Here is a 65,700-nt window from a genome sequence, read left to right on the forward strand (position 1 = left end):
CATCGTAAGAGCCAAGATTTCAAAGTTAATTTACTTTCTTTGCATTTTTCTCTACTTCCAAGTTTTGCCTTAATACAGCCTAGATGTGACACCTAACACAACATGACAGCACTTCTGCTGCCAAAATATAAAGGTTTGTAGAAGCTTCTGCTTCTCTTGCTCGAGCTGACTTAAGCAGGCAGCTGTGTAAAATTCAGATGGTGTCTGCAGGTAAGAGAGTACTAGATATCTTGTGACTGGCAGCTCCAGAAAAACAGTGATTTAAAATTATATCTTGCATGGACACAGCAGAATAAAAGTGTACAGATAGTTCTATCTTTAAGCTACAGGCTTGCTAGTCGTTAAACAAGCAATATGCAGTTTTACTACTATAATGCTGAAGATTAAGAGATTGAATTAGGACGCCTTCCAAAAGGCATCACTGCATTATACAGGAATTGTGACTTGGTATAATACAGTTCAGCAATGTCAGTCAAGGCACATTTTATGTCTAAGCCTCATTTAAAAAAAAAAAACAAACGAAAACAACAGAGTAACATCTCTGAGTAGGTTTTATTGTTTAAGAAATTATAAATGCTACCTAACATTCCTATACCCACATTAGCTAGTTTGCCTTAAAAGTCATCTCAGAATAACATAAAGAGCTTTGGAATAATGAGTATGAAGAGACATGTGAGAGTTTAATGAGCAGGATGCTGTTTTTCTTCCAGTTTGATTTTATCCTGATTATCAATAACTTTGCGAAACTGAGAGCTACTGTCGAGAAGTGAGACTCAGCAGAGAGGCTGAGTGTACCAGCTATATAACTGCTGACCTTTAGAGCAATTCAGGATGATGAGAATGTTTTTCCCTTTCAAGAACCCTGCTTCCTTCACAAAATCTGACCCTTTTCACAATTATGTCATCCTTTGAGAGTGTGTCATGAAAGGAAGAGGTAGATCCCTTAAATAAACACATACAGTTAAAATTTCTATACAATGTGCTACATAATGCCAGCCAAGGAAGTTGGTAACGCCCAAGTGATTCTTATCCACTGTTTTGGTTAAATTAGGGCCTTAAAGGAATGAAAGTCATCCTGCTGGGTAACCCAGAAATGCCAAAGGTGATAGTGCTTTTTCAGTAAAAAACACACAAGTTCCACAATGAATGTCCTGCACACTCAGCAGTGCCACAAGTCACACTGGCACAGCAGAAACTGAACTTTTTTCTCCATAGCTAAGTGCTGTAATTGCTCTAATATTCTTGGCAAATCTTGTGTATTTGCATCAGGAAACAACAGAATGTAATACCAGGTAATTTAAATGAATGTTCATAAAATGTCACAAGTACAAAGCTGAGGGGAAAAGTCCAATGCTAGAGCTCTGGCTTCTCTATCACATACCTGCAGAGTGAAAAATGGGATTGTGGTGTTTCTAAATTTAATGTGATACACTAAATCTATTAAAGAAAAATAAAAGGAATATGCACAGGTCTTCCTCACGTTCTCTATCCTTCTTAAATTACTTTAATAATGGTCAGTTATTTAATGTAAGAGAACACTGCTTGCACAAAGGCTGCAAACAGTACATTTCAAAAGTGAGCATAATGATTTCATATGACAAAAGATTAGTTATGCAATTCTCTTTTCAAATTAGCATAATAACTAGCATATTGTAATGCCACTTCTTACTATCCTGTCTTGTAGAAATTATAATCCTCCAAAAATTAAATTAGTCTTCTTAATTAAAGCTAAAAGCATGTGAACCCAAATAAAGAGACACACAAAGACAGACAATAGAGCTATTTAACACCGCATATATTTTATATTAAAGGTGTGCTCACATTTTCATGATTGAGGCAATTGATTTAATTCTATTTTAAAATGTGGTAACAAATGTAATAGGTTTGCTTTGAAATTCCCTTTACACTTTAACTGAAATTAATCTGAAGCATTCTGTACAAAAGGTAGCGTGCTCTTGAACTATGACAAACAAGGGAAAAGTATGCCAGCATCCTTAAATGTACATTGAAAAAGAGATTTCAAAAGCATGAGAATTTCACTATGTACTAGTACATTTTTCCTGTCAACAAATTTGCCATTTACTAATAGAAATACACATAAAAATTGTAACCTTTAACATGAATCACATTATGACTGCTAATACTCAATAAAACCCATCTACATTTCTGTTTTGAAAAGTGATTGGTTATATAGCCTTCATTTTGTTTAGGCTATTATTTCAAAAATCAATTATTAACTCAGATGACACTGTTTTTTCAGCCTTTTTCCCTTTGCTTTGAAGCAGTAATGAAAAATTATCAAAAACGCAAACACAATCTAAGTTATTGTAGACTGCTTTTGGACAGGCACCACTGAGAGGAAGCTAACTCTCCTTTCCAATCCCTCCAACAATCTCTCATTCAGGTTGCCTGTATCACTTGGTACTTTCTTCCACTGCAGCCACCAGGCACAAGGAACTGGTGATCTTTTCTCCAGGGAAAATCTGTTTATCTCCCTAATTCTTGCTTTGAGAGCATAGTCAGTGTGTGAGCTACTGCCAAAAAGGTGCAAACTCACGTCCACCTCTCCTTCCAACCCCAAAGGTTGCCACAGCTCTCTTTGCATCAGACACAACTGTTGTGCCACTACAGCACAAATCAGGTATGGAAAATCCATCTGGGGAATAAAAAATGAAGCAAAACAAAAAAAAAAGAGTTTTCATCTGATCAGTTAGCATCTCAAGAGATATGGGCACAGAGGGGAAAACCTGAACACAGAGGAGCAGGACTGCCTCTTTCAGCAGCTGCTTATTACTAGATTGGCTTAGCCGCAGCTTGAAACTGCATCCTAAGCCTTCCTGCAAAGCTGGGGAGTAAAATGGCTATGCAGTCACCTCCCCTTAGAGACAGATAAAGGAAAAGATTAAAACAGATGGGAGGATCCTTGGGTGTGCCACAGCTGTGGTTACCTCCAGGAGCAGATATGCAGGAGGACCCTAACAGATCAAGGTTGAAAGGGAGTGGGTTACAGATGGACTGGGGCGATTTCAGCAGTTCCAGTTTGGCTGCATGCGTAAAGAGAGGTGAAAAGAAGCTGTAGGAGGAGATAGGGAGAAGCTGTAGGAAAGAAAGCTGAAGAGGGAGAAGATGTGAAGGGCAGTTAATGGCAAAACCCATGGTTTCAGTCAAGCACACATGAGAGCAAGAGGAGAGTCTAATGACTGAAAGGGAGGGACACAAGTCTTCTGACTGTTAGAATACTGTGGAAAAAGCCACAAGATAACACCAGCTAACAGGATGTGTGCATTCCTGCAAACAGAAATATATATTAAGGTATTCAGATTGTCATAATGCCATAAACTGAAGACATTTCTGGTAAAGGAGCAAAATTATTATGGCAAACTGCAAGACATCTCAGCCCACACTTCTCTATTTGTACACCCCCCCCCCGTCAGCACCAGCAGTCACAGTGCCAGCTGTGAAGTGCTTTTGTCCTGGTGGAGCTGTCTGTATGTCTGCTGTCATGCAGAAGAATGAGAAGATGGAAGCTCACCTTTTCCTAGCAGCCCTATTTTTCTCACATTTCACTGTAAGGTCACAAATACAAAACTGAGGGGAAAAGCCCAGTGCCAGTTTTGGGAGGTGGCTTCTCTATCACATACCTGCAGAGTGAAAAATGGGATTGTGCTCTTTTTAAATTTATTGTGATACACTAAGTCTAAAGACCCAGAAGGTTACTTTATCCATCTAAAGAAAAATATAAGGAATATCCAAAGGTCTTCCTCTTCTTCTCTATCCTTCTTAAATTACTTTACTAAGAAATTGAAACAATTTCATCTTGAAATAAGAAAGAAACTTTTTACAGTGAGAACTATCAATCACTGGAACAACATCCCCAAGGATGGGTGGAGTACCTCTTGCTGGCGGTTTTCAAGATGCAATTGGACAGGGTGTGGGATAATCTCATCAATGCTCCCTTTCCTTCCCACAAAAGATTTGACAAGACAGAGGGAGGTAGATTCAGACTGGATTTAAGAAATAAATTGTTTACAATGAGGGTGCTGTAACGCTGGAACAGGTTGCCTAGAGAGGTGTGGTGGATGCCCCATCCCTGGAAGCATTCAAGGCCAGGCTGGATGAGGCTTTGAGCAACCTGATCTAGATGAAGATGTCCCTGCCCCTTGCAGGGGGGTTGGACTAGATGACCTTTAAAGGTCCCTTCCAACCCTAACTATTCTATGATTCTACGATTTCTATATAAAATAATATTGAAGCAATTGTGTGGCCTATGAAAGAAGCTGGCTTAGCAGAACTGGAGACTGCAAATTTTTGTCTCTCAGGCTCTGCAACAGTATGACAGTATCTCTCCGGTGCTGCCTATCAAGGCAACTTTGCTCTGGTTTGATGGGACATCCAATGGGAATGAAAAAAGTTAGTATTGATTCATTAACTCTAAATCACTTCTTTATTGCCAGCAAACAGCAAGACAAATGAGATAATGTGCAAAATCCTCACGTGCTTTCAAATAAAGATGTCTGTTTTTTTATTTAAAACAAAACGTTCACTGAGTTGCATACTGTGCAGATAATAGCACAAATCCCTCTGAAGCCAATATTGCTGTTAATGCTAGTCAGCCAGTTTATTTGACAAATTTAGTCTTTTTTTCTACGAAGAGAAATTATTTTAAATACTTCCTTTTGAAGGAGTGAGCAAGAACAACTGCCTGGTCACATAGCATAGCCTCTTCTCCCAGACTCAAAGCACACTAAGGGGTAGTGCTTCTCCCATTCTCTGAGCAGCCTGCACGCTCCGCGATCATCCTTCCAAGGGTTTTGCAATTACTAATTCTAAACACTTCTTAAGCTATACCTCTAGCAGAGAATCTGTGCATAATAGCTGCACTTGAGTAATTTTCTTCAAGGTAGCCTAGCTTGATAGAGAGCAGCCGTCCTGTAAAACCATCTGCCTGCCATTTGCTCGTCAGTGCTGCGTTCACGTTTGTGAGGCATTGAGGGTGCCCTGGCAGCGCTGACACTGCTGTTCACCTTGCAGTGGTACTTCAGCTTTCTCAGAGAAAGCTCTGAGGGAGAGAGGAGAGCTACTGTGCCAGTTCCACTTCACCTGAACTAGGACTCTGCTTTTTAGCAAGGCAATGCCCTTACGCCACAAAATACAACCTTGCTTTGCCGCGGCTGCAGTAACTGGGATGTTAGAAACAGCTGCAAAATCATCTGTTTCTATTGTTTGTCCTGTTATGTTGCTTGCCTAAGTGTCTTTTATTTGAGTGAATTTTAACTGCTGACACAAACATTTTCTCTTTGCCTTAGATTTCATACCTTTAAGTGTCACCCAGTTCTTTATCACAATTCAGAGGGCATACTATTACATTCTCTTTGATTATTTTTCAGTTCCAGTTCAGGAAAACCTGCTGTTCAGGTTTCTTGGTAGTCTTGAACTGTTTCATTTTTTCTGCACATGGTCTTAGCAAAATGGAATAGAGAGAAGGCCTCTTCAGTAAGAAGGGAAGGAGACTCTGTTTTGATAGAAATGAGAAACTATAGAAGTGTGTAAAAAAAAAACAAAACCAACAAATCAGATGTCTCTGAATTCACTTTTATTTCAGGAGATTTTGATTTCCTGCAGAGAATTTTGATCCTGCAGGTACTTCATTTTCTGGTGAATGCATTTCTCTGAAAATTCTCAAAAACACTTTTTTAGTTTTTTCACTAAAATACCAAAACTGCATCTTATTTAAAACATAAAAATAGGCATGCAAATCTCATTGTCCCTGCACAGCCTATTCCCGTAATTACAAACAACACTTAAAATTGATGTCTTTTCAGTCCCATTATTTGAAACCAACATGAGATTTTCCTAAGGCAAAACCAATTACACTAAAATTGTTGTGGCAGATGTTTGTCTAACATTCAACAAATAATCCTTCTTCTCCTCCTCCTCCTCCTTTATTTTTTTTTTTTGAGCCGGTTGTGTGTATTTGGATCCTGCTGGCCTGCTAATTTCTGCATTTTGATGACTAGAATCTTAATTCTTCTCTCAGTGGAAGCTGTAGTTCTCACATGGTCACATGCCAGTAGGAACTGGGCTTTAAGTAAAAGATCAAATAGCCATAATTAAATTGCAGGAGCTGGCATCATTGTCTTAGCTTGCTGAGAAAGAAAAGCAGGCATGTTTTTGAGTAGCTCTAGGCTCTCAAGTGGTGTTCTAACTCACACAGAGGGAAACCACACAACCTTATTTTGAGAGCTTCTCTTTGCACCTTAATCTAATTCAGCAGTCCTGGGGCTCAGTGAGTTTTCAGAAGAGCAGTATCATAAATCACTGTCATTGCTGTCCTTACCCACCAAGAAACACTGACACAATACTGTGAAACTGCCTTACACTCCTGCTTCAGATACAAGTTTGTTTGAAAGTGCTTTGAAATCCACATCAGATGTCCTTTATAGTACACGTGACAGCTCCACACAAAGGTTTTAACAACAGCTGTGTACTACCTACCATGAAACAGTGAAACTGTGACTTACTGACTGACTTTAAGGTGCCGTTGTAAATGCTCTGATGAAAAAGACTGTGCTTTTTCCGCTAAGATATCCACTGGACATCTGTGGATAGGTTGTCTGTCTTCTCAGTGTCTGTATTGACCAAAAGTACCAATACAAAAGAAAATAATTTTTGGACTTATCCAATATGATTTTGAAAATGTACTTCCAGAAGAGCATTATCTTTAAAGAAAATGTCATTGTTCCTTGGGAGTTAGCGACAAAACACCCAGTAAAGACTGCTAAGGCAGCACAAGACAAAGAGGTTAATTGGGTGCAGATTCTGTAGGACGTACATCAAACTTAAGCAGGTACCTGATAAAACTACTTTTCCACATAAGCATATTGAAACTTACAGGCACAAGTGTGACCAGAAATGTAGTTGGAGACAATAGTAAACTAGGCATGGCTTGAAGGTGTGATGAAGAAAATGATGAAACTTAACTACACAGGCATCCTTTCATCTGCATCCTTTCATACTGAATCAGACTGCTGATTCAGTACGCAGCAATAAACAGAGAAGATAACTTTTGAGAGAAAACTGATCACAAAGCAAAGAAAAATAAAAGAACAAGCAAAGCAGGGAAACAAGTTTTGTTTCCTAAGAAAGGAGCAGAAGTTGACAGAAAACTATGCAACAAGAGAGAAAAGAAAGGAAGCAATCTTGACAAAACAGAGACTAGGGTTCAAGAGAAGGGGAACTGGGTAGGCAAAGGCTCAAGAGAGGCTGCAACAGAGAATGGCTTTCTGACAAATGTTGATAAAAGCTTCAGTGCTAGGGAGGAATGTGCCAAGCATAAGTGTGTTGTGGAAGATGGAAAAAGAAGAGAAGATTCAGGTTATCTCTAAGGGAAGTCATTCCCTCCTTGGAGGAAAACAACAAAAGCAGGACAATAGAATGAAGGTCAAGAGGTTGCTGTGTTTGGGTCCTTGAGAGATGGCTGGTGGTAAGCTTTATCTTCTCAATGGATGGACTCTATCTGAGTCCTTGAGTCACTTAGACTAAGCTGATAGATCTGGAAGAAGAACTAAGAAACAATCAAAAGTTATTTGCTGTTTTAAGCTTATGACCCTAGTGAAAGCAAGTGTAAGTACAACGGACTTCTGCTGGCATGAAGTTTGGTGAAGAATAGAACTGGATATTAGCCCTAGAAATAACTGAGCATGCTGGTACTAATAGTATTTCTTCTCCAGTCCGTGTATGGGAGAATATAAAAATCTGAAGTACATTTTAAAAATAAAACTAATAGGAGAGGCAGAACACAAAGATATTCGTGAAGAGAGAACAAGATGTCACATAAGAAATGAGAAAACTTACGGACACAAGTGACTGAAATGGAATTCAGTTTTAGAATACTCTTGCTATGCACACAGGACGAATAAAAAATTTCGGTTTGAAACTGTGAATTGACCAACAAGTAAAAGGAGAGCCTTGGAAGCACGTGTCTGATCACAGGATGAGTCCAAGGGCTCCAGATAATGATTCAGAGCACTTAAATTTGGTTCTTGGTGTCCCTTTATATGGCCATCCATCTCTAGACACCACAGATGAGCCTCTGAGTCCCATGAGCCCTTGTTAGGTATGAATGAGCCCAGCATAAAAAGATAGTTCAGATGTTTATTCAAATAATAAAATTAAGCAATTGAATCCTTACTGATATCTGTGGGGAAAAATGTTAAACGTGCAATCAGAAAAAGCTGTCCAATAAGTCTTGTTAGTTGCTACGCTGATTTTTCATTACTTGCTACTTTGTCAGAAAGTTCATACAGCTCTGGAAAAACATGAGATGACTGGGGGAAAATACATTTCTAATTCAGTATAGAAATATAAGTAGAACTTCAGCATTAGGATAGAGTTGTCCTCTCTAGTTCCCTAGTGTATCCTAAGTGCATCTGCTTAATAAACAATATAGTCTTATTTTTCCAGGTTTGTCTATGAAATGAGTTAAAATTAATAATGTTGCAATTTTAACATGTTTAAAGTAAGCTAACATAAAATTTAAGATGAGCTGTAGATTAGTGCATTCTAATTTCATACTAATTATTGCAATCAATGAATGAGAGATTAAAAATTCTGCAATCTGAATATACTAAATAAAGGTATTTTGGGGTTGCATATTGGTTCCTTTTGTTTCAAAATTCTGTTAAAGCTATTTCATCTTCATATTTCCCTATTTCAAAGTATTGGGATACTATTACTCCCTTATTTAGTGTTTTTTTACCAGTGCTTATATGAAGCCACAATAGTAAATTTCTAGTTGTGACACACTGTGAAGAAATATCCAAAATGGAGTAAGATGACTTCTTTGTAAAATTGTTTCTGGGATGACCTGTGGATGACAGGGCATATCCAGGTTTGTTAGTACAGCTATATAACCAGCAGTAGAGTGAATCATGTAACTCATGGCACAAAATTCTGTCAGAATAAAAACATTATAGCAAAATTCATCTGTCTTGATGTATTTTGCTTACTTTTATTTCAGAAGAGTGCAGTGAAGTGTATTTTTTCTCCCAGAATTGCCCTCTGTGGAGAATTTCAGACTCTCTGCTTTTCATGCCTATTCAAAGGAACATGAAATCCTGACACTCGAAAAAATGCATTGGGGTAGGATGTGACTCCCATCCTCCCTGCACGTCCCCTCCTCTGCATGCCACCAAGGACACACAAATAGGTTAAAAAAAAAAAAGAAAAAGTGCCCCCATTTGGCATGTAACTAAATTGTGTGTGTTGGGCATGGGTGCTCCCCCTGGACAGATCTGTTCTCAAGTGCATGATCACTGGCATTTTTCCCGTAAGGATGCTGTTAGGAATAGGGTTTCCTCGCAGCCACGCTGGGATCAGGCAGCCTCTCAGCATTTGTCTGAAATGGACAAGAGCCGTGTGTTTCCTTGCCAGCTGTGCTTGGATCCAGGTGTTTCCTCTTGTTCAATGACTGTATTGTGACTGTTTGTTAATCATAACTTATATTTCCAAGGCAGTGACAGGATGGGAGTAAATGCCACAGATAGCATATGAAACACTTATTTTTGTGTTGTTTCCCAAGAGTCCCAGTCCATGCTGAAGGAAGTGGAAGTTTTGTATCAAAGTGTACATTCCTGACCAGGAATAGGCACGGGGTTAATAGGAACAGAAAATAACCTGACATTTACTTTTTGATTAACAGAGAAATAATTAGCCTAGGCTGATGACTAAGGTCTGAATAATATTACCAGATACATCTAGTCAAGTGAAATGAATGGGTTATCTGTAAGCTAAATGCACACTTATCTCTCCAAACATCTTTGCAAACAGCCACAACACTGAGCTAACAAATAGATTTGCCATTTCCCATACATGTTTCTTAAAAATACTGAAAGTTGGTGATATTTTCTTTTCCATCTGGTTCAAAATCTAAGAAAAGAAAGTCTCTGTTTTATAAGAGATAGATGATTTTTGCAAATTTTTGCATATTATTTGACTCACAGGAGAAGCACTGTCAATGTAGTGAGGCTGACATTGTCATAACAGTTTGGAGTCAGAGTTGAAAAAGAGAGTAGTGATATTGACAAATACAGCTAGTGGAAGCCACAGGCATGAATTTTATCTGCTACAGCCTCTATTTAAAACTTTCCAGTAAATAAGCATTATTTCCAGTATTTTCTCCAGAAGACTGAAACAATGGGGTAAATACTCAGTTGTTGTAGATTAATTGTGCTTCTCTGATTTTACATGCATTTAAACTGCCTAAGTGGGGTAAATATGAAATACAGAGGGCTATTAAAATGACCTGTTTTTAATAAATTTCTTTAATTTAAAAATACATGTCCACCATTGTCGATTCGTGTATTTTGATTTCTTTGGAACTGCATGGTAAAAAATTCCCCCCAAAATAGAAATTCCAAGAAGAAAAAAGGAGCAAAAAAAAATATTCTGAGACCTTGAAAACAACCGAATGTTTCAATTAAAGGAACTTCTACATAAAAAGATTCCCTTACAAAAGGAAGGATAAGAGATTGGGAGATTTCCTGCAGAAGGGAAGTTATATCATCTTGCGGGAATTATCTTTTTTAGTTTTTAATGAGAGTTTTTTTGGTTTGTTTAGCTATAAAGCAAAACTGAATAAAAGCCAGTTTTCCTTATAAGACCTCCATGGTCAGATTAAAATTATCTTCCCAAATACTTTCAGTATTTTCATGTCTCTTTTGACCAAAACTTACTATCTGAGCATTTCCAAACGAGTTAAGAGAAACAGTCAATAGGATTTTACTACATTCCCCTCAAACTGCAAGAGTTCTTTTTACAAGTAGTTGACCTTGGTTCCAAGCTCCAGGAGAGGACACAGATACCTGAGCTATCTTCAAGGTATTGTTTCAGGGGCAACACCTCCAATGGGAAACAATTTTAAAAACACATCAAAATCTTAGGCAGAAGTCACTGCATTCCTAACATTACAAGAAGCTCAACGTACTTTTTCATTACCATTACTGACCCCTTCTGTTCAGATTCACAGAATCATAGAATGGTTAGGGTTGGAAGGGACCTTCAAAGGTCATCTAGTCCAACCACCCTGCAAGGAGCAGGGACATCCCCAACTAGATCACGTTGCTCAGAGCCTCATCCAGCCTGGCCTTGAACATTTCCAGGGATGGGGCTTCCACCACCTCTCTGGGCAACCTGTTCCAGTGTTCTACAACCCTCATTGTAAAAAATTTATTCCTAATATCTAATCTAAATCTACCCCCCTCTATTTTAAAACCATTACCCCTTGTCACAACAGGCCCTACTGAAGAGTCTCTCCCTGTCTTTCCTGTAGGTCCCCTTTAGGTACTGGAAGACCGCTATCAGGTCTCCCCAGAGCCTCCTCTTCTCCAGGCTGAACAGCCCCAACTCTCTGTCTGTCCTCATAGGAGAGGTGCTCCAGCCCTCTCATCATCTTTGTGGCCTTCTGATCATCTTTGTGGCCCTCCTCTTCGTGGCCATGATTGACCAGATCTCAGATTCTCAAAGCATGGTTAGCACTTAGTTGTCACATGGCAGACAGCTTATCTCCCTACTGCTGGTTAACGAAACTCATTTATTCCCCCCAGGGCTACACCCTGTGGTCCCCTGACATTCAGTGCCATCATGTGGAGGCATGAACTGTTACAGCCTGCATGCCCAAGAGCATTGAGGAGCATTTGTCTGAAGGCCTGGTGCTTTGGTTCTGTAGACACAGAGATCATTAGGAAGGATATTGGTGTATAACACGTGTCCCAGATGTATCTTTATCACCAGCCGAGACCTAGGGACAAAGTAGTGCATTCACTGAAAAACTTGCATTTGAAATAATGAAACAATTTTTTTTTTTTTAAAGTTCACATTAGTAAGATGCTTGACATTTAAGATCTTCCTTGGCTGTTAAGATCATCCTTAACACTACAGATCTGTGCAGCTATGTCTTTCCCCTAGGTTAAACTACAACAAACCTTTCTTAAATGAAGATGGAGTCTCTTTTGCTCTAATTGTCTAAAATGGTGAAAGCATCATCCTCTGGAGCTTACTGGGTACTACACTTATCAGTGGCTTTCCTCAAGGACAAGGCTACAGATTCCTTCCTCAAAAAGAAAAAAAAAATCAGTTTTGTTTTTCGTTTATATATAAATATACACACATATATACATACACACACATACATAAACACACACACATAAAATGTTTAACCTTCAGATAGAACTTGGGGAAGATACTGGTTTTCTTGTGGTCACCAGCCATTTTTACTTTCCTAAAATAGGATTTCAGCCTGTGTGAGTTCCAGAGTGAATGGTGGCCTAAAGACATATCCGTGTGAAGAAGTAGAAATAAAGGCATAAAATAGTTTGAGCTCACTTCCAAATTACCATAAGTTGTAAGTTTTGAATGGTCAGGTGAAGAGCTAGAAAACAGAGGTGACAGTTGAGTGTCCTATTAGCAAATGTCAGACACTGCTATGGACCGGCTCTTTTTGGCCTATGTTTTTCCTGGCAGAGAACACACACATTTGGCTTTTGCATACCAAGTCTTCTTGGGAAGTCAAACTGACCTTCAAACAAGTAAGATGCCAATATTTATTTAAAGGAGATCCATGATGGGTTTTCTTGTCAGAATGCATTACTGGGAATAGCAACAGCACATTGACTCTGTTCAAGCCAATAGGATGTGGTCTGCCTCATTACCGTGGGTCAAACATTCAATTTTAAGATATAAACCAAAGAAAATGAGAGGTTATTTTTCATCAAGTGTCAAATGCCCAGAAAGTAACCACAATTTGCCACACGACTTTGGCAAGAGTTCTTTTAATTAACTAGAGAATGAATTAGGGTCAAGCCTGTATGTTGCAAAAAATGAAATCTGAAATTTCTCCTGCAATGCTTTCTGCTTTTCCGCATGTATATGGCCACTACCTAGAACATGCACAAAAACAAGCAGAAAAACAGTAATTCTACATTTGTCTCACTACATTTCTCCTCAAGATACAGAAGCATTAATGGTATCTCTCATGCCAGAAGTAATCTCATAAACAGGTTATCCTCCCGTTTAGCAGCATCTTACTCAAACCAGTGCAACACTTCAAGGGTCTTTCTTGCTGTGCCAAAACACTGTTTGTATGTCTGTGCCAGTCTGGTTTATCAGAAGAAAAGCACAGCAAAGCCAGCTCTCCTTCCCATCTGCAGAAACTTGCCTTGTCTTGGAGCCCAAGATGCCATGAAAGGTTGTGTGCTATATCACCAGCTTGTCAGACAGGGATTCCTGACTACTTCTCCTGCTGTCTGTCCGTTTCCACCTGCCTCCCCTTTCCAATAGCTGTTCTGCAGGTTTGTGTCTGCACACGAAAGGGGAGTTGTGTTATGAGACTTCAGTGTCAGCAAGATTAGGCAATATATACTTTTCCTCTGCTTCTCTCAGTCTGTCCCTGAGCTGGTTTGCTCCCATCCAAAGCCACTTGACTCTTTTTCATGCCCTCCCTCAGATCTTTGACATTTCTTTCTCCCACCACAAAGTCTCTTGTCAAGTCACCAAACTCAGGCTGCTTGCCTGTTGAGGAGACCAACTGACCAAGGCTAAGTTGTGACCCCCTGGAGCAGGGAACCAGTTTTGCTCAGAAGCTGTGAACAAGGGCAGGAGGCAAAGCTTGATAAGGGAGCAGGGAGGGTGGAGACTCCCAGAGCCTTTGAATCTGTCTCAAACATTCACAGAGCAGCATGGTTATCATGATCTTGCAACAGGATGCAGCTGGGGGATGGAACCTTGTGGAGATAAGGTGGCCTTGCCTTAGCCTATTACCACATTTCTCACATTTCTAAAGATACCATTGTCCACTGAGTTAACTTTGCATCCAATGCCAAAATGCATCTTCTGAGTGACACCCCTGAGTTGGTAATGAAGGTTTAGAAGATCATGGTAAGTTACATCATCCATAGCCCAGCCCAGATCATACTAAATGTCACCTAACCCTGCTTAGATCACGGTAAGCATCACCTATGATAGAAGGGACAAATTACCTTGATAAAAAGTGTTGCCTCAAAACAAAGAGTGGGATTTTCTGGATGAGCGCTCCCACAAACCAGAGACCCCCATCAGCTGGACCAACGCTGTAACCCAGACTGGTGGTCTCTCCCTCTCTTCCCTCTTTCTTCTTACTCTTTTACCTTTTTTCTAGTAATGCAAGGCATAAAATCCTCACATGCATGGTAAACAGTAATTATTTCTGCTGTCCAATTATTTACCAATGAGCTTAACTATTGCATAAAAGTCTCTGTTTACCCATGGACCAGTATTGTATATACCATTCCAGCCAGAGGAATCAGTGAATCTGAGTCACCTCTCCCTCCTCTCACCATTGTGTGCTGGGTCCGAGTAAATCGGGCGCAACGTACTTGCGGGCAAGAAGTTGGGACATGACAGCTGTGCTTAGTATCAGCCCTTCATATATCCTAATCTTATTTTATACCATGCTTTATTTATTCCAATGCCTCCCAAAAGCCTGCCGATACCTTTTCTTTCAGCAGTCTTGTCCGATAGTTGTATTCCCATAAACATTCATTTTAGAGATAATTTACTAGGCCTGGATGTATTCTCCTCTGCTTACTGGGCCACTAACTGACAGTACAAGACAAGTCTGTCATAACTGCAGTTTAGGCCAGTTTAGGGAACTGGCATTGCTGAAAATCAATATCTGGATTTGCTGTACAGCAGATGGGCTCGAATTATTCCCCTCCACAAAAAAATGAGTAGCGCAGGATTGCCTCCTGGAGTTCATCCTCCAAAATCTCACTGAGAACAGAAACCCTTTCTTTACTTGATCCACTGGTAACATGCCTGCTTTCCCATCCACCACCGAATCTCCACCCACAGTGCAATCCTGCAGGAATCTGAAGTCCAGGGGGAATCTGACACAACCTAAGGCACAGGTTTTGGGGTGCAGATTTCTTCTTTTACTTAGTTGCTTTCTCACGGTCTTGTCAGACAAGTAAGAAAAGAAATTAATTTAAAGTGTCAGGCTATTTGGTATACAGCAGTAAAATCCAAATATTTCAGGTGTGAGAAATTTGATAGTAGCCCAAGTTATGTGGCCACAATTTGACCCCTTCTCCCATCCTTAATTTTCAAGAATGAGACAAAAATCATTCAGAAAACATCAAAAATCAGTTTTTGCTGCTTATGATAATGGAGTAAAAAAAAAGCTGGTTCAAAAAAAAACATCTAGATAAAGATCTAAATGCATCTGCTCTGGAAATCCTCAGGTCTTATCTTCATGCTCACTTGTCAGATTTGAAGCGTGGGAACCAAACACCAGCAGGAAATGGGTGACGGTAATAAAAACTTTCCAAAAATTAGGTTTTGACATCAAAGACTTGTCTTAGACTAGGGGCTTATACTGTTTCCTGTGCATACTCTACTGTGGTGGATACTATAAGAACACCACTGCCCTTCTTTGTATGAAAACAGAACTCCTTAGCTGCACGTCCCAGTCGTACTCTTACCAACAGACAGCAGTTCCTTGCTGTATATGAAGACCTCCTCAAGTAGATAACAAAAAAATATCACACAGGAAAACATCAGGACAACCTGAAGCTGTAAGCATCTGTCTGTGACTGTCAGATCACCCCTCCTCACTGGTGTTAGATGCTGAAGGCAAAGGCAGGGGGCAGAAAGATTGTGAAGCTTTGACTGAGTTGTTGAGTTGTTCTTCAAAGGCTAGAGGAATCAAAAGGTCATCCAGGGAGAGGATAACAGGCCTACCACAGCAGTAGGACTTCCCTAAACTGTAAGAAAGTCAGTAACACTAGGGGAAGATAATTAAAAGAGGAAACGTGGGTGAGGTAAAGGAGATTCAGTGAATCAGACTAGTTCGAGGAGAAATTAACAGACAGGATGGCTGAAATAATACAAATCAAGAAATGAGAGTTAAAGCACAGCTGAACAAATCTGTCAGAAGCACAACAGTTATATTTTTCTTATGCTCTGCTGCTTGTTAAAGATGTTTGCAGATAATAAGAATTTGAAACTGTAAATAAAAAAGAGAACCATAGAAGCATCCTGGTTAAAAGAAAACAACAAAACCAACCCAGAAAAACAACAAAACCAAGAGTGCTTTATTTTGAGACAGGATAACTAGTGTGAGAAAGTTAGGAGTCACAAAAACTATGTTCACTATATTCATATGAATCACGTCTTACGTTAGCTTTATTTTGAAGTTTTCATCAGCTGTGCTTGTGAAATAACACCAACATCCACCCAAAAGAAGCCGTTGTAAAACCTTCTGCCCTTGGCTTTGGCTGGAGCAGAGTGCGGCAGGTTTACACAAGCATTGATGCTCCGCGGAGACACAGCGGGTACATGCAGCTACACCCGCTGCAACCCCTGACAGGGGGGCTGGCACCTCTTCTGGTTTCCCTTGCTTTCTTGGCACTGGTATCCCTGGTCTGGATAATTACAGGGCTGCTTTCAGAGTAGTTCATCTCCCTTTTAGAGGAGTAAAGAGAAGAAAATACACAGTGAGGGATTACACACCCAAAATTTAAAACGCCAAATGCTTTAAGCCCGGTGCATGGCATGTGCAACCCTAAGAATTAATGCAGAAGTACAGCACTAAGGCTGACATATGGACAGTGCTAAACGCATGCAAAGAAGGAAGGAAGCAAACGCAAGGATTTGCTCCACGGGAAGCTGCCATCACCGGAACACTGGCATAGTCAAACTGAAAGGAGTTGCTGTGGAACGTACAGTGACAGAGCTTGCTAAGCAAACAGCTCCACATCCCGTTAGAGGAATATCAAACATCTGGATTCTTTCGGTTGTAACCTCTCATGAATATTGTCTTTGCTACATAAAGACAAATAAATGAAATCTTTAATGTGTTAGGGCTCAAACACAATGGGATGACTATAAATAAATACACGGACAGATACAACTGCTCTTTGTTCTGATACTTCTGCAAGCAACAGCCACTTTTATGTAGATCCCTATGTAGAGTGTGTGAAACCATACAGTGTTTGTCACTGCTTACAGATGACTGTTACGTTTTGCGTCTCTGAGCTGTTTGCCTACAGTGCCTACTGCACAGAAGATGTGTAGAATAAGCAATTACACTCTTTACCAAGAAAGGATTCCCCTCTCACTATACAAACCTATGTAAATAAAAATATATGCACTGAAACTACATTATTGTAACTGGTTTTTTTTTTAATACCAATCTACTAGGAATTTGCTAGAATTTCCTCTACAAGAAGCAGTTTTCAGAGTAGATGCTTTGAATGGCTTCAAGAAATTCAGCAGAAATATGCCTTTCTTTTGAAAACCAAATTTAGAGGCAATTAGGCAACTCCACAGTTAGAAGGATGCTATATTGGCAGAGGCAGGATGTTCTGCTCAACTTCATCCTGAAAACATATGTCAACACTGACTGGAGGGATCTGCTCTCACAAAACAGTGTTTATTCAGCTCTTATTTTTGATGCCAGATGAGTTCAGCTAGCACTAACTAGAAGGGTGGTTTTGATCACAGTCAGTGAGTAGCCAGGTTCATTTCTGTGGCTGCAAAATACTGGTCAGCGTATGAATTCCCTTCAGTTCCCAAAACTATGAGTGATTTGCAAGCTCAGGTTTCTGTCGGTTTTATTCAACTTTTTTATCCGTGGATTCAGACCCAGTTTGTTTTGGTTTTGCTGTAACTTAAAAGTCAAAACAAACTGCAAAGAAAACATTTTTTTCCTATTTGATTAACTGAATGGGAGCAATGTTTAGTATTCTCCAGATCTGCAGAAGTCAAAAGTATCTTACAGCCTGCTGTCTTTAAATGAAACTAAATCAAAATCATGAAAACATGGGGCTACCTCATCAGCCTGCATGAACTGCAACATTTCCACTTAATAGAACAACGCTGTTCAGCTTCTCTGGGAAGGCTTTCTAAACCTGGTGCTCTGCAAGACACTGTTTTTTACCTCTTGTATGGCATAGCTGTTTCAGAATCCCACTACTGGTCAAAATACTCTTCCTTACACAAAATACAACTTCCTGTTACACAAAGTACAACTTCCCGCACTTTTCCAAGAACTCATGGAACAATCACCACTTATTTGCAACAGCTGTTCCTGCAACTGTAAGAATCAGGTAATGAAAATTATCCCATAGTACTATGCATTCATTCATCTGTGGTCTGTTCTAAAAGCAGACAGAACAGCTCTGTTTGATACTCAAGGGAAAAATAAATTAAGGTGCCTCTCACTGTGGTTAAATGCCGTTCTTTTTGCAGCCTGTCCCAAGTTGGCAAATATAGCCAGTCAAGAGAGTTTAATTAAGCCTGTATCTCTTATCTACTAATTTTCTCACCAGAAGACATAATTAATCCATTTTTTAGCATACAAGCAGGGCAACAGCTATACTTTTTTTTTTTTTGTTACCTAGCTGAAAAGAAAGAAGTTCCCTCTAGCATCCTGTTAGATGAGATCCAGTAGATTCCAGTAGGAAACAGGTCTGTAAAATTCAGAGCAGAACTGACTCAGCTGCACAGGATGTAAGGCATGAACAAACAGGTACTGAAACGGAATCTTTTCAAGTGAAAACTTAAACATCAAGAGAATTTTTGATGGAAGAGAAGAGGAAATTGAGGGAGGAATTTGATTCAGTCGTTCAATGCATTCTTCACAACAAAGCTACTGCATTAGTTAATTTTAAGTTTGATCTTTATCAAATACATGCTGTTTGCAGTGATCTGACAAAAATAGATTACAAGAAATCGGAAAGTCTCTATGCATAATTTCTAGCACCAGATCTTTAAAAAAAAAAAAAAATCACATTCACTTCTGTTGCAGAGTATACTTTAACAGGAAGCATGTTTTTGTGATTAATACCAAAACCCCCAGATGTAACACATAATTCTATGTAATTCTGTACTAAAGAAAGCTAACACAACCTTGGAAAACCAGCTCGTCTGCTCTCTCCTCTACTATACGAGGTACTCCCCTATTTTACAAGGATGTCTGCGGCTATTTTCACTCACACTTTGTTCTGGTTTTCTCCCTGACCCTATCTCAAACCTCAAGCCTTTTTTTTCTTTTATCTCTCCCTGTTCTTTCGGAGGGTGCGGGGAGTGAGAGAGAGACTGCGTAGTCTGGTCCCCATCAGAGCTGAACTATGACACACTTGTAGAATGCAAAGATAGTTGGAAATCACTTTCTCACAAAATATTTTACATTTGCCTGTAACCTTTTTTAAAGCTACAGCTACTTTGATTCCAGTATATGAAAATTCACTGTGTTAGCTCAGAAGCAGCAGTTGAGTGGTTTTGGATCTGTTATTCCTCTGCAGCACTGTGTATTCACAATTTGCCAGGTCATAGTCTGGCTGCTTTACAAAGTCAACTGGCTGGAATATCTAAAGCTTTGACAGAATTCTGCACAATGAGACAATAAATCAAACCAATTGGCATTTTTTCCTTTTAGGAACTGTAGCTCCATCACCATTACTTTTATGTGAATAGTTTTTCCTTAATTGTATAACTATGGATGGAATAGAGCCATAAAGTCAAAGCCAAATGGCTCCGAGATTCAGGATGTCAAAATGTGAGTTCTTGATAGATTACAGTCAGACTTAATTGTTGAAGTTTACATCCACATTGGAAAATTAGCCAAGTCTGAAGCTATTTTATTCTGGTTTTCAAGTCTGTTAACAACTTTTGATGGGATACAGAATGTCCTCATTTGCTACTTGTTCCAGTGTCTGCTAACAGTAGGAAAAGAAGAAAGGCTTTTTTTTTTTTTCTCTTTCTAATTTGCTTGGTTAAAAATTATTAAATGTAATTGTAAACTAGACCCACAGAGTTCTGTCTTTCAGGATGAATAGCGTTCAGTGATAAACTCCTATTTTCCGTCTCCAAAGTTCACATCACATCACATTATTACAAAAAAAAAGGGCTACTTTTACAAACATCCTTAAAAGTTTTTACTAAAATTCTCATTTTCACAGGTTTATACATACAGAAGCTCTTAAAAAATCTCCTACTTGAAAAACATGCACAGAAAAAAAAAAAAACCCACTCCTCCATTTCTCACTAGACATTCCTGCTTCTCTGGTACTCTCCTGATTGCTTTCACATCCTTTCATACTTTCTTTGCCTTCTTCTACCATTGCTCACTACCTTGCCCAAATTGAGCAGGTGTCTAAAAAAGACAACTGGTATTGGAAGGCATTTCTGAAAACCTTTTGTTAAAGGAGAACATTCTGGAAAGTATATGAGCAGTCATCGAAGCTGTTTGGTTTCTGATTTTGCATCAAGATGTTCCGCCAAACTATATTTGCTCTTTTCAGCAGGCCCCACATACCCCATCCTTTCTTCACAGACGTTTACGGCAAATCTTTAGAGGGGCAGCTGGGTGGAAGTTATCAGATTAGTTTCAACAAATGTCTGTGGAATTTTATAACCAAGATTTTCCTAACACAGCTGTGACATGCTGAATGGTGCTGTGAAGAAAAAAACTAATGCCAAGGCCAGAGCAGTTAACTTTTCAACTCAGCCTAGCTGCAGCCAAAAGTGTGAGAGCAGCCCCAGGTAACTTCAGCTGATAGTGAGCAGAGCGTGCTCGTTCTGCTAGGAAATCTGCAGGGGCAGAAGCCTCCACCAACAGGGCTGTAACACCTTAAGCCACCACAGCTGCATGTAAAGTCAATGTCTGACTAAAGCTGCAGCGTAAGAGGTGGGATAACTATACGCTTTCTAAGACAAAAGCTGTTCAGACTACTGACTCTGTGCACATGGAGTCCAGGAAAAAAGTTTCATCTGAGCAAAGCAGTTTCTGCACACTTAAATTTCCAGCCCTTCTCTACCCAGTGTCAGTCTCCTTCAAAATCCTAATTTGTGACATCATGCTTAAAATTCATCTATCTAATATTAGAGAAGCGGCATGCTAGTGTATTTGTTTAAGAAAGTATTTATACAGATTATGAGTTGAAAAGAATAAGTAATAGTAATTTGCCCTGTCTTCAGAGAAATCAAATCAATTGCAACAGGACTGAATTTGACCCTGCCATGTATTTGCAGCATAGACCTTATTTCAACTTTTTCTATTCTGTATTGTATATTCTTAGGGCAGGGCATCATAACAAGATAAAGGTGGAAATGCAGCACACATAGCCACACTTTTGCCACTTGTACTTTGACACAATAAGCAAGTGTTTTGAAAATGCAATGCCAAGGATTTCATCGAAGAGTATCAACCAGTCCAAAAGTATCCAGAGCTCAGACATCTTTTTTTTTTCCTTCTGTTGTCATCTGCACCAACTAGAATAAAATTAGCACATGTAAGCTCATCTCTGCTGCCACCTCACGCACACTTTGTTTCACAGGTACATCTGTAACTGGTAGGCACTCGTTCCCCTTTTAGAAACTACTACTGAGACAAGTATCTGGCTTCTTTTTGCAAAACTTTCAGATTGGACCTCTGTTGGATAACTTTTAGGCAGGCTACAGATATTTCCAAAAATATGGAGTATCCTTTTCTTTGTACAGAATGGATATACTCACTATGGGACCAGAATATTGTGAAAAAGAGATAAAACTAAGTCTAAATATTTCACTGTCTCCTAAACACTTATTTTTGAACCAGATGGGCAGGCAAACTGGGTGCTTTGCAGCAAGCCTCTGAGAAACTTCCTTTCTAAGTTCTGGCCTCCCCAGAGCTTTCCAGTCATGCAACTGGGTCCAACTTTCACAATTCATTCATTCTGGTTCTGGGAACCTCTCAGCCCATAGCCCATTAAAGTTTTCAGCCTCATCACTGCATGGGAATATTTGTGGTGATATTCCTTACCTGAGCCATCCTGTCACATTTTCTGCTTAGTTTCTTTAATCTTTATCCTCTTGTGGGGGTTTACTTGTTTAGCAAACAGGCACAGTATATTTATTTAGGAAAAAAAAATAAAAAAAATTAGAATTCCCTAAGCCCATTGATAATAAAAACTACTCAAAACTCCTATTAAAAATGGCAAAGCTCAATAATGGCCACTTGGAGTAACTTGTCACAGAAAGTATGTGTGACACAGAATGTCTTTTTAACAGGATGGCTGTTGACACAGCAGGTTTCTTCTCATTCAATAAAATAAATTTCAATTAAAAAAAAAGATGGAAAAATATCTTTAGCTTCTCTCTGATCTACTTGCATTCTCATCTTGATTCTCACTTGCAGAAACAAAATTTATTTAACTGACTCTTGAGCTGGTATCACATATGCATAATAAAGGAATTTCAGAGGCTTCTACACTCGCGAGCAGGCATTAGCTCTCCTTTCTTCAACAACTTTGTTAAGTCCTGAAACTATTTTTCAGCCTCAGAATAAAAATCCAATATTCGTCCTATATAAAAAATCCTTGTGCTGATTTTTCTGAAGACTGATCCATCTCTTATCAGCCTAAACAGATCTTCTTAAGTTCAACCTGAATTTATCACAGCTCTGCTAAATACTGCTTTCCATAACAATTAAAATCCTGCCATCGTGCAATGCATAAGTCACTTAAAGAATCACTACCTTAACATGTACAAAGCAGTGTACAGAGTCACTACCTTAATGTGTACAAAACACTTAGCATGAGAGGGGCTGCGCAAAAGCAGCCAAGTGTTGCTGCTTAGAGCACCCGGCAACAGCAGAACTAAAAGAGCAATCTCCAACATGTTAAAAACTCTGCCCCCATTTAAAGATCATGTATATCTACTTCAATTTAACGCAAACCGGAACAATTTGGCTGCATCTAACTAAAACACTCTTTAAAAAACTGTAGTGTAATGGACAAATATATATTTTGGCATGCACACAGGCATATAAAGGTTTTTAATCAGGACTTATTTGCCAGAGTCATGGAATAGTGATTAGGCAGTGCTGAGAAGCCCCAAGGAACTGACCTGACCACACGCTGGCAGTGAATGAAATTATAGCATAGTTATAAAAATGTAGCAAAAACAATCAGAGCCACTAACATCACAGCAGAGCATAGTTGTAACTACATTTTGGCTTACCTACAGATGCAGACCCTCTCCCAGCCTGGCCTTCTGCTCTCTGCCGATTACGGTCCTTTTACATTTGGCTGTAGGAGGGTAGGAGCTACAATGGAAGTGGGTCAGGCCAAATTATGTTCTTTTCACAATGCTATTTATCAACGTGTATTTCCTTGCTGAGGCAAGTACCTCAAAAACGTCATAAGAGTACTGAACAAGCCCATGGTCATGGAAAAATTGCTTTCAGTGCCAGTTCCTACAAAAGATACAGTAAACAAAACAACTAGAACAGCAGTTCCAAATGCGAAAATAAAACACAGCAATTAGTATAGCTGGTGTACCTTCCTTCTGGATGCATCCCCAGGACCATTTTCAGCAATTCTCAGTATCCTCGATGTTCAGCTGTGGGAGCTTTCCTGATCTTCTGTTTGTAACACTCATATTTGAACAAAGTTATTCACAAAGCAGCAGAAATGGCTTCTGCACCTGTATCTACAGTGATGACTAGCAGTTCAGAATTTTCTTTACATGTTCAAATGTATTCTGATATCTGCTTTTCTAAGCTGATTTCAATACAAATTTAACACAAGATGTCAACGTCCTACCTGTTGAGCTTCCCTCTCCTATTACTTAAGCCCACAACACGAACCAGGAGATGGTAAAAAGCTGAATGTTATATTAACTTGCTCCAGAAGTCATCCACACAAACTACAACTCAGATCCTGAAAAGGGTCTTCTCTCAGCTAAGAAGTTATTTCAAATTTTATAGGCTTTATAGAGCATACTGCAGTCATTTTTCCTTCCCTTGGTCTCTGAGGGAAGAAGCTGAGCTCCTGGCTTTTATGAGAGTATGTTATTTTTTCATACACAAACAGGTAGTGCTCAGTAAAGGGGGGGAACTAATCAAAAGTTATCAAGTTAAGCCATTTTAACTCTTGGGTGAGCAGAGATTTTGAATGGAGAAAGACCATTTTACTTGACCATGTCATATCCCAGCACTCACCCATGAGGAGAAAGTACACAGATAAAAGAGTGGGCAGTCATGCTCATTTTAGCTTAAAGAAAGCAAATTTCTACAGGAGAACAGAGACCTAAAAACTCTTTAAGACAGACCAGGGCAGCCTTGAACTATGTCACACTAGCAGCCTCATAAGATAACTGGAATGTTTGGCCAATGTCACCTCAATGAACCAAGTGCTGCAAAATGAGAAGCCACCTTCTGCCTCCACTCTTACCACCTCTGAGAAACAGTGAAGGCCAGGGCCAAGAAAGGAAGAAAGAAAATGGAAATTCCTCTTCGGTTTTAATTTTAACTCATGCCAGGGTACATAAACCTACTGATGATTGCATGTCCTCTTCCTTCGCATCATGGAGGATGCTGTAAGCAGGGGACAAAAGGGCAACATTCAACACTTGTACACTGCAAAATGAAATGACAATAAAAGCTAAGATACCTTTACTGAACAATGACAAACAGAAGTCCCTGTATCATCCTTTGAGTTTATGATACGAAGAAGTGCTCCCAACAAAAGACCTCAAGACTGCAAGACACATTCTGTCTGGTCTGTTTTTTTTCAGACAAGATAGGCATTAAAGTATGTGCCAGATCTGTAACCTGACCATGTTTCAACAAACAGATGTTCATCAGCTGTATTAAAAAGCAAACCTTTAAAATAGATACAATCCTGTAGCAAAAACATTTATTCAACTAATTTGCAGAGTAGGCCAATTAAGGCAAAATATACTACTTGGACATAGACAGGCTTGCACTGGGTACAAATATGAGCTGGCTTAACAGTATATTGTATATAAAAATGCCCTTTGAAAGCATCTAAAAAGGCAAAGGCAGAGCGATATAAGCTGAAAAACTGCTTCTTTAAGGCAAACCAGAAGTATTTGTTTATTCTTTGTTTCTTAAAAAACCCTATTATTTACCAAAATATTTTCTTCACAATTACTTAGATATTTCTAAATAAAGATTTAAGATTGTGTGAGCATGGATAGAGGGCATTTATAGCCATGAAAAAAATCAGACGCCACTGAAGACTTATAAAAGAAACAGTGAGCTCATGACATCAAGGCATTTAAGACTTTGAAATGTTTAGAAAACCCAGGACAGTAAAGCAAGTGATACACACCTCACCATTTTCCACATCACACTGTTGACAACCATAATTTGACAGAAGAAATTAGATAATTCCATACAAAATATGAAGTTTGGAAGCACTGGAGTAAATTCTGTTGTTGAAATCGCTAAGATAATTTCACATGTACATGGTAAAACCCCTCGAAGCAACTTGAAATAGTGTTTTAATTTGACATTAATTTCATTACTGTTACATAAAACGTTGCAGCATGGAAAATGAGATTTCAAAATTATTTAGCAACAACTTCACCTAATGGGGCACGGCCTTGTGCTCCTCTTCAGCAGCTGACCATTATGTGTTGTAAAAACTACTCAGCATCACTCCTGAGAACTTGCAAACAGATATCAACCTACAACATGTTAAGAATCTCCTAAGCACAGGCCCCAGGAAAACACCTAATACAGAAGGTAGTCTCTCTGGATTGAAATGCATATATAACATCTATGTTGTGCTGTCAACAAGTTTATATTACTATAAACTAATGTAATAGAAATAGCTAAACAACGAACCTCTTCTTTATAAAAGTATACTAACTACAATATCTCAGCATATGCCTAGGAAGGTGTCAAATAATAGCACATTCCACTTTACAAACCGTAATGCTATTTGTCCCAGTTTTAAATATAAGTTTGTTCTGATTTCCTGTTCTGCGAATCATACTGGAAACCATATAGTAGTTAAAAATTCACTTCTGCTATTAGAAATTACCTTAACTTCTTAAAAAGTAAAATACAGTTTACAGTTAGATTAGAAATCTGTGTTGTATCCAGAGAATTAGCTTTCACTTCAGTTCTAGAATCAAAACGAGTATTCCTTTATGTCATGGATCGCATTCTTTCAAACGGTCCTGGGGGGTAAGCGTTGTTTGTACATTCCTGCTAGAGCCTTAGCTGCACTGTAGATCATCTGTCGTCGGGACATGCCTGTGAATACCAGGTGCCAATCAGTCCTGTTGACATTCGGTACACTCTTCTCAAGCACTTCGCCCACGGTCACCAACAGGCCCGACCATCTCAGATTGTAGTCCTGAGGAGTGAGGCTCTTAGCCTGTGTAAAATTTTGAGAAGTGATTATTCAAAGAGTTCGAAATGCATAGTTTCGTTTCCGTCTTCACCATTACCAACTTAAGTAATCATTCTTATATCAATAAGACTACATGGCAAATTAAAGGGTCTCAGAATCCATATTTCAGATTGCCCCATAATTTGCCTAGCCAATTATACTTTTTGGATTTGTATAACATGATCCAAATGACATCTGAACAGCAAAAAACTAAAATACAATGCTTAAGACATTCCGCCATTACCAGGAAGCAATTTTCTCTTTTAAAGTAGCCAACAGACGGAATCAATAACAATACATATTTATACAATGACTCTTACCCTCCAAAGCTTTTAAAAACAGTTTAAAATGTCCCTCTGAAGCAAGCAAGAGGCAAACTCAAGAAGAGAGCTGAGCCTGGTGGAAATGGAGGACTGAGGTATTTGCAGTGAGATCACAGAGGAATTACACACTGTAATTCCCTGAAGCTGAAAGCAGAAGGGAAACAGTGAGGGAAGTATCACTGTGTTTATCTGTTCTGATGCTCATCCTAGGCAACCACCTCTGAACACTGTTGAATACAATGAAGAGCAGAAGACTTTTAGCCTCAGTAAGACTGTTCTTAGTATTACTCTGTTCATAGTATTTCACATTGGGCCCAATTCTTCATACAAACTTTATTTTGACAAATAATTTAGTTAGTCTGTTTCCAGTGCACGTACAGCAGATTAAAGTTCATTAGTGTGTTCCAGCCTTCCTAAAACTACTGTATTGCAACAATAACAGCATATATGTTTCTTAGAATATGCAGTCTGCTCCAACATTGAAATAACTTGTTATTATCAAGAGGTACATAAAAGACAGATTTCTTAAGCAAAGGAAGAGGAAATTTTCGTTATCAGTCAGAACATATTGGCAGTAAGAAGTAAATAAGAGTGCATCTAGCCGCAAGGAGGGACTGAATATCTGATTATGATATCTCTATTATAATCCACAATTGGACATAACTTCACAAAAACTGCTACAAATCAGTAAGCTTAAAATAAAATTAAAAAAAAACTCCCTAACTTTGCAGTAGTTTCCCCTCATGGTTGCAATTTGTGGCTTAGCAGAAAACAAGATGACACCTGGTCACTTAATAGATAGAGGTTCTCAAAACAAGCCCTCAAATCCACCTTTTTAACCTTCTCAAATCAAGCGTTATTTAGTTATGAACAGCCCTGAGTCTCCTATTACGTGCTCAGAAAACTCTATGCCATTGGTAAACATGTTAACAAAAGAGTATCTATACTATATGGGCAGTTTAACCACTACTTCCATTACACAACAATAAAACACACAGCTATTAGGAATTCTGAGAAACATAATTGCTTTTAATGTTGCCTCTATGAAATCTTTTGTACTGTGAATAACAAATAACATTGCCTAACACATACATCTTCTCTGTTCTAAGTCTGAAACACAATTACACAATTTTTTCTTGTTGTAATCTACACTTTGCTTAAAGATAATGGACTGGATTTATACAAACTATGTTTCTAGCATACCTCTGAGAGAAACCCACTCTAATTCTAGAAACACATAATAAGAACAAAGGTAACAGCTGGTGCACGCACACAATGAAGAGCTCAATGATTCACCATCACACGTTATGCATAAGTTAACTGAAATATGTAATAGCAAGACTAGGAAAAATTTAACTCTGAAGGTATGAAACAGCTATGTTTTGCTGTTGATGTATATACAAAAACAGGAGAATAGAATTTGATCTAATTCAAGTTCAAAGGTTTACAGTTCCACTGAAGCTGTACGATATACCAAGCTATACACTAGATGGACTGCACAAAAATTTAAACAATAATTTTTTCTATTACAAAGTAAACACTACTTTTCAAAGTTACAAAGTATATTTACGTAAGAGAAAAAAATACTCAAAAAGCTAACCTAGTAACTATAGTTTTTAAGTGACAAAAGAAAAAATATTCCGTGAAACAAGAATTAAAGATACCTATTGTGCATTATGTTTAAAGAAATCACTTAGCTCACATCAGTGCTCCACAGAGAATGTGACAATTATTTAAGCATAACTTCACATTACTGTGCCTATTTTCATAGCATCATAGAATGGTTTGGGTTGGAAGGGATCTTTAAAGATCATCTATTCAACAAAGTTGTATTTGTTTAATTAATTTTTTTTTCCTATAGCTTCATGCCTTTCTCCACTCTTTTTGAAAAGCATTCTGGAAAGCTACACAGAGACAGAGCAATATTTCTCATTTTGCTACTCATCAGCTTTTCAAAGTTGTAAGAACTCCGAAAAATAAGAACTAAAACTAATCCCACAAATGTTCATTCTACTGGAATTGGTACTACAGAAAAAAAAAAAACCAAACTAAAGTTACCATTTGTTTTCTCAAAACAACCCCCTGAGGATCAAACCTCAAACAGTTTTGTTTTGAAATTCTTCATGGAAACATTTATTTTAAAATAATTTTCAGACCAGAGTTAACTAATGCATGACTCATATCTGCCGCCAGGCAACATGCAGTGTGACTGGAGTTTGGAGTAATTCCCAGTGCATGTCCCAGAAATGTAAACAATCTCATGAAAACTTCTATTGGTGGTATTTAAGAACTAACTGCACAGTACGGCATTATTTTCAATGGGATGAACCAAGAATCATAGAATAGTTTGGGCTAGAAAGGATCTTAAAGGTCATCTAGTTCCAACTCCCCTGCCATGGGCAGGGACACCTTCTACTAGGTCAGGTCGCTCAAAGCCACATCCAACTTGGCCTTGAACGCTGCCAGGGACAAGGCATCCACAACTTCTCTGGGCAACTTGTTCCAGTGCCTCACCACCCTCAGTAATGAACGTCTAATCTAAATCTACCCTTTTCGGTTTAAGGCCATTATCCCTTGTCCTATCACTACATGCCCTTGTCAAAAGTCCCTCTCTAGCTTTCCTGTAGGCGACCTTTAGGTACTGGAAGACCACTATAAGGTCTCCCCGGAGCCTCCTCTTCTCCAGGCTGAACAGCTCCAGCTGTCTCAGCCTGTCCTCATAGGAGAGGTGCTCCAACCCCCTGATCACCTTTGTCGCCCTCCTCTGGACTCCCTCCAAAAGGTCCATGTCCTTCTTATGTTGGCGGCTCCAGAGCCAGATGCACTACTCCAGGTGGGGTCTCACGAGAGGGGAGTAGAGGGGGAGAATCACTTCCCTTGACCTGCTGGCCACATTTCTTCTGGTGCAGCACACGATGCAGCTGGCTTTCTGAGACTGCAAGGGTACATTGTTGGCTCATGTTGAGCTTCTCATCAACCAACAGCCCCAAGTCCTCCTCAGGGCTGCTCTAAATTCATTCTCCACCCAGCCTGTATTTGTGTTTGGGATGATATTTCCAACACTTAAATTTTACAGTTTCAGAAATCTTACATCATTGTCAGAATAGCACAGTCAGAAGAGAAAATCAGTCTTGCCTTTTAGGTGAGTTTATATGTTCATGGTGAAATTAAGTCCAAGAACAGATCTGAAGGAGAGGTAATCCTTTATTTATTAGGAATGAGTTTCTGGAATACTAATCAGTAGAGTATGCTGTCCGTTTGCTGGTAATTAACAACATAAACAACAAGGTTTTATGAGTTTTATTAAAAACTGAATGGTAAGATTTCATTAAATGCCTAAATGAAGTCTAAGCTACTTCACTGAATTGCTAACATGTACAGGTGTGCACACAGATACTTCACTATCACAGTTCTGTTGGCATTAGATGAAACTCTAATACATATGTGAAGTAAGTTAAGGAAAGGCAACAAAGCCTTCAGAAAGACAAGAGTGCTTACTGCACCTCCTTGGTGCAATTGCTTAGTGCATTACTCAAGCTGCAGAGAGAGATGTCCTTCCACACCTGAGGAAGAATGAGCATTCTTATTTTATGTACGTTGTCGTAGTTTAGCCCTGCTTCGGACCAGACTACACAGTCTCTCTCTGACTCCCCCCACCCTCTGAGGGAATATGGAGACATAATATAAGAAAAAAGGCTCAAGGTTTGAGATAAGGACAGGGAGATATCCTTAAAGTTACCATTATGGGCAAAACACTCAACTTGGGGAAAACTATTTCAATTTATTACTAAAACCAAAGCAGGATAATGAGAAAGAGAACAAGATAACTCCCCCCCCGCCCCAACTCCCTCTTCCCAGGCTTAACATTATCTCTACCACCTTCGCCCTCCAGAGCAGCATAGGGGAGAAGAGGGAATGGGGGTTATCGTCAGTCCATCACACATCGCTTTACACCACTCCTTCCTCCGCAGGGGAAGAACTCCTCACATTCCTCCCCTGCTCCAGGCTGGGGTCCCTCCCATGAGCTACAGTCCTTAGTGAAACTGCTCTGGCGTGGGTCGTTTTTCCACAGAGTGCAGTCCCTCCAGAACGGCTGCCCCAACGGGGACCCGTGCATCCGCTTGCCCCAGAGAGGGGTCCACCACAGGCTGCAGGTGGATCTCTGCTCCTGCGTGGACCTCCATGGGCTGCAGGGGCACAGCCGGCCTCACCAGGGGCTGCACCTCGGGCTGCAGGGGAATCTCTGCCGGGAGCAGCATTACTGCTCCCCCTCCTTCTTCACTGACCTTGGCGTCTGCAGCCGTTCCTCTCACAAGAAATTCTTCACAACCGGCTCAGGCAGACGCCTCTCAGGTTCTCGTCACATCTCATCTCCTCTCCACTTCTTGCAGCCAGGCCAGGCCAAGCCGGGACCAGATGGCGCCCAGCAGGAGGCCAGAGAGTGAGGGCCGCAAGGCCCACAAGGCTCACGCCTACCCCTCTCTGCCCCTGCTCCAGCTTCTTCACATCTTTTTTTTTTTTTTTTCCTGTTTTTCCCCTTCTTAAATACATTATCACAGAGGCGTTATCAGGGAACATTCTGACACCAATTGTCTTGGCCCTGCCCAGCAGCGGGTCTGCTCTGGGCCCAGCAAGTCCACCAGACAAAGGGGAAACAACTTCTAGCAGCTTCTTACAGAAGCTGCCACTGTAGCCCCCTTCACTCAGTAAAACCAGGACACACGTAAAGATTCATGAGGGTTAATTCTGAGTCTCTGAACTAGACTGATGATATTTTAATGATAAAGTTTATTTCCTTTTTGAGGAAGTACTACTTTGTCGTTAATTTCTTCTTGCTTAATATTTCCTCTTGTTTAATTTCTTCTTGGAATATTTCTTCTTCATTAACAGAAAGGTAAAACTAGTGCTTCCAAGTGCCATGTATTGCAGAATGAGACTTGATCAAGGACTGCTTTGCCACAAATGCCTGAAGATTTTTACGTAATAAATAAAGATGATTCAAAAATAGTTTTTATCCTCATTTTGTAAATTAAAACATTCAAGTGGATGACGGGAAGACTGTGGATGTTATCTACCCAGACTTTAGCAAAGCCTTTAATACAGTCTCCCACAGCATTCTTCTAGAGAAGCTGGCAGCTCATGGCTTGGACAGGTGTACCCTGCAATGGGTTAAAAACTGGCTGCATGGCCGAGCCCAGGGAGTTGTGGTGAACAGAGTTAAATCCAGTTGGTGGCCAGTCACAAGGAGTGTTCCCCAGGGCTAGGTGGTGGGGCCAGTTCTGTATAATATCTTTATCAACGATCTGGATGAGGAGATTGAGTGCTCCCTCAGTAAGTTTGCAGATGACACCAAAATGGGTGGCAATGTTGATCTGCTCAAAGGTAGGAAGACTTTGCAGAGGGATCTGGGACAGGCTGGACCGATGGGCCGAGGTGAACTGTAAGAGGTTCAACAAGGCCAAGTGCCAGGTCCTGCACTTCAGTCACAACAACCCCATGCAATGCTATGGGGGTTGGGGAAGAGTGGCTCGAAAGCTGCCCGGCGGGAAGGGACCTGAGGGTGCTGGTAGACAGCTGGCTGAACATGAGCCAGCAGTGTGCCCAGGTGGCCAAGAAGGCCAACAGCATTCTGGCTTGCATCAGCAACAGTGTGGCCAGCAGGAGTAGGGAAGTGATCATGCCCCTTTACTTGGCACTGGTGAGGCTGCACCTCAAATACTGTGTCCATTTTGGGGCCCCTCAGTACAAGAAGGACGTTGAGTTGCTGGAGTGTGTCCACAGAAGGGCAATGAAGCTGGTGAAGGGTACGAAGCACAAGTCTTATGACGAGCAGCAGAGGGAACTGGGATTGCTTAGTCTAGAGAAGAGGAGGCTGAGGGGAGACCTCACTGCTCTCTACACCTACCTGAAAGGAGGCTGTAGGGAGGTGGGTGTTGGTCTGTTCTCCCAGATAACTTGTGATAGGACAAGAGGAAATGGCTTCAAGTTGTGGCAGGGGACGTTTAGGTTGGATATCATGAAACACTTCTTTACTGAAAGAGTGGTCAGGCACTGGAACAGGCTGCCCAGGGAAGTGGTGGAGTCACCATCCCTCGAGATGTTCAAAGAACATGTAGACATGGCACTTCAGGACATGTTTTAGTAGGCATGGTGGTGTTAGGTTGACAGTTGGACTTCATTATATTGCAGGTCTTTTCCTCCTTAAAGATTCTATGATTCTAAGTGGAGCAACTGTCAGTAAGAACTGACATCATAAATGAAATTAAAACTTAAGCTTTATGTCTTAACTGTTAATCCAACATTTGTGAGAAAACTGAAAACTCACCTGCTGAACATATTGCAAAGGCACTGGTGTTGCTTGGGTAAAAGCTTCCAGATGAATTCCATGAATTGGATCCTCAATGATCAGACATCCAATGTCAAACCACCTGCAATGACATGCAAGTTACTTTACTTTTGGGTACTGAGTATCACTCAATTAAAAACCAACATGTTAGTAGTTGAATTATGACCATTTAAAAATTGTACATTACACTCTACTATCAATGTATTCATAATCTATTAATGAGTTTCATCAACGTTTTCAAGTATTTTTCACATAAAATTTGCATACATCAATTTATATATATTTAAAAAGTATAGTGCATGTGTGTGTGTGTAAAATACAAAATATACATGAAAATATATAAAATACATGAAACTTACAGAGCAAAGAAACAAAGAAAGGTGGTGGGATGAACATGTGTGCAAATACATTCTTTTGGCCATGTGTATCATGCTACAGTTTTCATTCAATCTTTGAAAGAATATTTCTCATCATGATAACATTCCCTAACAATTAAAAAAAAAAAAAATCTCTTTATCATTCATGTACAATATTCAGAGGATTTTTTTTTTGTATGTCTAATCCTGTAACAATAATTCAAATGATTTAAGAGAAACACTTTTGCACCTTTCAGAAAAGATGATGCCTGCTGTAGCAGACACATGAAAGGTTACTGAAGCAATAGCCGAAATGGTTCCTGATCTAGCTTGCAAAAACATTAAATCATTTCTCCTTATCAACAAATTAACAACACTGACATGATCCAAAGAAAACCAAGGGCAATGCATCATCACTACCTCACTGTATTCAATTTCTGTAATAGTTTTACAGTTGAATTGCCACAAGAGAAACATACTCCAGGGAAAGCACAAACACAAGATCAAGGCCAAGAATCACAAAAGATCTAAAAGGAAAATATTATTCTAGTTGTTGATTATGTATTATATACATGACTACATATAAATTGTATTTCATTCTCTGAAGTGTGAGAAACAAGGTTGTTTTTATAAAAAGAAATGCAAGACTTCAATTTTAAGAAATGACTGGCTGCGTCACGTAAGCTTCATGTTAAGAGTTTAGTGGAGCAAGACAGGAAGAAGTACTTCACTTGCATGATCTTCATAGACAGGAAGAAATACTTCACTTGCATGATCTTCCTATGATGTTCATAGGAACAGAGCACTGGAATGCTCTGTGGTAGTAGGCTAACTCACCTGCAACTATGAAAGACTGTTGAGAAAGCTTCATGGGTTAAATGTAACTTGCTCCTGATTAACAAAGGAGTTAAAATGGTAAAATACACTTAAAAGAGTTTGCAATATTTTCTGCAAATAGTATTCAGGACATGCAGCTGGAAGGGAAAGTAATGTCCTTCAGCTGTCTGATAGACAACTGAGAAGTTTACATGTGAGCAGTGACTGATCTGCGAAGTACAGAGCTCTTAGGATTGATGGGTGGTTACTTGGAAACTCCTCTCCTTTGGACATGTGTACAGAATATCAGCAAAACACTGACTGCATCTGCCATATTAGAACTGTAACATCACAATGCTCACTTCAGAATAATAATTAATTACTAGCACCATGACCTATAATTTCACTGCAGAAAAAAACAAGGGCTAAAAATACTTCAACTGTTTTTTGTAGCACCATGCAAGGAAGCTTTCAGTGTTGCCCACTGAATAAAAATTAAAGCATGCATTAAGTTATTCTTCATTTCTACTGTAACTAATATCAAAGATCAAGACATTCTTGGGGCCTGTCATGTGTGGACAAAAGACCTAGCATTCTTTTCAGTAACACTGCAGTCCTGGGTGAGCTTTTTCATGCTAAGTACCTTAAGCAAAATTTTCAGATTTAGGAATAAGTAAATTCATAGGCTGACAACAGCAATTATTTTGAAACAGAGGTCTAATTGTCATAGTTACTCCTTTGTGGAAATACAGTAAAACATCTAAGTTAGACTAAACAGAAATAGATACTAACCAAAAATTAAAACACTTCCTACTTCTATTTACTTCACCATTGATCTTCCACTAAGGATACTAAATGTACCTTTAAAAAAGGAGCAAGAGAAGAGTATGTGTCAAAAAAATAAGTCACCCCATCATGTGAACAAAAATGCAAACATCAGAAAAAAACTATTTAAGTTTGTATTAAGAAAAACATGACATTGCCCTTAGTGTTTTGGAAATTAATTATAAAGCTACTTCAAGACCTGTCTGTCAAAATGCATGTTGTACAAAATCAAGTTGTAATGTATTTGAAAACACCATTGTTATGTTTGTGCAGTGCAAATTAAAAGCAGTAAGTACATTCTCTTTGAAAGGAAAATGGATAATTTATTATCTGATAAAATCATGTTACTAAAAATGCTGGAACATCTCTCAGAGTACTTTCTGAACTGAATACAGTTTCAGAGAATGAGAGAGTGTGCACCCAAGAGTGAGCAAACTACTATCCAAATTCCAGCTGTTACAGCTCCTTAATTTTATCAGTTCAGTGTAACTTCATTGTGTTTTTATATCATGAATCTTGAAAAAACTGACAAAGATTTTGTATATTAAGGTCTCAAGATGTCTGGACAAAAAGTTGAATATCATCACCAAAATCAATTCTCCCAAAGCAATACTGAAGATAGACTCTCTCCTTTCTTTGCTTAAAGTGATACCGCTAGCAACTCTTTATAGGCCCCTCTGAGTCAACAAAGAATATTTCGTGGGTTTTTTCCCCTCCTAGAAATGTACTTAAAGTTCTCACTTGTCAGGAAGCAATTCCTCAATGAAGTTTTCTACTGATACAGCAGGCTGTTTTTCATGTATAACTCCCGTCCGACGCAAGCTGTCTATCCTTTCTTGGGCTCCCTAAATGGTAATATAAGCTGTTAGACAACATTCTCTTTGAATCACAAAATAGTACAATGCTTACAGATGAACGCAAAAAGAACTGTAGAACATACTTTTCAAGTTAAACAGAAAATATGAGAGATTTTGAAAAATTACTCTTATTTCAAGATTAGAAAATAAAAAACCAAAACTCATGAAAAGCCATAATGGAATCCCAAACAGTACAAAAAACTATGATAAAACTAATTAAATACTGTAGTTTGTTATTTTCTACGAAAAAGGCCTAGATTAGCATGCAAAGAATTCCTAACCTGTACCCATGCAAAGTTTTACTATTAGTTAAAGCATGAGTATGTATTTCTGTTACTCATACTGACATTTTTGCAGCTAAAGACTTGTCAGGTTTAGATCCTTTAAGCGCTTTGCACCAACTTTGTGAGACCAAGGGAGAGAATCTCTTTGTTGTAGTACCTATGCAACTAAGATGTAGCAATCGTTTGCTCCAAACCTGTTACCACTCTGCAGCTGTAATAGGAATACTACTACTACTACTACTACACTGCAGTAGCTACATAGGTACAGGAACATACACATTATCCTCGTTTACCTCAATATAAAATGGTATCAGCTAATAAGTTGCTATAAGGATAGGTTTTACCCAGCTGTGAACAATGCCACAGCAGTTAGGAGAAAATATTTCCTTTTTAATGAGTAAATTATTTGCTTACAGGGTTTTTAGTTATTGGTCAAGCAGGTGGCTGCACCTAGATACACCTGACAAGCACGTACATTTTTTAAATCTGGTGAAACAACCTTTGCCAACCTTTCCTCTGGGCCAGCAGACCTGTTTGGAAGGCTGCACAGAGAATTCTTACTTTTTAAACATAACATTGATCCGTTTGGGAAGATCCCTGACAAGTGTTGATCAAATTATCTTTGTTCTACAGAATTAGTGGGGAGATAACTCAAGTCTCAAAGAGTCTCTTTTTACTTCTAACATTCCCAACATGGTCTGCTAGTAATAGACCAAGAAGAAATGCTTGATATACTTTGAAATTACAGTAATATCACAACGTGTGCTAGCTGTGATGCCAATCAATAACAGTATAAGAAAACTGACATAAACAGTCTTCATTTGCTGTAAATGTGTTTGCAAAAAAAAAAAAACCAAAAGAAGCAAGCTTTTTTCAACAAGCAGCTTTAAACTTATCCAATAATCCAGGTGGCAATAATAAAAAAAAAAAAAAAAAAGGAAATTTTTACCTATCCCACAAATTGATGTTCCCTTTATGGAAAATCACATTCTTCTGGGTGAATGTTTCCATACTGTCTCTTTGCATTGGAGATACTTTAGTATTGCTATATAACAACTTACTTTTAAACCTGCAGCATAGCCGACAGGTTGGGGTGCAATGTTAGACTGTGCAGCCTCTCCAGTAACAACAGCCATTCCAAAGACTTCTTGAAAGGCATCTCGAATTGCTGCGACTTTTACCTCTTTATTAGAAGTAACCACTATGTCCAGTTCTCCCCCAGTTTCTGTAAAAGACATATATATGCGCATATATTTTTCCTCATTCCCATTATAAGCTAGTTCAAATACATTCTGCATCTTAAGAATATGCTTCAGTTGGTCTTCTCTCTTCTCTTTCTCATGAAGAAAAAGTAACTTAAGTTAGCAAGAAGTAACTTTTACTTTAGCAAGTAAAAGTTATATGAATAGCTAAGTGATCCATGGATGGAAGACAGACAACAGGAACAGATGGTTGTTCAGCACCTGAAAAAAAAAAGGATACCACTCATTTAAGATGACAATTTATGGATTTAGAAGAATAACTCAGACATCAATTTCTAAGGATGTTTTGGTGTTCTGGGAAGTGGTAAGGAACATTGGTGTGGCACACAAAGTCTTACTTACGAAAGGGACCTTAAGATAGATGAGGTTCATAAAATCCAGTGAACAGCTGTCAAATTACAGAAGCTTTAAAAGAAAGGCTTGCATTACTATCTAATTGTCCCCGGATTGCAAATCTCAGTGTCATGTCATTGCCTGTCTGCCTCCCTACAGCTTTATCCTGGTTTTAGATATTAAATACCTATGGAAACAAAAGTATTTCTGAATTACTCCATATGGCAGTATGTCCATAAACAAAGATGAGTTTTCACTAAACTTTTTAAGAACAAAGCAGTTCATGAATTAGAAGAAATCTAAAACTACTACAAAAGATTGATGAGCTCAATTATACCTCACATCCGTCTATCACAGATGGATCATTTTTATTGTCAAAATTAATTTATGCAAAAACATCTCATAAAACTTGTCCCAGCTTTCCTAAGAATAGCTTAAGTGTTTTTGAAACATGAAATATGACATCAGAGAAAGCTGCATAAGTAAATTGCTTTGTGATTGTGATCCAGCGGGGCATTTCTTATAACAACAGTAGCAAATTAGTGAAAAACCAGCCTTTGAACCTGTCATTTCCCAGGCCCACTGACTGTATTAAAACATGTTAAGATATCTTTAAAAAGAAAAAAGGACAGAGCCCACTGGTTTTGCTTCTAAACACTAACACTCCACCTGATTACACATGCTGACAAAATCTGCAGTATTTATCCTGATGTAAGAAAAATTCCTCCATTGATAATGATAAGCCTGAAGCTTAAATTTTAGAGAAAAGAATCAGTTACAGGAACTTTCTTCTTTTTATGACAGACTGACAGAGATATGCCAGAACAGTAATAAAACATTCTGTTTGTTTTTCAGGCTATTTTAAAAACTTTTGTTTATCAATTGCTTTACTGAATGGAATTGGCTGTACACATCACTGAACTTTGGGCAACTGTTTTAAATACTAGGTAACAACAGGACTAAACGATTATTCAAAGTATCTTTCTTCACTGATTCCTTCTCGATACAAATCACATTAACATAAATAAACAAGTGCTTAATACAGGCTTTTGCTGAAGTTAGCCTTGCCTGAGTGCCCAGGGATAGAAAAAATGTTAAATACTTTTTAATGCAACTAAAACCTGTAACATACCTAGTAAATTATCGCATAATAACATAAGAGTGGTAACTGTGCCCCATGTTTACGTATTGCAACAGCAGAATACGGATTATGCTCTTTTGTATTAAGGATCATTATCTATCAAAACACATCTTTTTCATCACAGATACTATAGAAGGGAAACAAAGATATTACACGCATTAAAAGAAACTATTTGTCACAAGATCTGTCACATACTATGTTAATACGGAAAAATTAAAACCTAAAATATAAAAATTAGATACACCTTGGTAAATTCAGAGACAGAACTGTCACATCGTTAGGCTCTGACACTTGAACATGAAATTTCACTCTAGCCTGTGTATTATAAACTGAAATAACAGTTCCACATAAAATTTAAGATTCCCTGTCATCTTTTGCTATAAAAGCATATATTAGCTTATAAGGTTACCATTTCCTGTGCAGACAGAAATTTTCTATTCCAGGTGCTTGCCTCAGATGACATATTCACTATGTGCCAATAAAAACAGTTCAGCTCTTTTCAAGAAAGAGATTACATAAAGACTATTTGCTCACATGAAAAAAAAAAAAATTTCAACCACTTCGTCCTGAAGCTTTAGTAATTTGGTGTGAGGAATCTGAAATTGGTTTGGAACTGCAGCAGTGGAGAGAGAGCAGAGAGAAGTGGGACTACTTGTTTTTGAGGACTCGGCTTTTGTTGATCCCAGAAAACATCTCTAGAAAGAAGTAAATACTAAGTTTACAGATCTCTGCCTTATTTCCACATCCTGTAATTACAAAAAAAAAAAAAAAAAAGCAGTATATTAATGGCCAAGCTGTATACAGATACTTTCCCTTACAACATGACTTCAGAGAACTTTCAGATAACCACTGCATTTGCTTACTCAAACTGAATCTTACAAGCAAAGCATTTGATTAGAATTCCCTCTTCTAGGTAATGTTATTCTGTCCAATACAGTGTCAAACTATCCAAACTGTCATTGGACGCTGGCAGATTTTATTTTAAAAAGGGATGATCACGATTGCAATAGAAACCTTAAATAGTTCAACAAATTGTGTATAATCAACTGTATAATCACTGTAGCTTTGCATTGCATCTTGTCACTCCTCTCAAATACTTTCTCAGTTGCTGGCTGGCCTTCTCCCTGATTTCATATCCCACCACCTCCTTGGATATTTTCCCTTTAAATGTAAGACTATTAACTACTCTGCAATAATTAGGTCTTCTTCCCCTTTTATTCCACATACTGTCCACTGGTTTAGTACGATAGTGCAGCAATGTGGTTAGCTTGATCACAGAACAGGTCCAGCTGAAAAACAGCTCAGGAAAAAAAAAAAAAAAATGCAAAAACATTTTAATAGTTTCTTCCCAGCCTTATCAGTTTCTTGACCAGCTTCACCTACATGCAGACAAAGGACAGTACTGTCACAGCTAAGAAGGGGGACTGCTTACCAGACTACTGGAAGGAAGGAAAAAAAAAAAAAAAAAAAAAAAAAAAAAAAAAAAAAAAAATTCAAAACCAAACCACCACCCTGGACAAATTACATCTTTTGCTTCCCCGTATTAATGAAGTAGAAATCTCAGGTCAGTCACATGTGACATGCAATGTACTCTAATAAAACAAAAAAATGGTGAATACCACAATGCTTTTCCTTCCTATTAATTTTCAAGCTGTAATTAAAATGCTATGCTTTTCCTTCCAGGATCAATGCTCAGCAGTCCTTCAGACTTCATTAGATCATTTTAGAATTTTAATGTTCCTACTACCTGATTCAGTAACTGCTTCAAGTTTTCCCAATTTCCTAAAAGTAGTATAAGTAATATTAGGCTAGAAAAGTGGAACAGTGGAAAGTCAGAAGAAATCCTCAAAAGCTACATAAATACCTCTACCCTGTTGACGCGGAAGTAACGGACACTGCTGACGACCAATATGATCAAGCAAATGCCACTTTATTGCCTAGATAGCTCAGATTATATGGACATAGCAGGTCATTCATTGATTGGTTAGTATGTGCTGTCCGTACTCCTAAAGTCATAATTTGATTGGTTAAAGATGTATACTGGATATAGTCACGTATTTCTTACTTTGTCTATTGTACCGTTGCTTCTCAGCATGTATACTCGCTTTGTCCATTGTGCTCAGGTCCTGTTCACTTTGCTACATTCGCCCATATTCCCATCCGCATGGCTCACTTCGCTACATTCGCGTACATTGATACACTTGCTCATATTCCCATCTACTACATTGAGGGCCTACTGCCTGCAGAGGCCTCTGAAACAGTCCCATTGTGTCTGGATTGTTCACTACGTGTCCATTGCTTTCCAAATATCCCACACTACCCTGTGCCTCTCTGAATACACCTACCTTTCGGCTTGTTTTAACTGTAATGTGATGGCTTACACAGTAGTATTTAAGCATGTGGTCCAAAAGAACACATACAGTGTAGTTTAAACTCAACTCCATAAGGCTTTAAATAGAGACGTAGTGGGAGAAAACAATATGCAACTTACAGATTATAGACGAGGTCTCTTTATTGTTTGGGATTGTTTTTCTGTATAACTTCTGTATAACTTTCTGTATAACCTCATCTTTCACAATCTGAATTAAAGAGTATTACTATCCCACTGTCTGAACTATAGTGGAATACAAAAATCAAATGAACCTCAAGACACACATAAAGAGTCAGCCTCCAGAGTAAGAGTTTGAGTTATACACTTGAGAAATTAGTATAGCATTGTGATTTTGAATTAACACACTACATATACAGATTTCAAGTGTAAAAACAGTCTGCTATTATATTAGCCTCTTTAACATTTACATTTATTACTTCATAGTTTGTCACAAGCACTTACTGATATATGGAACCATGCCAGGATCCAGCGTTGTGATCATGGTCTCCACCGAATGTTTGGTTTTATCAAGAACAGACTTCACCATGGGATTCTCAGCTACACCCTAAATTTAAGTAAATAGATTTCCATATTATGTTCTGTTTTTTTCCTGAGAAACTCAAAATTTTACAGGTAAAAAACAAACAAACAAAAAACAAATATGAAGGACCTTTATGTTTTTCCTACCACATTTACATTTTCTAACACCTATTAAATCTCACTGATCGGCACAAATGCTACAGGATGACTGTTATGGCAGGACTTTTCATTTACAACATAAAGTTCAAATATCATCCTTACCATTCTCCTCTGCATTAACGTTGAAACAGTCCCATTAGTGATGGTGGGCAACACATCTGATATAGAACTACCAGAAGCAAAGTTACAGATTGCCAATGCTAATTATAGGTATCATCAGACTAGGTAGCTAGATTAAGACTGTGATAACTCAAGCCAACCTCTTTCCTAACCTTCTTAAAAACACTAGGATCTACTTTTGAATGGTCCATTACTAACAAGTATTTCTAGAGCAATTCCGCTCTCTCACAATTTGAAGTTTGTTTACTACCTTAACAAAAACTGAGTGAATGCTATGAGATCCTCAGAAACATTTTAAGTAGGAATTTCCAGTTCTAGCATCTTTCCAGTAATTCAAAGCCAATCAGTACTTATCCAATCAGCAGTCTAGCTGTCTAACTAACATGAAGTCATTATACATCAGCAGATAATCAGGTTCCTGAGCAGCAAGAAGCTGCTGTCTCTGCCTGTGCCTTTATGTTCATCAGCCTTGCACAAGCAGGGAGAAATAATCCCTAGTTTTATACCAATGCAAAACATGACGTTATCATCATGGATATATCACGGAAACGTGGTGGGACGACTCATATGACTAGAGCGTCAACATGGAGGGGTATAGGCTTTTTAGAAAGGACAGGAAGGGGAGACGAGGAGGGGGTGTCGCTCTCTACGTCAGCAACAGGCTGGAGTGTGTGGAGCTCTGACTGGGAATGGAGGAGGAGCTGACAGAGAGCTTATGGGTCAGGATTAGAGGATGGGGACGGACAGGGGATGTTATGGTGGGGGTCTGTTAGAGGCTGTCTGGCCAGGAGGACAGAGCAGACGAAGCGCTCTACAGGCAGATAGGAGCAGCCTCATGGTCACAGGCCCTGGTCCTCATGGGGAACTTCAACCACCCTGACATCTGTTGGAGAGACAACACGGCAGGGCACAGGCAGTCCAGGAGGTTCCTGGAATGCGTGGATGACAACTTCCTCCTGCAGGCGACAGAGGAGCCGACAAGGAGGGGTGCCATGCTCGACCTTGTGCTCACCAACAGGGAGGGGCTGGTGGGGAATGTGAAACTAAAGGACAGCCTTGGCTGCAGCGACCATGGCACAGTGCAGTTCAAGATCCATGGGGCAGCGAGGAAACTACATGGCAAGCTCTCTGCCCTAGACTTCAAGAGGGCAGACATCGGCCTCTTCAGGGACCTGACGGGCCAAGTGCCATGGGAGGCAGCCCTGGAGGGAAGAGGGGCCCAAGAAGGTTGGTCTATATTCAAGGAGCACCTCCTCCAAGCTCAGCAGAGGTGCATCCCGATGAAGAACAAGTCAGGCAAAAAGGCCAGGAGGCCGGCGTGGATGAGCAACTGGACCAACTGAAAGTAAAAAAGGAGGCCTATAGAGGGTGGAAATGGAGACAGGTAGCCTGGGAGGTCTACAAAGAGGCTGCGCGAGTGGCCAGGGATAAGGTAAGGAAGGCCAAAGCCCTGACAGAACTGAATCTGACCAGGGATATAAAAAGCAACAAGAAGAGCTTCTATAGGTATGTAGGGGACAAAAGAAAGTCCAAGGAGAATGCAGGCCCCCTCCGAAAGGGAACTGGTGTCCTGGTTACCCAGGACATGGAGAAGGCTGAGGTTCTCAATGACTTTTTTGCCTCAGTCTTCACCAATAAGGGCTCTTGTCTCACCACCCAAGCTGTAGAAGGTGCAAGCAGGGACTGTGAGGATAAAGAACCGCCCACTGTACTCAAAGAGCAGGTCCGGGATCATCTGAGGAACTTAAAGGTGCACAAGTCCATGGGACCTGATGAGATCCATCCGCGGGTCCTGAGGGAACTGGCGGATGAAGTTGCCAAGCTGCTGGCCATCATATTTGAGAAGTTGTGGCGGTCTGGTGAGGTCCCCGATGACTGGAAGAGAGGGAACATAACCCCCGTTTTTAAAAAAGGGAACAAGGAAGACCCGGGTAACTACAGGCCGGTCAGCCTCACCTCTGTGCCTGGCAAGGTCACGGAGCAGATTCTCCTGGAAACCATGCTAAGGCACATGGAGAGCAAGGAGGTGGTTGGTGACAGCCAACATGGCTTCACCAAGGGCAGATCGTGCCTGACCAATTTGGTGGCCTTCTATGACGGGGTGACGGCATCGGTGGACAAGGGACGAGCAACTGACATCATCTACCTGGACTTGTGCAAAGCTTTTGACACTGTCCTGCATGACATCCTTCTCTCTAAACTAGGGAGACATGGGTTTGATGGACGGACCACTCGGTGGATAAGGAGTTGGCTGGATGGCCGCACTCAGAGAGTGGTGGTCAACAGCTCGATGTCCATGGGGAGACCGGTCACGAGTGGCATCCCTCAGGGGTCCATGTTGGGCCCAGCCCTGTTCAACATCTTTGTCAGTGACAAGGACAGTGGGATAGAGTGCACCCTCAGCAAGTTCGCCAGTGACACCAAGCTGTGTGGTGCCGTGGACACGCTGGAAGGGAGGGATGCCATCCAGAGGGACCTTGACAGGCTGGAGAGGTGGGCCCGTGCCAACCTCATGAAGTTCAACCAGGCCAAGTGCAAGGTCCTGCACCTGGGTCGTGGCCATCCCAGGCACAAATACAGGCTGGGCGGGGAATGGATTGAGAGCAGCCCTGAGGAGAAGGACTTGGGAGTGCTGGTGGATGAGAAGCTCAACATGAGCAGGCAATGTGCCCTTGCGGCCCAGAAGGCCAACCGCATCCTGGGCTGCATCAAGAGAAGCGTGGCCAACAGGTTGAGGGACGTGATTCTGCCCCTCTACTCTGCCCTGGTGAGACCCCACCTGGAGTACTGTGTCCAGTTCTGAAGCCCCCAACACAAGAAGGACATGGACCAGTTGGAGAAGGTCCAGAGGAGGGCCAAGAAGATGATAAAAGGGCTGGAGCACCTCTCTTATGAGGACAGGCTGAGAGAGTTGGGGCTGTTCAGCCTGGAGAAGAGGAGGCTCCGGGGAGACCTGATAGCAGTCTTCCAGTACCTCAAGGCGGCCTACAAGAAAGATGGGGAGAGGCTGTTCAGTAGGGCCTGTTGCGATAGGACAAGGAGTAATGGTTTTAAAATAGAGGGAGGTAGATTTAGATTGGATATTAGGAAAAAATTGTTTACACTGAGGGTGGTGGAACACTGGAACAGGTTGCCCAGAAAGGTGGTGGAAGCCCCATCCCTGGAAATGTTCAAGGCCAGGCTGGATGAGGCTCTGAGCAACCTGATCTAGTTGGGGATGTCCCTGCTCCTTGCAGGGGGGTTGGACTAGATGACCTTTGAAGATCCCTTCCAACCCTAACCATTCTATGATTCTATAACACTGTGACCCATAATGCACTTAAGCTTGAAATTTCTACCAAGTTAATTCTAAGTCAACATAAAAGAAGAATTTTCCATGTCAGCAGAGTTCAAACACAAATCTTTTGAAAATTCAGGTCATGGCTGTCTTCATTGCTCAAACAGTCAAATATGCAAGCTGTCACATGCAATGACTGCAATGGTATCCAACTCTGCCTCTGACAAATTATGTGGAAACGAGTCTTGGAACTGCTATGAGATTGCTCAGCCATCTTTGACAGATCAAAGGAACTGAAACGGTCTTATCCGATTCTAGACCACTAACTTGTCAATTCTAGATTGTTGCAGTCTTGGATATTATCTAGCTTGAAGGAAGTTTTACAATGAGAGTAGTGAAACACTGGCACAGGTTGCCCAGAGAGGGGTGGTAGATGCGCCATCCCTGGAAACGTTCAAGGCCAGGTTGGATGAGGCTCTGAACAACTTGATCTAGTTGAAGATGTCCCTGCTCCTTGCAAGGGGGTTGGAAAGGATCTTTAAAGGTCATCTAGTCCAAACTATTCTGTGATTTCTTAATCATAGTTTCTTAATCACCAGAGGAAAAAGGGTAGGTCAAACTACTTCAAAGATAGAAATAAAGATAAAGGCTGCAACTACTGTGTAAGCTCTTCAACAGGGAATCCAGGATGCATTTCTGTAATAATTACCAGTTAGCCTCCCAGATTCTGGCTGATCCTTAAAAAACACAGAGTCTGATGTATGCTTACACACATCAAGAACTTGGTAGTTTCAGTATAATTAAATGATTCCTCATTCTTTCGCCTACGAAATTCTCAAAAAAAGGTCACTGAATGCACAGAGCACAAGGAATGCTTAATACTTCAACCAAAATCTACACATTTTATTATTGAAATCAAGTATACAGACCTTCTCCATAAATAGAAACAGGACACCTTTTGCATTCTACTAATATAAAGGAACATGTATGAGATTGGCTTTTCAACTAATTTGCAATTGTAAGCTCTGGTACTTTCAAAAGGACTACAGAATCATGTTACAAGAAAAATGTTCTCTTCTGGAACATTACCATCTATTGCAAATATTAAGAGGAATACGAGTACCAAGAGGACATTATTATTTAAAGGACAAAAGAACATGTGTTTTTATGATCATGAGAATACATCTCTCCTTGAAAAGGGCAGCATGACAACTCTGCTCTCACTGTATTGATGGAAGATTAATCTTGCTCTTTAAGAATGTATCACTGTCACCATGTGTATTCCTGGAGTAAGGAACAGCTCAGTCTGCCATGTCACACACAACTTTTTTTCCCAGCTTCTCATATTCAAAAGGGCTTGAAAGTCCCTCCAAAACTCTGCAATCCCATTGGGACATCAATCTTGACTCTTCCTTCACATTTAGCATTAGACAGTCCAGAAAATGGGTATTGCTCTTGAAGATGGTTCAGTGTTTACAGACAGTCCTTACATCTTTTTGCCAAATCTTCATGACCTTACTTATGTATTTGTCACAGCTCCAAAAAGGTTACAGGCTAATTAAATTCTATTTCATGTTGCTGCTTATTTCCTCTGTATGACTAGATCACACCACAAAGAGTATCTATACTGCACTATATACTCCATGCCTTCTAGCAGAATAGAAAAATCACACAAAATATCTTAGACACTTACTACGTAAACTGTTCCTTGGTGGAAGAAATGCGTATTTGTCTCTCCTTGGAGAGACTTGTTTGTTATAGAACAGGCAGGACTTTCATCCCATAAAAATCAAACTTAGTTCATTAGGAAATTATAAAGCAACAGGATATGCAAATAATTCTGGTGAGGTAAAACAGACTTCTGCACTGTGAAGTAAAAATTAGCTTTCAGGTCTGAAAGAGGTTCTAAAGATTTACCTGATTTAAGAAGATGTGACACTACCTTTTTGTATGTTTATCTTCCTGTCACAAGCACTAAAATTAACGTAGAACATGTGCATTTGTGCAGTCTTCCCTCTTCTATACAGAGGAAGAGCAAAAGCACACTTTCAGCAAACAGCACTACTAAAAATAGCAACTTTGCACATGAGGCTGGAGAAAAGATAGGATTTACAGTAACATGCATTTAAAAAATAAGATATGCCTTATCATAGTCAGTAAAAAATGGTAAACGCTCTTCAAGGGTAACAGACAAAATCCCATACCTTTATAAATCCCCACAGTCCTCCAGCAGGTGCTCCACCTTGGGCAGCAGATGCTCTGGCGTCTTCACACTCCTCAGGAAAAGTGATTGCAGAACCACTTCCAGGAGCCAAAGGTGATGAGAAAGTTGCTTGTTTAGTAATAGGATCTGTCAAAACACCTAGTAAGAGGGAAAAATAAAACAGAAGTGTTCATTTATTTTACTGCATTTAATTTGTTATACAGTAGCAACATGCAATTGTTTAACAGCAAAATGAGCAAGAACAATAGAAGAATACTGGGCTGATTCACTTCATTTCTTGAAGGCCCCAGAACAATTCTGCTTGTTAAAGGTTAGCAAGTACTACTCTAAATTAGTTCAACAATATCTGCTAATAGAACTGAGACTGTCTGTACATTATGTATAGAATTAAACAATGATTTTTTTCTTAGCAGATTAGTTTAATAGCTGTGCTTTTTATTGTATTCAAATTTTCATAATAGGCCCTCAGTAGAGGAAAAAGAAGTACAGGTGTTGCTCCCTATACAAAGAGATAGCAATGTTCTCATGCATAATAGAAGAGAGAAGTAGGAAATTTTCTAATCCTGAGCACTGGAAATTAGTAGCAACACAAAAAAAGAAGCAAGGAAATGAATAGCTTTACATACTTTAAAGGAAAACAAAGGAAGCTCAAACAGTAGAAAATTTGCCCCATTACTCAAGCCTATTTTAACAGATTTTCCAACACTAGCCTTAATCAAGAGTTATTTTTATTTTACACTGCACAATGGATAGGTCATTGTAGACATTTTCCTAATACAGACTACTTAAAAGAGAAATCACCAGTAATTGTAAAAGCCTGACCCAACTGCAGTTGAAGAGCCAAGTTTCCATTCCACTAACAGAAAACTACATCAGTTCTGCAACTACAACAATTGTTTGCATGGAAGGTATGTATTTTTAGCTGCCCTAATGCAATTTAGTGGCTGGAAACAAGAAAATAGAAGCTGATGTCATGTGATGGACAGCTTGTCACAGATACCTTTTCAGAACAAAACCCCGAAATTTATGAGATTACAGCCTGCGATATCATATCATTCTGTGGAAATATGATTGCTGAAGTCAGTTCCCTGATCTAAACAAAATATAGGTATATATGTCCTGCAGGGCTTTTGTGTGCAAATTACCAAAAATAAAGCTCTCAAAGATTTTTCTGTGAGCCTGAATGCTAGCAGATCTCTACTAAAGAGGACTCCATCCTAGACCATGACTGTATTTGAAACACTGCTCCCCCTTCTTCTGAGTGCAGCTACATTAATTAAGTGTACCGATAATAAGGTTGAACTTGCAGTACTCTGGCAGAGTGGTGGAAAAAGCCACCCAGGAAAAAGCCATCCTGTCTCACAAACACGAAAGCATATGAACAAAAAGTTACCTGTGACTGGAGGTGCAGAAAATGAAGGCATCAGTGGACTCTGTGCTGCTCGACCAGCATGACCTCTGGTAATGTCATAGGTTGAAGACATGCAAAATCCTGAAATGGGAGGACCAGTGGGAGGTGCTGGAAGACCAGGGCCAGTAGCAGAGCTTAATGGAGGAGGTGTAGACAACTGGGACATGGAGGTATTAAAAGCTGAAGGGACAACAGGAGGTGGGGCAGGAGTTACAGGTGGTGCAATAGTAGAAACCGTTGCAGAAGGCACAAGTGGAAGAGAAGCTGAAGTCATCACAGGAAGAGGAAGCGGAGACGCTCCAGATGGCAACGGCGGTGAGTATGCAGCAGATGTCATGCTTGGCGTAGCAAGGGGACTGGATAAAGCTAGGCAAAAAAAAAGAAAAGAAAAAAAAAAGAATTTTAGAAATGCTGAGCCTTAATCTCAGAGATTATATAATTGTTCCGATATTTTGCAAGATATTTTTAAGTCTTGACCTGGTCTGCTTTTTTCCCTTCAAAGTGAATTTTAGTTCTGCTTGAGTTTGCATCCAACACCAATTATGCTCAAACTTTGGAGACAGTATATTGTAAGCCACAGCTCTTTTTCTTGCGTGACCCCATTTGCCATAAGATTTGTTAAAAAGATGAGTCAACATTTGACTACTGAATTTATAGCAGCTGACTGTTCTTTCTGAGTGACTGCTTAATCGACAGGAATAATGATGATGCAGGAAGTGCTCATCTTTAAGAACAAAAGATACACTCATAATCTAGAAGGGTAGGAGTTACTTCAGAAGCATGGTTCTATGAGATGGGCTGAGCACCAGGCAGTCCCCTCTTCCCTGGCATCCAGCCACCTAATCCCTCTGCTTTCTCTATTTCAATATGGCCCTCAGCCAATCGTTGGATAAGCCAATTTTGCTCTCTAACCAAGTTTAGCCAGAAAAATAATTCACAAAACCAGAAATTATCTTTTTTAGTATCAGTAAGCTGCTCGATCAGCTCAAGCATCTTGCTGGTGTCAGCCTAAACACCAATGACAGTCAAATGGCATGCCAAGTTGCAATAATGCAGTGGTCTCCAAACTTTATCATGCACATATACCAGTAAAAAAATCCTGAGCATGCACCTCCTCAACATATGTAAATTTATTTATAAATTATTTAAATGTACCACTGTACTAGTATATCATGTATGACATACACAATAGAAATTTCAAAAGGATAAGATAAACATGATTGAAAAATTTAAAAATATTTTTTATTTATTAACAGTACAAGAACTTTTCTGCTCCCACTGAGAATTATTTTATTAATATACTATTAATACAATAATATAGTATGTTAATAATGGTTAGCATAGTATATAATAATAATATATAATAATAACAATACATTTTAAATAATAATGAATGTGTTAGTTTTGTTTAGGGCGGGGGGCTATGGTGGCAGCTTCTGCAAGAAGCTGCTAGAAGTTTCCTCTTTGTCCAGTAGACTCAGCTCCATCAGTGGTTACACTTACACAGTTTTAATAAAAACACTGCTTTTACGAAAGAAGTAATTTACTGGGGAGGATATATCTTCTCCAGCATATCCCTCCTTCAGCATTTAAAAATAAAGTAGTTATTTTTGTATTTAATTACTGGAGTAGAATTTAGCATAAGATGAGGCACATTAGGAACATCTGTACTTTCAGGCAACTGTATAGCAAACCTCTCATGCTGTGTAATTTGTTCTAATACTCGTTTCTTCAAATCTTCAGCAATGTTTTCTATGCGCCTTCCAACACTATTTGCCAACAAATGCATTTTAGTTTGTCATCATATTGTTTTCCATTTATTACTTCAGACATTTTTACCATGTCAGGAAGAGCAAGTGTTTCACCGAAGTAAGCAGCTTTTTGTCTTCACTATTAGGCAAGAAATCTTCAAAGACGCTTCTGAAGATTCATCATTAAGTTTACTGAAATTTTTAAAATACTGGATTAAGTACTGTACGACTTGAAACATTACCAAAAAGATTGTAGAGGTTTGTTTTCCTGTTCTGCTCAGCTTTTAGATGTCTTGCTAATCATAGTGGCTTCATATTATCTTTAGCTAATATCTTAAGGCACAAGATACACTTAGGGCAAGGTTCATCGCTAATAATGCCAGATGTAAATTTATATTTCAAATAGTCCTTTTAAAAATTTTGAAATTTTGGCCAACTTTGTCAGATCTGATCAGACTGTTAGCCATATCATGAGGTAAAAACAACAGCAAAGAGCTTGTACTAGGAGTTGGAGAAGTGTCAGTGCTTTCATTTTCTTCTTTTTGGCTTGTGCTGGCTTTAGTATTATTTTCAATCCATGGTCTCTTTGCAGGAATCTTTTTAAAGTCACTTGTCCATTTTGTGAGAGTTAGTATAAATTAGTTACATTAACATAATCCATAAATCCACTTAAGCAGGCACACAAACTGCAAAGCATTGCAATATGGTGAAAGTGAGCAAACAAGCAAGGGTGCCACTGTCAATCCCTTTGCATCATGGAACACACACTCTTCCCTCAGGACATGTGAATGTCTAACGTATGGACCAACTAAGTGAGAATACTAGTGTCAAGTACTATATTAAATGCTAGTAAAGTTTAATTTCCATCTTATTTTTTAGATAAAAGTGAGCATTAACAGAAGTTCCAGTATTTTCTTCCTGCACTCCAATGGATTGCCTTGCACACCACCTGGCGTAAGGGCACCCCATTTTGGAGTCCACTACACTGGTGTGACACAAAATAACAATACCAGCAATGTTGGAAAATTAAATATTTAGTATTCAGAATATGGTATTCAGATTCTTAAAAAAATCATATAAAGTGCTTTGATTACCACTCACAATATCAAAACCCAGGTGATTATCCAAGTTTACCACTATCCCCTACAAGACTGAAGATCTGTTTTATTTTTAACTCCCTTCTAAACTGCTTGTTTAACTGTGCACTGTAGCGGAAGGTATTATTTCCCTGGCCACACAACCTTAAAAGACACAAGCGCATCCACAGTAATTAATTTTAAAGTTTCAATTAAAAAAAAAACGTTTAAAATGCTCTGTGTGTCAGATGCTTGTCTGATAAGAAGCACATTTCCATGATTAAGAAACAATTTTAATTCTTCCAATTAAATCTGGGCAAGAGCACTGTAATTATGCTGATTGCAACGTTTTTGGCTGAATTGCTCTGCTTCAAAAGACATGAATAAACACGACCAAGTTGCTAAGGAAGTTTCCTTACCTAATGAGACAGGTGTAGCAGCGGCAGCAGCCACTCCTGCTGTGCTCGGTGGGGGTGTGCCAGGTGGAGTTGCCTCTATTCCACTCTCTTCCATCATTTTCCTTCAGCTACCAAAAACTCTGAGGGGGTTAAAAAAAAAAAAAAGTATATCTTGAATAACAGGGGAAAAGATTTTAAATTAGAATGTAAAGGGCAAAACACAGTGATTTACATTCCTGAACAGTGAACAGAGCAGGTAATTCAAATGCCAACTCTAGAAAAAAAGAAAAAAATTGACTGATCTCAAGTACATAATTATCCAGTATGTCTCATTTCTCCTGTATCTTCCCTTTATTTTTAGCACTGTTATAATACCTCAAACTCCAAGCCACTTTCTAAAAACCTTACCGTACATGCCCAGTTACTGCTTTCAATATATACTGGTGGTACTTGGATGTGTAACAATAGAGAAGTAATTACACATCGCAAAACCCATATCCCATTGCAAGAAAGACTTAACTACAGGGTAGTATTTTGCTGCATTATTGAGCTTCCTCCCACGTCTGGCAAACTAGACAGCAATGATTTGTACCACTCCCTAAGGTAACAATTCTTAAGGAAATGTTAATGAAATAAAAATCCTATAAAAAGTAATTATATGTATGAAAAATAGACAACCTCAAACATTTTCCACCATATCCATTACATCAGCAGCTACTGAGGGCTGCCAGCTCATTCCCTTTAACAATTTACAGAGGAAAAGGCTTAGACAATTTGTTGAGTAAAAATACTCATGTGCATATGAAGAGAACTCCACTTACAAAAATACCGTCTCTTTCAAAAAAAAAAAAAAATCTCTCATTGGCCCACTGTTGTTTTGAATGTATACACAACTTGTGAGGAAAAATTACTGTTATTATGAAATTGAAAAATCCAAAAAGTAAGACATCAATGATAGTCTTGACAAGCTTACAAAGAATCTCAAAAACAAATTAAAGCATCAAAATCACATAGGAGAAAATTATAGTCCCTCTCACAAACCATTATGCTTTTGCATAAGTGATTCAAGATTAAATGTTTGAGCTCAAGTTCAGAAAGCAAGTAAGTGCAGTTTATGTACAGCACTCTTCTTGAAAACTCTTATGACAGAGGGATTTTAGTACCTCTTCAATTCATTTAAAAGATTTTCTTCTGATGGGATGAAAGGGTCAGTAATCTCCTGATGTGGAACAGACTGTTCTTGCAGATAGAGTACATCTCATCATCCCTTAGAAAGGAACTGCACAGTCTTCCAATAAACTTCACTAAGCAAAAGAATTTGCAATAATAAGATTTTGTCTTTTAATCAAGCTACAGGAATTTACATTCTCTCTCACAGAAGTATTTCTGAAGTCATTCTTCTTCCAATTAGACACTGCAAAGCAAGAAAGAATTTTCCATTGTGCAACTAAAGCAATCACTGACCAAAACCTCCTAGAAACATTTTATTTTATCAAGGCTCTTTTAATCTGCTGCGTGATTTCACCTACACCATGATTAAAAACTGCTGAGAGGTGCACTACTTAAAATAAATACCGCAGCCATGTAGAATGACTGAAAAAGTTCCACTGAGCAGCTTTTCAAAAACGCCATAGAAAGCTTTTTCAAAGCTTCACAGAAGTATTAAATCTCGGTGGCGGGGAGGGGGTTGAAGTGCAGAACAATCTCCCCAAAAAGTAACGTAACTAATATCTGGGAAGTTAGGAATTAGTAGAGATGTAAATAACTCTGTAGTTGCTCTTCTCTATTAACTTTACAATGAGAAAAGTGAAGTGAGCATTAAACAGAAACAGCAATCCCAAGCTTCCAAAAATCATGAGTCAGCTGCTGAAATATGATTAAAAACTCTATGGAACTGACTTAAAATTTGAATTCTTAAAAAGTAGTTTCACATTTTCTCCTCTCACTTGTAAGCCTCTCAGGGAAAGCCAACCATCTGCAAATCCAGTTGGGTCACGAGATACAAGCTTAAGAGGGGAATCATGCCCGTTGTAGGGCTTATTTCCATTCCGTTGGACTTCGCAGGTCCAAGTACGTATCCCTAGGCAATGCGTCCCAGTAAGATGGAAACGCTCAGAGTGACGCCCAGTCAGAAGCATACTGCTATCTCCTGTTCTGGCTTAAATTTTATCCTTTGACCCTAATACATCCTATGCTCTTTCATATATTGTCCACTATATTCAAGTGGGGTTTTGCCACTAGCTGGGGAAAAGATAATCTCTTTTTAGTCTTCCTGTTGCTGGAAGAGTAGACAAATTCCTTTGCTCTCTCACATAAAGCACAGCCACAATTGCCTACAGTATTTTCCTCCCACTTTCAACTTTTTCCTTTCCATCTACTTACTGCCATGCCAATTAGAGAACCCTGAAGCCTACATGTTCCTATATCTTTTTCCGTTGAGCTTACTGATCACAAACATCAATCCCATTATGAAGCCCTGACACAGCAGGGACTAACACGAAGCCTGCACAAATAACCGCTTTCTATATACAGAATTCTCAACATAAGCCAGTTGTAGTTTGCATGAGCTGCATGAAAAAAAAAAACATCAATAGTAAAGAAAAAAAAAAGGTTAAGGAGAAAGATAAGACATGGGATGAGAGAACACATGAAAGAAAGGAAAGCAAAAAGTTAAACAGGCATAATTGGAAGCTAATAGCACATCGTGTTGAATGAACCCAACAATACATATAATTAAAACTGATCCTACAGGATATATGGTTTAACACTTGAATCTAAGTAGCCTACCCGAAACTAGTTACATGTGAGAAACTGGGAAGCACTGGGGTGCAAGAAGAACACGAGGGGAAAACTCAAGCAATCCACAGACTTTAACAGCGCTCAGTCCTCAACAGTTTCCAGTGAGTGTTTCCAACCTCCCTTAGGGGAGTCGCAGGGAAAAAGTTCCCCAGTAAGATCAGCCTACAAATCCTTAATGACTACCGAGTGTGGAATTGAACTGTCTTTTCAGTGATCCAAAAAAAAAAGTAATAATTCTTCACAGTCCAATCCGCAAATACAATTTCCAGCAAGTAGCACCTAAAAATTCAGTCACTTCTTAAGGAAGTGACTTTCATGCCTTCTCACGAACGAGAACATTTTGTATTACTCAACTGAAGAGACAAAGAAGAAACTCAGACACGCAAACTGAAGCATGTGCAATTAGGTGAACAAAATTGCACTACTGCCATCTAGTGATTTGTGATCATAAATTTATTTCACAAAATCTTGCCACAGTTAGCAAAAAGAAAATCTTGTCTTACACTTATATAAAAGAAAAAAAAAAAAGAGATACTGTCAGTGCACAGTTCTTTAGAGCATATTCCAGTTGATAGAGTGCAGTCCAGTTGTTAGAGCAAAGTCTCAGTTGTGGTCTCAGACTCTACTGCAAGCTAGGCAGAGAGCCCCCTATTTTTACTGTTTTCATGCTTTTATAACCTGTTCTGGATTTGTTTGGTGAGGGGGGGCCTAAGGTGGTAGCTTCTGTAAGAAGCTGCTAGAAGTTGTTTCCCCTCTGTTCAGTGGACTCGGCCGGGCCTAGGGCGGACCTGCTGCTGGCCAATGCCGAGCCGATTGGTAGCAGAATGTCCCGTGATAACGCCTCTGCGATAACGTATTTAAGAAGGGGAAAACAGAAAAAAAAAGAGAGAAGAGAAGATGTGAAGAAGCTGAGCGGGGGCAGAGAGGGGGAGGCGCAGGCCTCATGGGCCTTGCAGGCCTCACCCTCTGGCCTCCCACCTGGCAGCCGTCTGGGCCCAACTCAGCCCGGCCCTGCTGCAAGAAGTGGAGAGGAGATGAGAAGTGAATAAGATGTAAAAAGGATCCTGAGAGACGTCTGCCAGCCTGTTGTGAGGAATGGCTGCAGACGCCAAGGTCAGTGAAGAAGGAGGGGGAGGAGTAACGCGGCTCCTGGCCAAGATTCCCCTGCAGCCTGTGGTGATGACCATGGTGGAGCAGGTTGTCCCCCTGCAGCCCATGGAGGTCCACAGAGGAGCAGAGATCCACCTGCAACCCGTGGAGGACCCCACTCTGGGGCAGGCAGATGCCTGAAGGAGGCTGTGGCCTGTGGAGGGCCCGCTGGGACAGCTGTTCTAGAGGGACTGCACCCGTGGAAGAGATGACCCACGCCGGAGCAGTTTCACGAAGGACTGTGGCCCGTGGGAGGGACCCCACGCTGGAGCAGGAGAGGAATGTGAGGAGTTCTTCTCCCAACGATGAAGCAGCAGCATGAAACAACCCATGATGAACTGACCACGACCCCCATTCCCTCTTCCCCCACCGTGCCACTCGGGGGGGGAAGATGGTAGAGATGTTAAACCCAGGAAGAGGGAGGGGTGGGGGGAGGTTATCTTGTTCCCTGTCTCATTCTCCTGCTAGTTTTAGAAATAAATGAATAGTTTTCCCCAAGTCGAGTCTGTTTGCCCGTAATGGTAACTTTAAGGATTTTCTCCCTGTCCTTATCTCAAACCTCAACCAGTTTTTCTTACATCATCTCCCCCTGTTCTCTCCCAGGGTGGGGGGAGTGAGAGAGAGACTGCGTAGTCTGGTCCTGATCAAGGCTGAACTACCACATACCCATAGTTCCTCTAACCACCACCAGGTGTTCCTTATCATCTTCCCACCACCAGGTGCCCTCAATTTTGCTTCTCTTAGAAAGTCCCTTATTTTTCAGTCCCAGGGCTTCTGATATTCATTGCCCCCAACAGGATACAGAAAAGAGAAATACAGAAAAAACGTAGAAAAAACAAATTCACAATGTCAGTCATCCTTAGAACCATAGAATCATAGAATGGTTAGGGTTGGAAGGGATCTTCAAAGGTCATCTAGTCCAACCCCCCTGCAAGGAGCAGGGACATCCCTGACTAGGTCAGGTTGCTCAGAGCCTCATCCAGCCTGGCCTTGAATGTTTCCAGAGATGGGGCCTCCACCACCTTTCTGGGCAACCTGTTCCAGTGTTCTATAACTCGCATCGTAAAAAATTTTTTCCTAATTTCTAATCTAAATCTACCCCCCTCTATTTTAAAACCATTACCTCTCGTCCTATCGCAACAGGCCCTACTAAACAGCCTCTCCCCATCTTTCTTGTAGGCCCCCTTGAGGCACTGGAAGACTGCTATCAGGTCTCCCCGGAGCCTCCTCTTCTCCAGGCTGAACAGCCCCAACTCTCTCAGCCTGTCCTCATAAGAGAGGTGCTCCAGCCCTTTTATCATCTTTGTGGCCCTCCTCTGGACCTTCTCCAACTGGTCCATGTCCTTCTTATGTTGGGGGCTTCAGAACTGGACACAGTACTCCAGGTGGGGTCTCACCAGGGCAGAGTAGAGGGGGAGAATCACCTCCCTCGACCCCTTTAAAAAGTAGGTGCATTAATTTTGTTACTTGGCTAAAAAAGTAACCCTTGTCAGTACAAATCAAGACACTAATAGGGATGATGTTAAACCCCCATATTACACAAAGAAAATACAGTATACCCACAAGGTCTGTCCCTAGCTGACTGGTGCGTGTGCATGTATTTTACAGATTCTCACCAGCTGATGCTCATCCATGAACCTAAAGCCAAATCTCAGCTATTAACCTAATTCCCAAATGCAAGGGCTGTGCATATTGAAGGAGAACTAGGTCAAAGTTCTGACTGAAAATTTTAACAGGGCTTGTATTGAAAGCAGGAATAAAATAATTTTATTTAGAGACTGAAAGGCCAAATTGGCAAATTACTCCTCTTTTGACTTAAGTTTAATAGGAAGTAACTACATTTTCACTAATATTTTGCAATAATCTTAATGACATGACCATATTTTAAAAACATTCTTCAGGTTATTACTCTAAAATATAGAAATTCACAGTTAATGACAAGATTGTCTACAAATGGAGATTACCAAATCTCACATGGATAAAAACAAATTATCTAGAAATCAGTCATACTTCAGAGTTTCTAATGAGGCCATATTTTCAGTCATTCTTAATTAACCTCTTGTATTTCAATAGATGCTCCTGCTAATAAAAAAAAAAAAAAAAAAACACAATATACTTAAGAACCCTAAGAGGCAAAGCTATTCTCTAAACAGACCATAAAATGAAACAAAACCACAGCTGGAATACTAAATTCAAATACTGTTAAAGTTCTCATCTTTAATCATAATAGGCATAATTATTTTAATGAAGTGTGTGGAACAGCATTGGTTACATTGTTAATGGCTAAGCACAAGCTGACAACTGTCCAGAATAAGGAGCAGTCATTTATTTATTTGAACAAATCAATTGTTTGGGGCCATTCCCATTGCAACAACCTCTTCAAAAAAAAAAAAAAGTTACATCCTAGGTTGCGTTAATAGATAGACAGCTTCACAGGCACATACTTTATTCAACAGGAGAGAAGTCTAAAGGGCAAAAATACCCCAAGAACTCAAAGATGCAAACGAGAGATTAAAAACAGAGTGACCAAGAAGAAAAGAAGAAAGAAGATGACAAAGGTAAAACCTTCAGCTATTAAGGATGGAGTGAAGCTGACGTTAATCAAAAAGACAGCACCCTTTAATATACTAACAGTTCAACTCTGGTGCGTTTTTTTTGTTTATTTTTTTAAGTTTAATCGGAAAAATCCCTCACATTGGTTTATTCCACTTTAGAAAGGAAGAGCACAAAGTCAGGGATAAAGCTTCATTCAGACTCTGGTCTGTCAAATGCAGGCAGATCCCAGAGAACATACAAAGCCCTACTAAAGGCAAAGGAAGGGCGCAGAGGGATCATCAGTTTAATCACCCGGTGTTAAATGACTTGTTCTAAAGTCCAAAGCCTTAAGGAGAGGTAACCGGGAAAGAAAAAAAAAAATTAAAATGAAGAGAACAGAACTCTCCTAGACATGTCTTACATTCATAGCAAAAATAACATTAATCAGAACATCTGCATCACTTTCTCACCTTTAAAAAGTGTGCTTACCAAGCAGAACCCAGTACGCCTCAGACCTAACACAGCATCAAGCTACCTCGAAACACCAGCCATGCCTTGCCTTGAGACTATTGCAGACAGTGTAATTGTAGCCCACAGATACCATAAAAAAAAATTGGAAGTTCTACTTCCTAAAAGCTTCCTAATCTCTGAGAATTATTTTGTTTCCTACATTCTTAGTGCCATCGCTAACCCTCGGAACTTGTTCAAGACCACACAATTACTATCAAATACTTTTTTTTAAATATCACAAAGCTCCACAGACCACTTAGTTCCAGATCACTGATGACCACAGCTATAGAACTAGTGATCCAGTACACAATGTTACACATGACTACATAAAAAACATCAAAAAACAGCTAAACAAAACTACATACATTCTACCAATTTGCACCAGTAGCTGTATCATATGATGTGATGCAACAGCTCCAGCACTTTCAGAGGTTTTACCCCAAAAGAAATAATGCTTTTTTCATGTGACAATAAAAATAAATACATCATTAAAGGACAAATCACTTCAATAATGCCTCCAGAGATATTATGATAACTAATAAACCTCCTGAAGCATCACTTCTATCAGATACTAAGATATCCTCAAGGGTGAGGATTTCCACTGTCAATCATGCTAATTCACAGGTTTACCAGGGCCAGCATTTCCATCCCTAGGTGCAAGGCTGGAACGCACAGCCCTGAGGCCACAGCCCTGAGGCCAGGCTACATGCCTGGAGGAAGCGTAGTCACTCGGAGAGTGATTCACAACAGCAAAACAACATACGTGACCTAGCAAGGTATCAGGACCAGCCAACTGGAAATTCTCCGGAGTGCTGGTCTGTGTGTCTTTACAATGCCACCAGTCCACCAGTCACTGAGGCAGCAAGGAGTCCTGCTGGAAGGACTCTGATACGCGCTTATAGCCCCGACCCTCACCTTACAGCAAGCCCCAAAGCACATTCCTGTCAGCAAGGAGGACAGGAGCCGCTGCTGCCCATTAGAAGAACACGAGGTTCAGAAGAACAGGAATAAGCCAGAGTGCCCACAGCAGGGTCAGGCCCTTGCCTGCCCTCCACGACTGAGCTCGGCGAGGGGCCGACACCGTGCAGCACCAGGTGTCCAGCACCCCCCCCTCTTCCTGCGGGAAGGGGGAAAAGCTCCCAGGACGCCTCCGGCAGCTCGGCCTGGGGCCTCTACACAGGCAAGCACACGCACAGACACGGTCGGGCCGACAGCCGCCCCACAGGGCCCCGGCGCCGCCGGGCCGACAGAGCGGTGCGGCCTAGGCCGGCAGACCAAGCGCAGCGAAGCAGACTCCGCCGGCATCACTCCCACAACCCTCCGGCCTCCCCCGCCCCATATGCCACAGCCTCCCATGCTGCCCCCCGCCCTAACCTCCAGACCTGCCCAAGCCGCTTCGGGCCTCAACGGCCGCTGCCGGGAGCGCGGGGAAGCCACCGTTGCGGGCCGCCGCCGCGTGGCCTCGCCCAGCCCTCCAGCCACTCCCTCGCCGCCGCCGGGGACGCCGGGTGCCAACGCGTCCCCTCCGCCTGCCACGACATGCGGCCTCACCAAGCCCAAGCGCCAGACCCCGGCGCCTCGTCCCCCCGCCGCGGCCCAGCTAGCCGCGCTCGCCTCGCGGGGAAGGCGCACTACGGGCCTCGCTGGCGATTAACGGCAGCAACGACCAGGTTCCACCGCTGACTACAACTCCCAGCAGCATTAGCGACGCCGCGCAGGCGCGACACGCCGCTCCAGCTCCGCCCCGTGCTGCCACGTCTCCTGCGGAGCTGCCTACCGACAGCGCGTGTGTCCGTGGTCCCTTGCGCCGCTCCTCACCTGGGCGCTTCCTGGTCCAGGGCGCCGCATCCCGCGGCGGTGGGCGGGGGGCGCCGCGCCGCGCCTCGCCTCGCCTCGCCCACCCCTGGCGCGGCTGGTTCCCTCCCTCCAAAATGGCGGCGGGGAGCAGGGCCCCTGTTTTGCCACGTTCGCGGGCGGCTGCGGGGAGGGGCCGCGGCGGGCGGCCGGGTGGAGAGCAGGGCGGGCAGAGGGGCGTAGCCCGGCGCAGGGTAGCGCCGGTGGGGTTCCCGGCAGCGCCGCCCTGTTTGCGCGGTCTGTCGTGGTAACACCAGCGGTAATGTTCAGCTACATGGATATGGATAAAAACTCAGCCTTCTTTCTCCGGCTACCGCGGAGAAAAAATTGCATGATAGACTTAAATTTTACAGCTTTAAAGAGCCATCAAGCACTCACTGGAAGATTTTACATTATGGGAATTTTAAAGTATATTTTAGTTACTATCACTTATATCCTTCGGTGATGGATATATTACATGACTCGATGATATCAGAACGCATTGCTTGGAGATGTCATGACGGGCCATCCTCAGCCATGGTGCTCGTCCCGGCAGCGCTGCGGCCCCAGCACACGTGCCTGGGCTTAGCGCAACGCCACTGCCCACTCCACCGCCCCATCTCGTGTCTTGTGCTCACCCTCGGTGTTTCATACCAGTCACTGAGGCCTCACCTGTGATTCCCAGGGCCCTCTCAGGTCTCCCTGACCGTGACAGACGTCTCCAGGCGCATATGGCAAGAGGGCTCATTGGATCACACCTCGTGCCTCCCTGTGAGGCCACAGGACAAAGTTCCACAGGCTCTCCCCACACCCCAGCGCTCTGGGCAGCCTACTGGGGTCCTGGGCAGGTGGGAGGTCAACCAAGCAGAGGGTTTCAGGGGAGGCAAGGAGGTTCCATGGAGCTGGTTCAGCATGGAGCAGAGGAGGTGTTGGGGCACTTTGCAGCACACCCCGGTGCCTCTGGAGAAGGCGTCAAGGGCATGGGAACAGGCTCTTCCCAGCACTGCCTTCTGGGAGGGTGAGAGGCAGTGGCATCTCCTGAAACCAGAGAGGTTTGTGCTGGAGAGAAGGAATCCAAACCAAACTGTAATGTGTGTCACTGGCTGCCTAATTGGTTGAAGAAGTAGATAAAATGACATCAATACAGGAAGACATAGACACTGTTGGCTAACAATTTCTGAACCAAACTTTAATTTCTGAAGCTCAAAATGACAAACTGAGTAGCTCTTGAAAAAGGTTGCTAAGTACATATGGGTTGGCTGCATTCTTGTTTGTGTACTTTAAATTTTTTTTGTAAGAAATGTCTTCTGTATTTGTATAAAAGTTGCCTGAGGCATAATTATGGTATGCCGTTTGTAGAATATCTGTAGGCCATTACTTTTTTTCACACAATTCATTTTCTTGAATAATTAATATGTTACATAATTTAATTAGATTACATTCTGTTATTTATGGTTACAGACTTTGTTCCATTCACATGCAATTTTTTTTCTCTTCTTTACTTTCTTTGGAGGACATAGTTGTGGGCTGGTCATATGGTACACTGCCACTTAATGGAGCGATTGGACTGTCATTCCTTGAAAAGAAGCGAGTCCAGAGAAGGGCCACGAAGATGCTCAGAGGGCCGGAGCACCTGTCCTGTGAGAACAGGGTGAGAGAGTTGGGGCTGTTCAGGCTGGAGAAGAGGTGGCTCCGAGGAGACCTTAGAGCAGCATTCCTGGACCTGAAGGGGCCCTACAGGAAAGACAGGGAGAAACTCTTCAGCAGGGCCTGTTGCAATTGGACAAGGGGCAATGGTTTTAAAATAGAGGGAGGCAGATGCAGATTAGATATTAGGAAAAAGTTGTTTACAGTGAGGGTAGTGGAACACTGGGGCAGGTTGCCCAGAGAGGTGGTCGATGCCCCATCCCTGGCAAGATTCAAGGCCATGTTAGATGAGGCCCTGAGCAACCTGATCCAGTTGGAGATGTCCCTGCCTCTTGAAGGGGCTTGGACTAGATGACCTTTAAATGTCTCTTCCAATCCTAACTATTCTAGGATTCTATGATCCTGAGTGGACAAATAGATCATAGAATCACAGAATCATAGAATGGTTAGGGTTGGAAGGGAACTTCAAAGGTCATCTAGTCCAACCCCTCTGCAAGGAGCAGGGACATCCCTGACTAGATCAGGTTGCTCAGAGCCTCATCCAGCCTGGCCTTAAACATTTCCAGGGATGGGGCCTCCACCACCTCTCTGGGCAACCTGTGCCAGTGTTCTATAACTCGCATCGTAAAATTTTTTTTCCTAATTTCTAATCTAAATCTACCCCCCTCTATTTTAAAACCATTACCTCTCGTCCTATCGCAACAGGCCCTACTAAACAGCCTTTCCCCATCTTTCTTGTAGGCCCCCTTGAGGTACTGGAAGACCGCTATCAGGTCTCCCCAGAGCCTCCTCTTCTCCAGGTTGAACAGCCCCAACTCTCTCAGCCTGTCCTCATAAGAGAGGTGCTCCAGCCCTTTTATCATCTTCGTGGCCCTCCTCTGGACCTTCTCCAACTGGTCCATGTCCTTCTTGTGTTGGGGGCTCTAGAACTGGACACAGTACTCCAGGTGGGGTCTCACCAGGGCAGAGTAGAGGGGGAGAATCACCTCCCTTGACCTGCTGGCCACGCTCCTCTTGATGCAGCCCAGGATGCGGTTGGCCTTCTGGGCCGCAAGGGCGCATTGCCTGCTCATGTTAAGCTTCTCATCCACCAACACTCCCAAGTCCTTCTCCTCAGGGCTGCTCTCAATCCATTCCCCGCCCAGCCTGTATTTGTGCCTGGGATTGCCACGACCCAGGTGCAGGACCTTGCACTCGGCCTGGTTGAACTTCATGAGGTTGGCATGGGCCCACCTCTCCAGCCTGTCAAGGTCCCTCTGGATGGCATCCCTCCCTTCCAGCGTGTCGACGGCACCACACAACTTGGTGTCATCGGTGAACTTGCTGAGGGTGCACTCTATCCCACTGTCCTTGTCGCCGACAAAGATGTTGAACAGGGCTGGGCCCAGCATGGACCCCTGAGGGACGCCACTCATGACCGGTCTCCACATGGACATCGAGCCGTTGACCACCACTCTCTGAGTGCGGCCATCCAGCCAACACCTTATCCACCGAGTGGTCTGTCCATCAAACCCATGTCTCCCTAGTTTAGAGAGAAGGATGTCGTGCAGGACAGTGTCAAAAGCTTTGCACAAGTCCAGGTAGATGATGTCAGTTGCTCGTCCCTTGTCCACCGATGCTGTCACCCCGTCATAGAAGGCCACCAAATTGGTCAGGCACGATCTGCCCTTGGTGAAGCCATGTTGACTGTCACCAACCACTTCCTTGCTCTCCATGTGCCTTAGTATGGTTTCCAGGAGAATCTGCTCCATGACCTTGCCAGGCACAGAGGTGAGGCTGACCGGCCTGGAGTTACCTGGGTCTTCTTTATTCCCCTTTTTAAAAATTGGGGTTATGATCCCTCTCTTCCAGTCATCGGGGACCTCACCAGACCGCCACGACTTCTCAAATATGATAGCCAGTGGCTTGGCAACTTCATCCACCAGTTCCCTCAGGACCCGAGGATGGATCTCATCAGGTCCCATGGACTTGTGCACCTTCAGGTTCCTCAGATAATCCCGAACCTGCTCTTCGAGGACAATGGGCAGTTCTTCATCCTCGCAGTCCCTGCTTGCACCTTCTACAGCTTGGGTGGTGGGACAGGAACTCTTGTCGGTGAAGACTGAGGCAAAAAAGTCATTGAGAACCTCAGCCTTCTCCATGTCCTGGGTAACCAGGACACCAGTTCCCTTTCGGAGGGGGCCTACATTTACCCTGGACTTTCTTTTGTCCCCTACGTACCTATAAAAACTCTTCTTGTTGCATTTTATATCCCTGGCCAGATTCAGTTCTGCCAGGGCTTTGGCCTTCCTTACATTATCCCTGGCCACTCGTACAGCCTCTTTGTAGTCCTCCCAGGCTACCTGTCCCCACTTCCACCCTCTATAGGCTTCCTTTTTTACTTTCAGTTGGTCCAGGATCTCCTTGCTCATCCACACCGGCCTCCTGGCCTTTTTGCCCGACTTGTTTTTCACCGGGATGCACTTCTGCTGAGCTTGGAGGAGGTGCTCCTTGAATATGGACCAACTTTCCTGGGCCCCTCTTCCCTCCAGGGCTGCCTCCCATGGCACTTGGCCCATCAGGTCCCTGAAGAGGCCGAAGTCTGCCTTCCTGAAGTCTAGGGCAGAGAGCTTGCCCTCTTGATGAAAGATGCTGTGAAGGACAGAACATGACTATGGAGCAAGCTGTCTGAAAAGATGAATAGATGGATAGACGAATGATCTGTTAGAGAGCAAGAAGAAAATGAAGCAAATGGCTAGGAGTGAGGGTCAGGCAGAGAAATGGTTTCATTTACTTCTAATAGTGGAAGTAAAGATGTGTGATTTTGTTATTGTTGTTCCCTTGTGAATAAATTATTTTAAAGTGCAGGTTTTTTGTTGTGTTGTCCCCGTCCCCCCCCGCAAAAGCAAGGACAACATTGGGAAGTACTCACAAAGACAAAGTAAGGTCAAGAAGAGTGAAGAGTTTGAGCTGAAATAAAAATTAGAAATGACCAGAAAAGAGAGAAAATAGTTATCCTGTAGCATAACGATGGTTGGACTTGATGATCTTAGAGGTCTTTTCCAACCTTAAAGATTCTATCATTCTGTAATGTTTATGGGTCTTCCATAGCAGTCCGAGATTTCAGTCCCTTTCCTAGCAGCAGAAACTGCA

General features: G+C 41.0%; 1 protein-coding gene across 3 annotated transcripts; it reads right to left on the bottom strand.

Annotated features, from left to right (window-relative positions):
* Positions 1–24,701: 24,701 nt before the first annotated feature.
* Positions 24,702–60,732, bottom strand: PRRC1 (proline rich coiled-coil 1). 3 transcript variants are annotated; one of them, XM_086770668.1, is made up of 9 exons: positions 60,471–60,732; positions 52,117–52,233; positions 48,853–49,236; positions 47,440–47,597; positions 41,602–41,704; positions 37,094–37,257; positions 35,633–35,736; positions 32,874–32,976; positions 24,702–26,210 (listed from the first exon to the last, which is right to left on the bottom strand). In XM_086770668.1, the coding sequence occupies exons 2-9, from the start codon at positions 52,211–52,213 to the stop codon at positions 26,001–26,003; spliced, it is 1,323 nt and encodes a 440-aa protein (XP_086626794.1). In that variant the 5' UTR covers positions 52,214–52,233; positions 60,471–60,732; the 3' UTR covers positions 24,702–26,000. The 3 variants fall into 3 exon arrangements, with proteins under 3 accessions (XP_086626794.1, XP_086626795.1, XP_086626796.1); XM_086770670.1 differs by lacking the exon at positions 24,702–26,210 and adding an exon at positions 31,348–32,792; XM_086770669.1 differs by lacking the exons at positions 52,117–52,233; positions 60,471–60,732 and adding an exon at positions 50,710–50,815.
* Positions 60,733–65,700: the final 4,968 nt, after the last annotated feature.

This window comes from Chlamydotis macqueenii, chromosome Z, assembly GCF_036417535.1.
Source record: "Chlamydotis macqueenii isolate bChlMac1 chromosome Z, bChlMac1.mat, whole genome shotgun sequence".
In the NCBI taxonomy this organism is placed as follows: Eukaryota; Metazoa; Chordata; class Aves; order Otidiformes; family Otididae; genus Chlamydotis; species Chlamydotis macqueenii.

What these genes read in the sequence shown, in the direction of transcription:
- PRRC1 (XM_086770668.1), bottom strand. Translation starts at nt 52,213, where the DNA reads ATGATGGAAGAGAGTGGAATAGAGGCAACTCCACCTGGCACACCCCCA. An exon ending in GCTATGCTGCAGGTTTAAAA is followed by an intron (nt 35,737 to 37,093) that starts GTAAGTTGTTAT and finishes ATTACCATTTAG; the next exon opens with GGAGCCCAAGAAAGGATAGA. An exon ending in CTTTGCAATATGTTCAGCAG is followed by an intron (nt 26,211 to 32,873) that starts GTGAGTTTTCAG and finishes AATTTTACACAG; the next exon opens with GCTAAGAGCCTCACTCCTCA.